This window comes from Amphiura filiformis, chromosome 1 (genome assembly GCF_039555335.1).
Source record: "Amphiura filiformis chromosome 1, Afil_fr2py, whole genome shotgun sequence".
Classification (NCBI taxonomy): Eukaryota; Metazoa; Echinodermata; class Ophiuroidea; order Amphilepidida; family Amphiuridae; genus Amphiura; species Amphiura filiformis.
Genome location: NC_092628.1, coordinates 88,506,178 through 88,578,266, shown reverse-complemented (window position 1 = coordinate 88,578,266; position 72,089 = coordinate 88,506,178). Strand labels below are relative to the sequence as shown.

Genomic DNA, 72,089 nt, shown 5'->3' with positions numbered 1-72,089 from the left:
TTTTCCCGATATGTCAGAGGTCAAAGTGTCCCAAAACTGCTCTCAAAAACCGGAAGTTAGAATGGCGATTGGGCTTATTGTCATTTCCCAGGAAAAGTAGCATGAGTAGGTGTAACTTTCACTTTGAGCACAGGGATAGTCTTATATATGGGGTCTGTATTTTTTTTAGACCATCCAATATGCCCTACATAGTAGGACTACAATTGGTCAGTTAGACTCTTACTTCTACCAATGCATTCCACATTTGTTTTATCAAGTGATGGCTTTTTATTGATAAAGACAAGAAATGATGCAAGTAACTATTACTGACTTTTGAAAAGAGTCCAAAAATGTGATTCTAATTGCTAAACATAACATATTTAGAATGAAAAGTTTGGTTACTACCTCTACAAATGTTCAAATACTGTACTTATTTTTCAAAATTTGGACTGAAATAAGTACAAATTTGCATTGAATTTTTAAAACTAATTTTGGGGATATTTTTGGCCATAAATTGGAGGACCGATTTCAAAAATTGAGATAGTAATAACTAGACTTTGTCTCTAGATATATAATATGTCATTTTTATGAATATGAATTGTAGAGGAATAGAGGTTATCCACTTAACTCATGTGTGGCTTCTAAACAAAAGGCGCTGGTTCCCGTAGTATTCCTCATTCAAACCAATTCAGTGCACGACCTTGGAGTTACTGTAAAACCAGAAATGTTCACGTGCATTTTAAATTCGCGAATTTCGCAAATGATGTTGAGTCAGCATATTTTGCTCAAAGTGACCGCCGTACTATCAATAATAAAAGTTGTTCCAACTTCATGCCTGTTTAAAACACCAGTGCAGTAAGCTTACATGAAGTATTGACATACCTTTGTAAAAACTAAAGCTAGAAGATCAGTTCTGTAATATTGTAATACCTTTGTTTTCTTTGAAAATAAATTTTGAAGTTCATCAGTTTGATAAAAAAAATAATACCCCATCTTCTTGCCGTGGCATGTTGTGATGCTCCGACCACGATCGTGTACGTGTGACGTGTGTCATCCACATCTGCCATTTTGTACATACCACACTGCGTCTGTGTGTAGGGGTCCAAATGTTGAATACATAAGTTTTTATTTTTCATCACAAATTTTTATAGAGTAAGTATTCAGCTTTAGAAGATCAGTAGACATAAAGGAACCCGATAAATGAAGCATTTAATCATATTTTGAAATCCGTTTTGTCTAGTTTTAGCAAAAAATAATTCCCTATCAGCCACCACCCCCGCAAGATGAATGGAAAATGCCAAAACTTTTCATTCATAACTATGCTAATCAGAAACAACAAAACAGTAGGATAATGATAGTAAACAAATAAAGTAAACATGTAAGGATGTTTAGTAAATAATATTAAAACATTTTCAAGACACAGATTAATTGATAATAATTTTTTGGACCACTACCGACCGATGTGATGGTTATTTACTTTCAGAAAATGTGAATTTTATGGCTAAAACCAAGATGGCTGCCAGTCTGCACCTGTTCCGTTGGTGTGGTCTCACGAGGCAAATTTTGCGATTTGGAAAATATTTGAAAACAATTATTGTTGCTCAGAGGTGATACCACTATGACTGCTGCCCCATGGAATATTACTCTAATAGATCTCAGTGGAATTTCGACATGCAGGGTCAGCATTTACAACAGAATGTATCCAAACATGTCTGAAGTAAGCTTAAAAGGCAACATGCACTATAAATGTATGCAATGCTTGAACTTGACAATCGCGAAATTTTCATGCATGAATATGGCTTTATATGGTTAATTAGCAAATTTTAAACCCTTGAATATTTCTGGTTTTACAGTACCTGGATGACTTTGTCGGGCTGTTTTGAAACAGTCATGGTTGCACATGCAGGTACTTCTTTTGAAAGTCCTAAACAAGGTATAGCAGTCGTTGATAGGATATGCAGCTTATAGAACACGGCTAACCTCTATACTAACCAATTGTTTTATATATCTGTTCTTTTATATCAGGATCTTCTATGCGATTTCCCAGAGAAGCAGAAACAGCTGGAAACATTCCGAGATAATCTTAAGTCCTTCCAAAAACTGAGATGGGAAGAAAGTTGGAATAACACAGTGAGAAAAACACTTTATATATGATGTATGTTGCCTTCTCTATAATGTGTGAAAGGTGCTATTATAAAGCTATCTTTATGGATTACAGTACAAATGACATAGTCCTTCAAAGTGTAGCTCTTAAGGACTTTAGTACAGCAAACCGCACCATAAACAGTAGGGTCCGTATGCACAAAAGAGTTAGACTGGGTCTAAAGTTAGACCTGGTCTAAGTGGAATTTAGTTCCATCAGGAATGGTCCTTTACTCTTATTTCCTTCCTAGAGTAGCTAACAAATTTTAAAGATTTAAACGCAAAGTTCAAAAATATTACAAAATAACTTTTAAAAATGTAAAGGAAGTCCTTTCTCCTGGTACTAAATTCCACTAAGACCAGGTCTAACTTTAGACCCGGTCTAACTCTTTTGTGCATACGGACCTAGGTCTTTACCATGTCACATATGTCAAGCATACAACATACTGGTAACATACTAGCTCTTGTAAACACAGTCTGGATAATAGTAATCTAGATGTATTGGTCTGCATTGTATAAAGTAACTCAGGATTTTGTCTTACATGATTAAGGAGTGTGGTTTCTTGTCTTGTTATTTAATAAGGAGTTAAAAGTCATTATGAGCAAGCATTCAAATTGTGATGCTTTGTAAAACAGTATAGTCCAAAGTGAGATCACAGTATTTGAGAACTGCTTGTAATCCATGAATACTAAAATGAGCTTATAAATAATTAACAACAAATATTTTCTGTACTGTAAGATTTTAACACAAACATTTTCTGTACAGTAAGATGTTAACACAAATATTTGAAGCCAAAGAAATCTCTGAAAGAAATAGCATCATTTATCTGTTTGTGTGCTGTATGTTTCAGTATTGTGCTTAATTAGAACTGGTTTCAGTTCCTCGCACACTGGAGGGGGAGGGGGTGGCCCACACGGTCTTCAAGCGCGCGAAGCACCCAAGGGGGGCTGGTGGATTTGGTACTGTCAGAGAGGACCTGTCATGATCTCCTCTGCACTGAACAAGTGTTATGCTTAATGAGATATGCATTGTAATGGCAGTACCCATTATCATGTAGTACAAAATATAACCACCATTACCACAGGGCAGTTCTGATTCACATGAGCAATTTTAATTTAGATCAAGTGGTATTGATCTTTATTACACACCCTTAAAAAATGCTTTAAAATATTAAGACTTCTTTATCCCACCAAGCAGTAATTCTTTAATTGTTTCAAATTAATTTGAAATATAACATAAAGTGATGGATCACATATTTCAAAAGTTGTAGTAGTGCCTTTTACTCATGATGTGTGTAATAATTTATGTTTTATAAACCAAAAATAATGTTAGTGTTAATTGTTAGTGTAAGATACATGTTTGTTTTGTTTTTTGTTTGTTTTTTAATTTCATATTAATGATACTAAGAAGTTTTGACAGTTTAATACACTTATGAATTGGTGTATTTTTTAATTAAAAGATGCTATCAGCAATTTGCTATCTTGGAAAATCTAAAAAATGAGGTTTTTGCCCATTTGTGAAGGATAATAGATGTTGCTAATATACTCCAGAAATGATATGAGTGAAATCATTATAATAAGGGTAAAATTCCTTTTTAGTCAGTTTTGGAGGAGTATGTCCGCATAGACACAAGTGCATTGAATTCACATTTTCTACCGCACTGTTTTGTTTTCTTTCTTACCATTTTCTCATATGAAAAAGTACATAAAGGTAATAATTTTGACTTATACTTCACTTTTAAGCTATGCCTAAAAATTCAAATATTTAATGCTTTTGTGTGGATCACTGCTAGTGCCATTAATATCAAACTAACACTACATGTAAATGTAGTAAATATAATTGAATACCTGAGTGGAAGAAGGGCCCAACTCCATCAAAACTGTTTTTGAGATATTAAGAAAAAACTTAATATTTGGAAAAGTTTTATAGACAGAATGTTTTCATCTTCAGGGGACCTTTAATACATGAACATACAATATTACATACATTCGAAATAATATATGATGTTTCCATGGCAGCGGTACAGGTCTTAATGCGAGCTGGAGTTGGGCCCTTCTTCCACTAATATACTTGCAAGTGCCAGTTCCGTAAGCAGATGTGTTATAAATAGCTCAGAAATTAGGTAATTACCCATTAATTGCACAAGTAGAAGCATGTAATATGTTAACAAGAAAGTTTATTGTAGTGAAAAGCCGATTTCATGGATGAACAAAATTCCTCTTTAATCAATATTTGTGGAAGAAGGGCCCAACTCCATGGAGTTGGGCCTTTCTTCCATGAAAACCATGATTAAGTTTACGTGGAAGACTATTTAGAGAGTGAATTTTGGCTCATCTTTCACACACAAGAAAGAACAGTCTGCTGGCAATAAAATGCTGGGTCTAACTCATTTTTGTAAAAAAATGGAGTTGGGCCCTTCTTCCACTCAGGTATTCAATTGCATACTATTATAAACTCTGAAACTATATGGTACCGTACTATACAGACAATAATTTCTATAAAAAACAAAACAAAAAAAATATGTGAATATACCAATTTTATTCCTAAGCAAACTCCTTAATGCACATTCCTGAAATTTCTGTTTGTTTGTTTCTTGTTTTTTTAGTGCATCGAGTTTTGGTAAATACCAGTTAATGTTGATATTGAAAATGATACTATTTTTTACCAAGTGCCAAGTGTTGTATATGAAGAGTTGAGATGCAAAAAGCAATACCCATTTTCTTCTATTTGAGATAGGCAACTGTAACTCATTGAAATAGTGTGTTGTTTTTTATCATTGTTTCAAAAATATACATTGGATTTGTTAAAAGTAGGATGTCAATTTAAACAAGCTAGCATTATAGGGCAGATGTTAGTGGTCTTAACTCAAAAAGATTGAAAATGGTGTGTATCATGTTTTGGATAGGAACTCTCTCTTTGTATCATTTTTCTGAAATGCAACTTATACCAATACCATCCATCTACAGCTTGTAAATAAATATTTATTGTAGTCATTAATGCTGAAAGAATTCCACATACTTTATAAATCAAGTCTTTCAATCAAAATCAACAATATGTACATAACTTAAGGGAAGGGGTATGAGCGTTTGGACAGTATTTATTGTGGGACATTAGAGCACATCAGACATATCAAATTGCATTCTGAATACGAAGAATGGCCTTCTGATATCAAATAATTTTGATTTTTTGAAATTCGCAATGTAATACACATTTTATGGCAAATCATTAAAATTGATATTTTTGATATTTAACAGTACTCAAGTAAACTTTAAAATCTGATGATTTCTACCTAAAGTGTATGAAGGTGGGATGAAAAGCCGACGATCAATTGAAAATTTTAACCTTTCGTAATGAAGATATGGATTTTTCCCCAAAACACCAAAAAAAACAGGTCTTTTGGGAAAAAATCCATATCCTCAATATGAAAGGTCAAAATTTTCAATTGATCGTCGGCTTTTCCTCCCCGCTACATACACTTTAAGACTATATCATTATATTTATAAAATTTACTTCGAGGAATGTTATATCTCCAAAATGTGAAAAATATCAAATTTTAATAATTTTTATCAAATTTGTATTATATCGTGAATTTAATAAAATGAAAATTATTTGATATCAGAAAGATATTCTTCAGATTCAGAATGCAATCGATAGGTCTGATGTGCTCTCATGTCCCACAAAAATGCTATCGAAACGTTCAAAACGCTCATTCCAGTTCCTTAATATTTCTGTATTCATTCCTTTAAGCACCCAGGGCGTTTATGTAAGTTTTTGGTTGGCGCATATTTTCCTATTGTTTATTACAATCATAAAATCCCAAACTACACCATAATAGGCTTCCTATTAGGGTGCCACAAAAAATGACGCAAAACCAGCACAAAAAACATGTTGAGGTCAAAATTGCTTTGCACTTTGACCTGAAAATTTGTGATAAAGATCCTTAAAGTAGAAGACAGTAGCATTAGTTCTAATAGGGATTTTTAGCAGAGAGTTTACTTGGAACTTAAGTTTGGTGGGTGCTAAACAATGTTATGTTTTGCACATGGAAAATGACTGGGTTGGTGCTGAAAGGAGTATGGGCCTTAAATGGAATGAATATATGGTACCTGTAGTAAATGAGGTAATGGTATTATGATGGTGTTGATCAATTTTTTCCAATGTGTGGAAGCTGGATTGATTTCACAAAACCCATCCGTAACTCATCATTAAGTTACCGTAACCACCCGGGTATAAGCCCGCCTTTAGGTATAAGCCCACCCCCTATTTTGGGAATAAGGATGCACTCGGCTATAAGCCCAGTACTAAATTTTGGCCAAGTTCTTAAATCAAATCAATGATTTCTCTCACATTTAAGAACAAAGAAAAAAAATATCAGTTGATAATTAACATTCCACACTTAGAATTTTAAGAAATTGACATAGATGATAGAAATTACTGGTACATTGGGCATATATACAAATGGGGATGATTTTTCTTATTTCTAAATTCAAGTACTAGCCCCTCTCCGGTTATAAGCCCACCCCTATTTTTTAAGTGAAATCTGCCATCTAGGGGGTGGGCTTATACCCAGTGAATTACTGGTATATCCCAGCAAACACAAAACGTTTTCGACATCATTCGCAAAAGGTTATAAAGGTTGTCAGAAAAGCGTTTAAATGTCGGGTTATATAAAGGGTATAAAAACGTTTTAATAACATTCCAAAAACATTTTGAAAACTTGATACAAAACATTCTAAACAGAATGTTATTTTGGGGTTGAAAAAATGTTTTGCGTAAAAAATGTTTGACCAAAATATTTGCAATAACGTTTTAAAAACGTTTCCATGACCTTTATATAACTCGACATTTAAATGTTATTAAAACGTTTTGAAAATAACATATTAAGAACATTTCTGTGTTTGCTGGGTGCAAATATTTTAACATTATTTAAGTGTTGACAAAATATTAGGCAAAATATGTTTGCAAATATAGTTTACAATAGCATTTTGAAAACATTAAAAAAATATTGTTGTAGAGTGTTTTCATACAAAACGTTTTCATGACCTTCATATAACCTGACATTTTAATGTTATTAAAACATTTTGACCTAATCCAAAATATAACTTATTAAAAACATTTTAAAAACATTTTTGTGTTTGCTGGGATACAACTAATCTGACCTGTTGTACATGTACCTTTACTACATGTTTTTTTCTGTTAAACATTCCTACCAATTTTCTGTCTCAATCGTGAAGCTCATTTATGAACCAGCAGTTAATGATGTACTTGGGTTATGATGTGTTAGAGCTGGCTCAGTTCTTCTGATCATAATGCCTTCAAGTCCAGACATGAGATGAGTCGCTAGAAAAATGTCAAAAAATATGTCTAGGCCTACATTGTAATTGGTGGTACAAAAATTGAATAGATACAAAACACTTTGAAACAATGATTTTTATATATGAAGAGCTCTGTTGCAAAAGCCCTTACATCCACCACTGGCTGAAATTGAGTTATTGGCATGACATTATAGTGTGGGTAAAAATACACATTTTGGTGGTTGTTTGACCTTTATACCACCTTCCCTTCCGGAGATTGTATATTTCCCGTTTGGGGAATATTACGGAATATTACGGAATATCCGGAAATCTGAATTTCAAATGATGTATAATAGTAGCCTTGAATGTTCTTTAACTATTAAAACCAAAAGGAACTGTTTTGAGGTCACTATGTTTGAAAAAATTCATTGTAATTGAAAAAAGTTGTAGCTTCGGAAATGCTCAAAATGGCATGTACCAGATTTTATTAAAAATTCATAAGTAAAAAAGTAAATGAGATATTTAAATTTTTCTTTTTGATTTTGAAAGCATTAGTCAAGTTACATAATGTAGTGCAAACAAATGGGCTCAAATTTGATTGCAAAGGTGGTTTCTAGAAAAGGGGTAAATGTAGTTTGTTTCAAAAGCCCTTATTACACCTACAAAAGGCGGGATATTAAAGAAATAATAAAATAAATGGGAAGGCTTGAAAATTGTACCAAACCTATTCTTTTAGTTTCTATTCATGAACACTTTATCCAATCCCAAATTGAATCAAATCGAACAAGTAATACTTTTTTTTTATGTCGAGCATATCTAGGCATTAGCAGCTGAAATCTAGGAGATAACGCTGACGAAACTTCGGCCAGGCACAAGTGACCTGGTGAACGAGGGGGGTTGCCGTAGACATGGTAGATAGCTGGTCGGGGAATTTTTACAGGACAGTCAAGTGTAGCCAACAATCGGGCTTATTACCCTGCTTGGAACCGACTGAAACAAGGTCTATTATCATAGGCTATCTGCCCCATTGCACAATTAAAAGAAGCTTGTTTTGTTCAAAAGGTCAAAAAATGGATGTAAGGGCTTTTGCAACAAAGCTCTTCATATGGTGTCTGGAGTGCAATTGGTTATACTGCCACCACCATTGTTTATACTGCTACGATTGGTCTATGATTATGAATATTGGCGGTATCAGTTTATATCAGTGTATTTCATACCAGCTGCTTAACTGTGCTTTGTAGCGTCATCTCGTAAAGTATCAATAAAATATAACAATTTGTTATGTATCACATGGAAGTAGCACTTCAGCAGCAACACATTTTTTATGAATTGGTAAAAGTTCACTATTCATTGGCTGTCACCATTATTCAGTATCGAAGTTACATAATGTTAAAATGTCAATGGGATCACGTTCTTGAGTAATGAACTACGATCAAAACGATCACCACACAAAGTATATGGCACTTGAAGGCATATCAAAATGACGTGATCCGGTAATCAAGAGAATTACGTAACCACCTCGATGCTGAATTGACAATCCGTCTTGAACGGGGGTGCATTTGGCTTGAATTGTCAAAAAGTGGCTGAAAAGTTATATGAACAAACCACTGAACATACAATGTATGAACCCAAATTGATGCACACCAATACTATTTTTTGTCTTTGACTCCCCAGAGGCCTACCACCCCTGGCTCAGTGCCTACTCCCCGACAACTAATCCCTAGTATACCACTCTCTACACTAAAGCAGTATGCAGACTTTTTATTATACATGAAATATTGTATGTAACATATCTACGTTATTTAATCTATTGCCATTCTATTTCCAGGAATGTTTAAGTTCTAACAAATGTTTGATGATGTAAAATCTATAATATATTTCTGCTAAACACAGCAAAATTAAAAAGTCTCCATTAGTTCCATCCCCATTTAATCAGAGTCTGATGAGTTTATGGCAAAATAATTTATATAATAATTTTCTGTACACTTTCCTTCGAAGGTTGATACCAAATTTGATATCAAAAGTTTAATCATCGGGAGCATAGGAGCCGTTGTTTGGACATTCGTGCAATTTTGAAAACGACAAATTACGAATTGACCAAGTAAAAGCCAATACATTGTATCAGCTTATTATGTGGCCTGAAGGAACCCGTACAGGGATCATTGTACACTTGCCTGCGCACAATTGAAAGAGCGGGGTATTTGATTTGCATTTTGACATGCATGGGTAAACCTTTTTAACCTGCCGGCCTATACACTGGCAAAGTTACGTAATTAATCGGATTAATTACCATAGCAATAGGTGAAAACAATTCTGTACATATCGCGCTGCACTACAAGCAGGTTACACTCATCACCTGTGTATGTCTGCAATCATAGACTGAATACAATACTGGTCTTTTCAAAGATACTAATCTTACAGGTGCAAGTAATCAGCATGATATGGTTCAATGAAGAGGTACCGAGTGAATTACGTATCAGTGCAGCGCGGTATATTCAAAAATTGTTTTCACCTATTGCTATGGTAGTTAATCCGATTATTACGTAACGTCGCCAGCATATTCAGGCGACATAATTCTTGACACTCACGCTAGCTCCGCTACGTGATACAATTCCCTATGTCATTTTTAAAATTGCACAAATTTCCAAACAGCGGTTCCTATGCTCACGATGATTAAACTTTTGATATCAAATTTGGTATCAACCTTTGAAGGAAAGTGTATAGAAAATTATTATATGAATTATTTTGCCATAAACTCATCAGACTTTGATTAAATGGGGATGGAACTAGTGGAGACTTTTTATTTTAGCTGTGTTTAGATATTGTATGTAACATATTATCGATTTTTCGTCATCAAACATTCGTTAGAACTTAAACATTACTGGAAATAGAATGGCAATAGATTAAATAACGTAGATATGTTACATACAATATTATACGTCTAATACTCGGAGTCTGCATACGTCTTTATACTCATTTAAACCCACCTCCTGACACTGGCACAAAAATCCATAAATATTTACACACACCCACATTACTGTCATATAAAGTGGACCATTATGACATTTAGGTAACTTTTTCAAAATTGTGTTGAATTTCAATAACAAAATTGGTAACTGGGTCATTCCATTAAAGCCATATTATTTTCATAAGAAATAGAATTGTATTTTTTGGTACAAAATGTTAGTTTTCACTGTCAGATATGTCCTATTTTAATTTGGGCCCAAACAGACGAGGCAATACAAAGAAAATCACTAAAGTAATACCAGCGCATGTCGCCAGTGCGAGCCACTCATTCGAACATGATAATTTTTAAATGTGCATTTGTTGCAAATTGTCCCCTAATTTATGGAATCTACAAAGTTAACCTTTTGTTTTTAAAAATAGGTCATCTTTGAAAAACAAACAACATATTTTTCTATAAGCAATGTGTAAGCAGTGTTACAGCAATGATGGTATATCCCCTACCATTGCCTACTAGCTGTTTTTTTAAATGAAAATTAAGACATCAAGTGTTTTGATATTTTCAACTTTCATTGTTATACTTAGCATTCCACTGACAAGAATATTAAATTGCACATTTTTTAGGATTTATAAATATAAATCTAATCCCCAAGGGGGCACTCAGAATAAATGTTTTGTCATCCTCAAGCAAAAATCTGCGGGAAAGGGTACTTTTTTCATGCATTGTCTCAGATCGTGTTTATGGTAGCAATTTCATGCTATTTTGGAAAAAAGGGTATACATTTCAATACAGGTCAGCATTTAGGTATGAATTTGACGGCCAAAGATCAGCGATTAATGTATGGATTTAGAGGAAAACAAGCTGTCATACATCCTTCCTTTTTATGGTTGGTCAGTGAAAGGGATACCTATTTATGGTGGTCATTGAAGACGGTGCCTAAATATTATTGGTCAGTGGAAAGAGTCCCTTTTTAACAAGAAGGTCGGTGATTAGGGTTGGTATTTTCACATGCTCCAGATCAGTGTTTAGGGTGTGAATTTGAGGGCCTGCTTGAGGATGACATTACATGAAAGTATATGAGTGGATCCCGGGATCTAATCTAGCAATTCCTGTCCACAGAACTCCCACACCAGCAAAAGTGCGTAGTTTGATGTAAAGAGCTCAGTTTTGATGCACTGTATAGATGACTGGCAAGCCATAATACTCATCAACAGATAAAAGTGGTGATGACCCCATCACCTATCACAACAGATATTGAATAATTACAGATGGTAGGTTTTTTAACAGATAAGAATTGATGTCTGATAATTATGTCAAAATTTTCATTTATATCTCTGTAATTTTGATTGAAGTGAGAACAAAATTCCTATTGCGACAATGATACTATGATAGACAGTGTCAGAAATAAACTTCTGCTGTCAATTAAAAATCTTATATTGCACATTTAGCATATTTTATCTGGGAAATTCAGCATCTGGTATCATGGTAAATTGTGGTATATAAAGTTATAAACTTGTAATATGTGATTCTTCTTCTTGAATCTCTTGACAAAAGCAGGTAAGCAAATGGAACTTATGTAAGTATAGCCATTCTTTGTGTGAATAAGTAATAGGGTAAGAATTAGCAGCTTTTTTGTTGCTCTATAAAAAGTAAATTTTAGTAATTTCCAGGCCTCATATATTACACTGCTGTATGAGAATACCACAGTGACATTCAGTGACCAAGTTGTCTGCAATCTATGGATGGATCGAAGTGCATGTTATATGAAAGAAATTGTAATCATTGATAATTTATCATGAAAATAATCAGATAAAACTTTCAAAAACGGGTGAATGTTATTTGGAGACGTTATGTAGTATACAGCATACCAATATGAATTGGAAGGCCCACTGATATAGAACTGATCTAAATGTGTGGCATAACTGTAATATTATAATATTGTTAAGCTCTATAATGCTCAAATAGACCAAATCTTTAATATATTTGATTTCATTCTACTCTGACTTTTGTAGATTCAGCAAGTACAACAAGATGCTGAGATTTGTGCTACTAGTGGCATTGGTGGCTCTGTCTAGAGGTATGGAAAAGTTGAATCAATCACTAAAATTACTGAAAAAGTATTTAGAAAAATACTTTTCAATAATTGCTTAATTTGATGATGTTGGATAATAGAGGAAGTGTCAATTGCTGCAAACTTAAGGGCTGGGGTATGAGCGTTTGGACAGTATTTATTTTGGGACATTAGAGCACATCAGACATATCGAATTGCATTCTGAATCGAAGAATGTCATTCTGATATCAAATAATTTTGATTTTTGAAATTCGCAATTTAATACACATTTTATGGCAAATCATTAAAAATTGATATTTTTGATATTTAACAGTACTTGAAGTAAAATTTATAAATCTGATGATTTATACTTAAAGTGTATGTAGGTGGGATGAAAAGCCGACGATCAATTGAAAATTTTGACCTTTCGTATTGAAGATATGGATTTTTTTCCCAAAACACCCAAAAAATTTGGTCTTTTGGGAAAAAATCCATATCTTTAATATGAAAGGTCAAAATTTTCAATTGACCGCCGGCTTTTTCTCCCTGCTACATACACTTTAAGAATATATCATTAGATTTATATAATTTACTTCGAGGACTGTTATATATCAAAAATTTGAAAAATATCAAATTTTTATAATTTGTCATAAAATTTGTATTATATTGTGATTTTCAAAAATGAAAATTATTTGATATCAGAAAGACATGCTTCAGTATTCAGAATGCAATCGATAGGTCTGAGGTGCTCTCATGTCCACAAAAAATACTGTCGTAAACGTAATAAACTTCGTTTTAGATCCCTTAACACTATTCATCAGAATTATACCATTTCTTTCTGCATCAAACAAATTGGTCATTTGTAGTCATTTGTATTTTATAACCTCAAAAACATTCCTTTTTTTTATCCACAGCTGCAGAGCAGGTGAAATTGGTATGCTACCACACCAACTGGGCATATCATCGTATGTCACCTGTTAACTTTACACCAGCTGATATTGATCCTAATATGTGTACCCATATCATCTATTCCTTTGCTAGAGTTGACAAAACTTCATTTCATATTGAACCATATGATCTGGAAAATGATATTATTGGTGAGGAAAACTATTTGGTGAGTGAATTTAATGTCATCGTCATAGTTTTTGCATTGTTTTACCATATTACCATGGCAAATTTCCCATGTTAGGCCAAATGTGTCTGTTATGGAAATTCCTGCATTGAATTGATCTTCACATTTTCAGCACTATGGTATTATTTGTGTTCATGAATACTGTAAAACCAGAAATGTTCGTGTGCATGCGAATTTCGCGAATGATGTTGAGTCGCGAAAATTTTATGCCGCAAATATTTTGCTCAACACAGTGAAAAGTGACCACCGTACTCATAAAACACTTAAAACTTAAAAGTGGTTCATGCCTGTTTAAAACTCAAGTGCAGTAAGCTTACATGGACTATTGGCATACCTTTGTAAAAACTAAAACTAGAAGATCAGTTCTGTAATATTGTAATACCTTTGTTTTCTTTGAAAATAAATGTTGAAGTTCATCAATTTGATGAAAAAAATAATAATACCCCATCTTCCGACCACGACCGTGTGACGTGTGTCATCAACATCTGCCATTTTGTACCCATACCGATGCGTCTGTGTGTAGGGGTCCAAATGTTGAATACATAAGTTTTTATTTTTTTTTCATCGCAAATTTGCATGGAGTAAGTATTCAGCTTTAGAAGATCAGTAGACAGAGAGAAACCCGATAAATGAAGCATTTAATCATATTTTGAAATCCATTTTGTTGAGTTTTAGCAAAAAATAATTCCCCATCAGCCACCACCCCCATAAGATGAATGGAAAATGCCAAAACTTTTCATTCATAATTATGCTAATTAGAAACAACAAAACAGTAGGATATGATAGTAAACAAATAAGTAAACATGTAAGGATGATTAGTAAATAATATTAAAACATTTTAAAGACACAGGTTAATTGATAATAAATAATTTTGGACCACTACCGATGTGACGGTTATTTACTTTCAGAAAATTTTTATGGCTAAAACCAAGATGGCTGCCAGCCTGCACCTGTTCCGGTAGTGGTCTCACGAGGCAAATTTTGCGATTTGGAAAATATTTGAAAAAAGTTATTGTTGCTCATACAGGTGATACCACTATGATTGCTGCCCCATGGAATATTACTCTAATAGATCCCAGTGGAATTTTGACATGCAGGGTTAGCATTTACAACAGAATTTATGCAAACATATGTCTGAAGTAAGCTTAAATTTGTTATAGGCAACATGCACTATAATGTACATGCAATGCTTGAACTTGACAATCGCGAAATTTTCATGCCGCGAATATGGCTTATATGGTTAATTCGCGAAATTTTAAACCTGCGAATATTTCTGGTTTTACAGTATTTTCTTTGAAAAACTAATCACTCTTATGCTACTAGCTACTTAATTTGCCAATTACATTGCCTAGGATTGTCTTAAATATAATTATTTGGAAAATTGTGTTGTAATCAAATTAAGGTAAATACCACATTGTATAATACAAATAAAGCATCTATTTGTTTTGTTGTGTATCACTATAAGTTTGATCATGATGTATTATTGTACTTTTAAATAAATCCAAGTAAGGTAAATCATCCACATTAAAGTGCTCAACCAAGAAGATAGCTGGAATACATTTAAAATAGACTTGGTGGTTTATTAAAGCATTATTAAACTACCAAGTCTATTTTAAATGTAATTGTACTTTTAGAAATTTACAGGTTTGAAGTCCCAGAATCCAGCCCTGAAGACATTGTTAGCTGTTGGAGGGTGGACCCATGCTTCAGAAGGATTCACACAAATGGTGAGAAAGAAATCACACAATCAATTATGTATGTGATGCACCACATCAAAAGTTGGGACTTTAGGGCAAAATGCTTGTCAAGATATGGATTAAAATAGACAGCAAAAATTATAAAAAAGTATTAAGAATTTGGGATGCTTTTTCACTTATAAAATATGAATGCCTTGATCAATTTGAGCAGATGAGGTATCATTTTAAATCTTGCAACATGCTTTTAAAGCAGAAATACTCAAAATTGACTTCACCTGCAAAGTCCCCCCTTTTAGTGTGCTGCATCACATATAAAGAATCGGTGCAGAATGTTAACTGCAGTTTAGCAGCAACATTTCTAAAATGTAATTCTCAGTCATTGATGGTAATTGAATATTATTATGATGTAGTCAGTCATATGTTTGTTACAGTTAACCTTACAATGTAGAGTATAAATGTGATCAGATGCACCGTCAGTCTGCAATATATTAAACTTGAATGCTAGCAAATTAAAAACCTGATTAAGTCTTACATTTGTAACATATTCTGCATCTTCATACAATATTAATAATATGGTATTAAATTAACAGTGAATCAAAATCACACCCCAGTATTATTTTTCAGTCAAGAATTGCATTTTGAATTGCTCTTTGTAGGTTTTTACGGAAGAGCAGTGGCGTAAGCAGGGGAGGAGCCCCTTTCTGAAAAATATTTTCATGAAAAATCAGGACAGAAACAAAATAGGCCTTTGGATGTTCTTTCTCCTTTTTGGCACCCAGAATGCAGAGGCTGATTATGTGTCTCCTGAAAAAAAAATCAGTTGAACAATTATCATATCCTTTTATGTATAACAGAATTATTCATTGAAATCATGATCACAATCCATTTTGTACCAGGTGAAAACAGCAGCCAACAGGAAGATCTTCATTGATTTTTCAATTACGTACTTGAGAAAATACGGCTTTGATGGTTTAGATTTGGATTGGGAGTACCCTTGTCAACGTGGCGGTGCATCATCTGACAAAGCTGGATATGTTGCTTTGGTTAAGGTAAGGCCTTTAATAGTTTAGATTTGGATTGGAGTACCCAAAATGATATGGTGGTGCATCAACTGACAAAAACAAATTTGGATATGTTGTCTTGGTTAAGGTAAGGCCTTCGATGGTTTAGATTTGGATTGGGAGTACCCTTGTCAACGTGGCGGTGCATCATCTGACAAAGCTGGATATGTTGCTTTGGTTAAGGTAAGGCCTTTAATAGTTTAGATTTGGATTGGGAGTTCCCAAATCAATATGGTGGTGCATCAACTGACAAAGACAAATTTGGATATGTTGCCTTGGTTAAGGTAAGGCCTTTGATGGTTTAGATTTGGTTTGGGAGTTCCCAAATCAATATGGTGGTGCATCATCTGACAAAGTTGGATATGTTGCCTTGCTTCAGGTAAGGCCTTTGATAGTTTAGATTTGGATTGGGAGTTCCCAAATCAATATGGTGGTGCATCATCTGACAAAGTTGGATATGTTGCCTTGGTTCAGGTAAGGCCTTTGATAGTTTAGATTTGGATTGGGAGTTCCCAAATCAATATGGTGGTGCATCAACTGACAAAGCTGGATATATTGCCTTGGTTCAGGCAAAGCCTTTGATAGTTTAGATTTGGATTGGGAGTTCCCAAATCAATGTAGTGGTGCATCATCTGACAAAGTTGGATATGTGGCCTTGGTTCAGGTAAGGCCTTTGATGGTTTAGATTTGGATTTGGGAGTTCCCAAATCGATATGGTAGTGCATCAACTGACAAAGTTGGATATGTTGCCTTGGTTCAGGTAAGGCCTTTTATAGTTTAGATTTGGATTTGAAGTACCCAAATCAATATGGTGGATATGTTGCGTAGGTTCAGGTAAGGCCTTTAATGGCTCAGATTTGGATTGGGAGTACCAAATCAATATAGTGGTGCATCATCTGACAAAGTTGGATATATGGCCTTGGTTCAGGTAATTAGGCCTTTGATGGTTTAGATTTGGATTTGGGAGTTCCCAAATCGATATGGTAGTGCATCAACTGACAACAAGTTAGATATGTTGCCTTGGTTCAGGTAAGGCCTTTTATAGTTTAGATTTGGATTTGAAGTACCCAAATCAATATGGTGGATATGTTGCGTAGGTTCAGGTATGGCCTTTAATGGCTCAGATTTGGATTGGGAGTACCAAATCAATATGGTGGGCATCAGTTTATTTATGTATGTATGTATTGATTGATTGATTGATTGATTGATTGATTGATTGATTGATTGAATTTGGGAAAAATCAAGGCAATAGCCAATAGTGTTCAAAGAGCACTAAATTAAAGGGAAGCCCTAATAGTACCCAAATCAATGAGGTGGCACATCAAGTGACAAAGCTGGATATGTTGCCTTAGTTCCAGGTAAATTGTGTCTTACCGTCCAAGTTGAACCATTCTTAACCCCATGGGCACTATAGTGCCCTTCTTACAGAACCCATGATTGGTTAATTACATGATAAAATCATCTGACATTCTTAGTAACCACTCAAAATATAGCTTTTAGGTGCTTTAGTTATTTAAGCTTAATCCTCTTCTACTTAATATTCTTACCATATCTCTATATTGGCTCAATGCATAATTTACCCCTCTTTGTAACCAATCAAAATAGTTCTTAGGGGCCAATAATTTGGCCGGAAATGAGCAAGCCCATGGGGTTATGGCGGATTATACTGATGATGTGATCACTTGTAAAACATAGATGATAATGCATGTAAGAAAATAACTATTAAGTAACCACCTTTTTATTACCTAAAATCTGTATCAAATATTTTGTGTACACCAGTGGAATTTTACTTGATGCATTTAATCTTGTGGCCATACTGACATTTATTTCCAACAACTTTACAACCATCTTTTTTTGAACAACCTTGGAAAGCAAAGTTTATTAGTCTCTGCTAAAAGCACTGAATTGTTACTCAAACATGACACATTTATGTATGTATGTCATTACAGTGATCAGAAAAAGTATATTATTCTGTGTTCATCCTTTCTTAGGAATTGAGGGAGGCCTATCAAGCAGAAGCAGATGCAACAGGACAAGAGAGAATGCTGGTCACTATGGCTGTACCAGCTGGTGAATATAACACCAATCTGGGCTATGATGTACCTGGGCTAACAGCGTAAGTAGGTTACCATGCGTAGTGGTGCAGTTCCAGAGGGAATTCTGACATCTCTGTGCAGATCATTTTGTCATATTATTATTTGTCTTCAAGCATGTAAAATCTAAAAGTTGCAGATGTATGTGAAGTCACTTGAAATATCAGTCAGTCAATTATCAGGTGTAGAATAGGTGGATGGAAATATGCCCTTTTGCTATTTCAGAACAAGAGTGATAATGATAGAAGGTAGGCAATGTGGGACTCAAACAGTACTTCAATCATGTGGGATGAACTTTGTATGATAAATGCTTTCTAATTCTGATTTGCATATATAATTGGTTGTTATCCCTATATAGTCATTACAGTACTATATGAAGTATTAATTGAACTTGATGAAAAATGGGAGATCACAAAGGGACCTATAGGCCCTGAAAATGTGGGTCTATTGACAGGCATATAAGGCCTAACAGTAGAATATCAGAAAAGTCTGCAAGCACTGAAGTCAGATTGATTGTGCTAGCCAGCGTTCGAAACAGCCCTATTGCAGTGCAATTTGCACCCCAAAATCCGCATTTTGCGGTACAACTTTAAAAGTTTGATGCAAAATTGCGATACCACATTGTACAGACATTATGTGTTGATTGTCTGAGAGTGCACTTCAAATTGCTTGGGGTGCAAAAGTGCACCCAAGGTAAAAAAATAATTTAAAGACTGGTGCTAGCTGGTACAAACCATCTTTAAATTTCATTTAATGTAATAATTCTCCAAAATAATCATATACCTGTCTTGATATTGATTGAATTGGATAGAAATCTTGACTTTGTGAACCTGATGGCTTATGATCTTCATGGCTCATGGGAGCAGGATCTTGGTCATCATGCCACTCTCTTCCCAGGACCTGGTGATAGCGGTGATGACAAGAAACTTACTGTGGTAGGTACTGTTTTTTGGTTTGTTCTTATTTTCTTAAATGGGATTGTTGTAAAAAGTTTGTATCACATTTTAAAAAACCTTTCACATCCCTTATTTATTTTGACATTGTACCAATAATTGAGCACAATGTGTCAAAGGAAATGTACTTGAAGTATTGGAACTGTATTTCACCCTGATCACCATAAGAAGCTCAAAGATAATGAATTCAAATCATATGATGAAAATAGAATATTAAACTTTGGAGATACTAATCTCTTCCACGGACATTTTTATTGCCGTTTAGCAGCATCCCTGCTTCAATATACTACATAATTATGTGACCTGCTCCCACAAAATGAGTGTCAAGTCACAAGTTGGTAGTTTTTTGACTTGGCTGCTGAGTTGATGTTCTTTGTATGATGTGCACCTGTACAAGCCAGTGGTATGTCTGGTGAATGCCCTATTGTGTAAGTTGTGCCCATTCACAAAGGACACTGTACTACCATGGAAGAAAGAGGTCGATCGGCCAAGTTTTAATCCGCTTATCTATTGACGCATGAAAAGAAAAGCTATCAATGGTACTTCCTTTCATGTATGATCCATTTACCGCGATCGATGCTTGGCAAAATCATTACTGGAAAAAATTTATAACAAACCCATCCACGAACAAACAAACGCTACCCAGAAGTAAGATTATGGAATTTCACTGATGCTCTGAACATGTATAGTAGCTTTGTTTTGGGATCTACAGTCAAACTGTTTTCTTGATCGTGTTGTGTAGAAAATGTCCTATAAAACATCGAAAAGGTAATCAAAATCTGCCGTTTTTTTGCTGAGTTTCATCTTTAGCAAATAAGGTAAGATTTGGTGACTTTTTCGATGAAAAATAGATGTAAAATGTTCTTAAATAACGCACAATGTTCCGGTTGAGTCCGGTACATAAAACCTGTTTAATTTAATACTTTATATGTGTATAATCGTAACTAGCTAACTTCGTTTCAGTGCCAAAGACTGCCAACTCTGAGAAAAAAGTCATCAAAGTTCGGAAAAATTGTGCAAAATGGAAGAAAAAGATGTAGGCCATCAATGACCGATGATCACGTCACCAGAGAAAATCCTATAGGGTGCTTGCACGGAAGGTCATTAGTTCAAATCATCTTTCACACACGCTCCAGAAGACATGCAAATACATTGAATACAATACCAATCACCTATTTAACGCGGGTATTGATCAAAGTAAATCCTCATGAATAACAATGTCAACTAAATGTCGGTAAAGGGAGTGGACAAAGTGAATGCGTTCGTTGTGGTTCCTTCTTATCTCTTTCTTCCATGGTACTACTGACTTGCAGAATGCCCCAATCACAAAGACATTGTACCATCTTGTACAGGTGTGCATGGAATAAAGAACATCAGATCAGCAGCCAGGGGTCTTGAAACTACCAACTTGCAACTTTACGCTCATTTTGTAGGAGCACATATTCGTAACATTGATGGATTTTACGATGATCCACATCTGGAATCAGTATGCTCATATTAAGACAAAATAATCACAAAGAACACTCCCTGATCATCAATTGCACATGATATACAAGGTTGATGTACTAGGTCATAGCTCCTGGATTAAAACAAACTAAAATATTTGTTTGCTTGAAATTGTATTATGGTAAATTAAGATGGGTTCTTATAATTCATATTGTGCTGACTCTATGTTATTCACTATACTACTTGATACTATACTACTGCTAAAATATTTGTTTGCTTAAAATTGTATTATGGTAAATTAAGATGGGTTCTTTGTTTATTTATTTATGTTTTTGTGTATATTCGTTGTTTTGATTAAATTATAATTATTTGTTAATTAAAAGGTGGTACATCGTTATCAGGCCTCGGCTTTGTGATGTACCTACCTTCATCAAATCTTGTTAATACACAATAATTGTATATAATAATGCTATAATGTTTGTAATGAGATTGATGAAAATAAAGATTGATTGATTGATTGATTGATATGATTATGATTAGTGCATGTTATGAGTCTTCACTAAAGGTTGACCAAATTATGTTTCCCTCCAGTTTTCTGTAAAGACAGCAGTATACATATTGGTGTAAAATTGATGATCAAATGCAGTCAAGAAACTTTAGTTTAGAAGCTATAATTGGAAAGAAGGCTATACCAAATTCAAATGTTCAAATTGAAGAGTTACTTAAAAATTCCAGAGATGTTCAGGTTTCAGCACAAAAAGAAGATTTCACAAAGCTATAAATACAAAGAAAGTAGTGTAGTCCCCAGAGGGGGTTCCCATGCACCGAGTGCTTTTTTTTTCTAACTTACATTTTTGTAATCCTGAAGGTGTCTAGTAAATGAATTTTGATGTTCCCAAAATTAAATATTGTCCCATGGGGTTCATTTGGCGGCCATCTTGGATTCCGATAAAATTCAATTAAATTGACATAACTTTTGAACTAGACATCATAGGAAGACAAATGACCCCATTTTTCGGGATAATGTGGACATGAGCAATCAATTAAAAGGTTTATTTTCATGATTTAAACATGTTGGATACACTAAAATGCAAAATATTATGTCCCATGGCGTTCATTTGGCGGCCATCTTGGATTCTGACAAAATTCAATGAAATTGACATAACTTTTGAACTAGACATCATAGGAAGACAAATGACCCCATTTTTCGGGATAATATGGACATGAGCAATCAATTAAAAGGGTTATTTTCATGATATCAGTATCCATGACTCGATCGCCTATGCCAAATTTCATCTAGGTGACAAAGGGTATATCACCAACAACCTGGTCTACAGCGGCAGCATCTCTGTCGCAGACGCGATGACTGGAAACTACCAAAGCACATACTGCTCTGCACTATCATCCGGCACCTCTACAGAAGCAAACAACTCGTCACTATTCTCAGTAAGCTGGATATAACTGTGACACTGAGACATAACTTCGCCTTGGAACTTGAGACAGTGCTGGCCAAGGATCTTGATGAGGTTTCCACATCCCTTACTCCGCAGATCATTACCGGCGAGGGAAAGGATGTGTTTCATCTCGAATGGGACAATCTAAACAAAACAATGACGAATATCCATGGCTAAAATGTTGTGAACAGCACTGGTGGGATCATGATACAAGATGTGAAACCCGGTTTGATACCACTACTAACCAGGATCGGACTCTCCCTCTCTACGAGCGTAGATATACCCGAGACCATGGCTTCTGTTCGGGCCCAAATTTCCTGAGGGAACCGTGTTCACTCCGCCCATGATAAATCGCGAAATGTACTCAACATGCATCTCAAAGAATATCGTGTCTGGTCATTTACACGGGAAGCAGTAGGGAGAAGCAGCCTGTCCCAGGGTTTGGTGACTTCCTCTCAGATACCGGTGTGAAACCCCAAAGAAAGTCAACTATCCACTATTTCACCCCTATCCATCACCCCTTCACCATCCAAGTGGGTCAGGAGTATGTCCTTGTCTTCATATGTGACATACTTCACAAGCATGGTAAAAGTGGAGGGGTCCTGTAAAGCGAGGTCGAGGGTCTCACGAGGAGTACATGTCTGTACAAGATTCAGCAAGGTCTTGGGGTTGGTGACCTCAACGTTCTCCTCCTCAATGAATTGCTCAATTAACAAGCGCTTCATCGGCTTCACCGACTGTTTAGAGGCAGAACAGTGCTTTTGCATATGCCTTCCCTGTCAATACACTACGTAGGCAGCCACTGGTAATGAGATCAGCCACCAAACCCTGGGACAGGTTGCTTCTCCCAATAGCTTCCACAGATGTGAACAGGGAGCGCGTAGAGAGGGAGAGTTCGATCCTGGTTAGTGGTATCAAACCCGGGTTGCACATCTTGTATAATTATTACACCAGTGCTGTTCACAACATTCTAGCCATGGATATTCATCATTGTTTTGTTTAGATTGTCCCATACAAGATGAAACACGTCGTTTCCCTTGCTGGTAATGATCTGCGGAGTATTATGTGGAAACCTTATCAAGAGCCTTGGCCATCACTGTCTCTAGTTCCTAAGGCGAAGTTGCATGTCTCACAGTGACCCAGCTTACTGAAGATAGTGGTGAGTTGTTTGCTTCCATAGAGGTGCCCGATACTAGTGCAGCATCTGCTTTGGTAGTTTGGTAGAAGAAACAGGGCCACATCCTTATACTTATCTTTGAACCCCAGCTTATATGAATACGTCACGCGTCTGCGACAGAGATGATGGCGCCGAGACCAGGTTGTAGGTGATATAGCCTTTGTCACCCGGATAAAACTTGGCAAAGGTGATCGAGTCATGAATATTATGGTTCTCAAGTCGGACCTTCAGCTTGTCACTTCTGTACTCTGGATTGGGGAAGCCACTTCTTTCAAACTCTTGTATGATTGTACAGAAGACTCAGCGATGTAAGTAACATAACCCCTTCTGCCCAACAACTCGGTCGTGAATGAAATCAAGGACAGCAGTGAATGCCAGCAGATGTGCAGCAGCTTTACGATCCTGCTCTGTTTCAATTGTCGCTTTCGCTTCATCACGCAGGTGTATAATCTAGATGCTCAATACCACTCACATGTAAAATACAATTTACAGGTGGACGTTTCTGCAGTGAGTCTGACTCGGTACCTTTATCACCCTTGCGTTTTGGCATGATTATCCACCACTTCACTATTACTATGCTACGATTTTTAGTTCACTAACACCAGTTCTAGCTTATAATAAGTTAAGTCATGCACCTAGAAGAGAAAATAGTAAATAAATCAATAACATCAAAATATCCTTCTCAATGTACCAAAAAGAGCTCCCATTATATACAGACGAGTATGCCTTGAAGATACTATTTGTAGTAATATTTTGCATTTTAATGTATCCAACATGAAAATAACCCTTTTTATTGATTGCTCATGTCCACATTAACCCGAAAAATGGGGTAATTTGTCTTCCTATGATGTCTAGTTCAAAAGTTATGTCAATTTTATTGAATTTTGTCGGAATCCAAGATGGCCGCCAAATGAACGCCATGGGACATAATATTTTGCATTTTAATGTATCCAACATGTTTAAATCATGAAAATAAACCTTTTAATTGATTGCTCATGTCCACATTATCCCGAAAAATGGGGTCATTTGTCTTCCTATGATGTCTAGTTCAAAAGTTATGTCAATTTTATTGAATTTTGTCGGAATCCAAGATGGCCGCCAAATGAACGCCATGGGACATAATATTTTGCATTTTAATGTATCCAACATGTTTAAATCATGAAAATAAACCTTTTTAATTGATTGCTCATGTCCACATTATCCCGAAAAATGGGGTCATTTGTCTTCCTATGATGTCTAGTTCAAAAGTTAAGTCAATTTAATTGAATTTTGTCGGAATCCAAGATGGCCGCCAAATGAACCCCATGGGACAATATTTAATTTTGGGAACATCAAAATTCATTTACTAGACACCTTCAGGATTACAAAAATGTAAGTTAGAAAAAAAAAGCACTCGGTGCATGGGAACCCCCTCTGGGGACTACACTAAAGCTGTTTCAGTTACAAATTCAAAATTCCTTGGGTGTTTAGTTTTGAACCAAAAAGGAGATATGTATAGTTTTTTCTTTTTTTAATTTTGTTTTTATTTTTGTTTATTTTTTATTTTTTATTTTTGTATTTTATTCTAAATTTAATTTTCAACTATATGACATTTTGTTATCAAAATGTATTTGGTAATTTGTTTCATATTATTACTGTTGTTTTCCAGAGCTATGCTGTAGAAGATGTTTGGGTAAAGAAGGGCTGTCCATCTAATAAACTCATTGTTGGTCTAGGCATGTATGGTCGTGCATGGAAGATAGGCAGCAGCTGTAATATCAACTCCTATGCTAATGGAGCTAGTACCCCTGGACCTTACACTGGAGAAGCTGGTTACTGGGGATATTTTGAAGTAAGTCCCTTCATGTTAACCCTAATGCTAAAATTGGTTTTTGGCTATCAGAAACTAAAGTAGAATGAACTAGACCACCAGCCATGCCGCGACATGGCACACAAGATGGCCCGAAAATGGATTTCAACTTTTTGAACTTTGACCTTAAACTTTGACCATTTGGGCCGAGGCTATTATAGACTTCCCCCACCATTAATGGTGCATCACTGTAGCATATAGGGGCTTAATCCGTCTTCCATAGGCTGAGATATAGCCACTTTTCCGTAATTTAAAAAAATTTTTGGCAAATTTGACGTTTTGACCCCGTTAATGACCTTTGACCCCAATATAAAAAAAACCCTCATCTACACTGAGAAAATGCATTGTTACAGTTTAAATTTAAAAAATCTACTATGCTTGGTTATGGAGATAAAAATTCTTGAAGTTATTTAGCTTAAAACCGGAAATTTATGACGTCTAAATGACCTTTGACCAAAAAATTAAAAATACCGTGCATACATCGGGTAACACTAATGCATATATGAAGTTTATGTCACTCTACGTTTTGAGATAAAAAAAAAAAAAATTTGATGATTTTTGGTTTTTGACCGGAAGCGACCCCTTAATGACCTTTGACCCCAAAACTGTAGACACCTTAAAGACCCTGGTTGGTAGCAATGCATGTGTGCTAATGGCAACACTCTGCTATGTAATTTGTAAAAACAGTGATTTTTGAATATTTTTAGCTTTCAGACCGAAATGACCCCCTTAATGACCTTTGACCCCTTATCTGTGAACACCCTATAGACACCGACCAAAGTCAAGTCACATGACCTAAGCATGTCACCATCACATGTTATTTGTGGAAGAAGATACATTTTTTAGCCATTGTGAGCAGGTCAAAGGTCAAATGGAGTTCAATGTCATGTAACATGTGGGGACATGATCAGTGGTGTTTGTGACCAAGTATGGTCAAAATCGGTCAAAGCATAGTAGAGCTAGGGCGAAACGTGGCAAATCACGCAATAGGCACGATGGTTGACAGAAAGAAGAAAGATCCCAAGCAAGACAGGACAAGATGGCGCAGCCTGCGCCATCTTGTAAAAAGGAGATAAGTTAAAGAGTTTTCTTCCGGGGTTTGACCCCAATACCCCTCGCCAAGCGTGCATGTTTCTCTACCCCGGCCAACGAATACAGTGTGTATATATGAGCTAGGGTGATTGCATCATCGCATCACATGGGATGCATTCATGCGCAATGGTTTTGCTTTGTAAGATTATATAGAGTTCCGGGGTTATAGTGTTAAAATAGGTACAAATGTAGGGAAATAAAGTCTAATTAATGGAGTAGAAATGACATATACTAATAGGTCAGTCTTAAATTTGCGCTTACCCTTAAAAAAAAAATTATGTTCATTATTGATTTAACAGCTTGATCTCCAATTTTTGCTATATTATCATTGTCTAAAATTTGTTTGCTTGTGTTAAAAGGGGTGGATGGGGGTGAGTGGAAGAGGGGTATGTGTGGTTGTTTGTGCTGTAGGGTGGGTGCAGTACATAGTGTGTATGTGCATGTTTTGTTGACTTGAAGGGGCAATCAGTAGTTTGCTAAACTGGAACACCCTCATTCGTCATTTGCACATTTTTTAAAACCAAACATGTACATGACAAGCATGAAAGTAATCTATTAAAGACATTATCTGTGATGAAAGTACTGTAAGATAAAAGTTTGAATACAGGCATTAGAATTCATCTGTTTCAGGAATTCCTATATTTTGTTGCCCAACTTTTCAAGTTTCTAGTTAAATGTTACATGCTTTTTCATTTTTCCCCAGAATTTAATGTGTTTTTATTGCAATGTTTTCTCATGCTTGTATACATATGCAAATGAGGTTTTCAATTTCTGAAGTGATACTGGAGATAATCACAGAACAATATATTTCAACTTGTTATGAATTAAGCATGAGTGCATGACATACATTGTACAGTATTATGATCAAATGTTTTCAACAGAAAAGGTCTGATTGTCCCTTAAGCTGGACTATTCCTGTTGAAATCCATTATATACCCCCTATGGAAGACATGACCATAACCTTCCACAAAGGGATTGGGGATTTCAAATGGGGCTACCTAAATGGGTGGCTCCATTTAAAATCTACTCCCCTGTGTGGGAGATTAAGGTCCTATCTGCCATAGGGGGTGTATGGATTTCAATTGGAATAGCCAATTAGATTTATAACATAAGACATGCAATATTTGATTCTTAAACACTTGAGAGAAAGTTCCATGTAATCCTATTGGTTCTTAACCATGTTGTATGAGACTCTATAACATGTTTCAGAGCATGTGCATGGACAGACTATGCTTACTATTTGAATTAGAGCATATGGGAACAAACTGGACTGATTGATTCTAAGCCCAAGGTAATTCCTTGTAAAATGTAGGATTTAATTTGATTAAAATTTGGTATACTTATGATTAATAGTTTAAATGTTTGAAAATGAGAATAAAGGTATTGTTTTTAGCTGCTGCTGTGCTTCTATCGTTGTTCTACTTATTAATGGTGTTGCCAGTGTTATTATGGTTATATGAGCCAATAGATACATGCCAGGGGCTAAAAAAATACCTTTTGTTTTCATTTAAAAATGACCAAAGAAGGGACACTTTGCTTAATATGATTACATGTTTCATTTCATTAGATTTGTACCAAAATCAAGAATGGTATGACAGTTACCAGAGATGATCAGAGGAAGATTCCATATGCTTGTGATAACACGGAATGGGTTGGTTATGATGATGTTATGAGTCTATATGAGAAGGTAAACATTTAATTTTTTCATCAAACTTTTAGGTATGGTTTTCGAATAGGCAATTATTTAAGTTTGTTTGGCTTATAAGGCGGAATAAAAAAGACTCATAACAGCCTTCTTTGATATAGAATGGCATGCATGCAGTTGGCCACAGTGCTTACACTAATTGTGTTTTGCGTAATATGTGACTGGCGCACGCTTATGTGAATTTATGCAAGCGTGAGTTGGGACTTAATTGACACACGCAGCAACAAAAGCCAAATAATTTTCGCCTTATATGACCCGAACAAACTTTAACAAGATAGTAAACCACACAAGGCCACAATGAATACAAATTTAGAAGTAATCAAAATGAATGTAGCTTGATTTTCTTAAGTTAGGAACCCTTAAAACTCCATGATCAAAATATATTACACAAACAAGATAAACTTGCATCAATAAAATGTTATGTAATTGATTACCACTCTCTGAATGTGTGTGATTTCCCCCAAATATCAGACAAAAATTTGCACCTTCCTCTTTGGTGATGCCATTAAGTTGACCTGACTTGAGTTCATCTGCTTTAGAGTTCATCTGTTTCATATGCAGTAACTGGTATATTAGTTTTCAGGATGGTTGATGTCCATTTTATTAGTTGATAGAAAGTTACAAAAGTATCATACAGGAACAAAGGGGGTACCATACACAAAATTATCTGATGATTGGTCAGTAAGGACAGGTGAACAACCCCACAATAGCAAAGATACCAGAAATTACCTTATACATGTATGCATGATATGCCAGCAAATGGCAGTTGATCAAAACTCAATTTATATGTGTATAAAAAAATTAACAAAATGACAATGAGCAGTTAATTGACCTTTTCGGTAAATCCCATAACTCTTTGCGAGTACACCTGAGAACTCGTCATTTGACGTCACGCCGACTTGCAATGCGCAGTAACGATGGTCGATAAACGATGTGCGCATCGGCGCGGAGTGGCGTGACGCAGAATGACGAGTTCTTAGGTGTACTCGCAAAGGTTTATGGGATTTACCGAAAAGGTCAATCGAGGTATGATACAACTTACCATACTTTGTGTTGTCTTGTCAAAACAGGCCCAATTCATCCAAACTCGAGGTCTTGGAGGAGGCATGGTGTGGGCATTGGATTTGGATGATTTCAGTGGTCAATTCTGTGGTGAGGGACCATGGCCATTGATGACGAATGTCAAGAAATACATCCTAGAAAGTAAGTATGATTGTTTTTAGATCTCTGCTCTGAAAGTAGCTATATTTAAATCAGCTAATATTATTATTCCAGAAACATACAGCACAAATTTTTCGAGATTAGAAAAATAATATCAACTTCTGCCAAATGAAACACAGCTCAGTCCTAAATATTCATTTAGCACTAACTGGCAATAGCAGTTAAATGTCACTATTCTGTAGTCTGTTCTATGGGAGGATAGACCTTTTAAGTACATGTAGGGAAGTAGAGTCGGTCAGTCTGATCTTTTTTTTTTTTTTGCAAAAGACCTTAAATATCACCCGAATCTGTAATGTTTTGAAACAAGAAAAAAAATGTGAGATTTTTTAAATTTGGGTCTGCATTCATTTGTACATTAAAATGTTTTTCTCAATTTTTAGAAATCTGGGTCAATCGGGCCTATAGAAAAGGTTTTTTTGACGCCTTAACTTCCAAACTTTGCTCAAGTGAGTGAGAGAGATAAAGGTAGTCAGGTTTATATGATTTCCTTTTCTGGAGGATCCCTATTTCTAGAGATATTACCTATCATGCACTGCGTATTTTTTCACTTCTGGAGGTTTTGCCCATAAATCAGTGGGAAAATGATGTGTAGACTTGATTTTTAGAGAAATACATAAAGGATTGTTTTTCCAGCGACAGAAAGTTGCCTCATTTTGTACACATCCGGTAATCACTATAACTTCTAAAATGGAAAGCACTGCTCAAAATCACCATAGACTTGTCACTTGTATGACTTGCACATCTGACAAATCTTTCCAACTATAGGAATGTCTACAATAAAATGTGTATGAGACAAGACCGTTTTGACAAGGAAGTACATAAAATGGGACAACTTTCTGCAGTTGAAGAAAATAACCTTTCATGTTGTTTCCTAGAAATCAAGTTCAGACCATTTTTACATGCAATGCATCATGGGTGAAATCCCCAGAAATAGGGATACTCCTGAAAAGGGAATCATACCAAACTGATAGTGGGAGAGAAATGGTAAAGGAGAAAAATCACCTGTAAACTTGCTAATCCCTCTGACATTTGTTTCAAGTAGACATTTTCGTTTCAAAGCACAAATTTTACAATTTAAAGGGCATGTGGTCTTATTAGTGAACTGTTGCATTACATTCCAAAAAACATGGGCAATTTTTGTGAAAAACAAATACTCGGTTTTTCATTTTTGTGAAAAGTGTGTTTAAATCAAGGTTTACAATCAAGTCTATCGAGAGAGTGGTCATTGAAGGTACTATTTCCTCAGTTTTCATTCAGTTAAGTCTTAATTGTAGTAAAAAGACAAACATTTTGTTTTTCATAAAATTTGCACAATATAGGGTTATGCTTCAAACATAAGGGTGTGTCATGCAATAGTTCACTATTAAGACCTTGTCCCCCGAATTAATGTCCTGTAACCAGGCGTGTTGCAAGTGGGGCACCCACAAGTTATATCAGGCAAGATACAATTTGAAATGTTTTATAAACAAGATTGTATCAGTTAAATATTATTTATATGCCTTATCCCAGCCAACTATTTTATGTTGTTAAAACGTCATATAAAGCAATCTATGTTGTACTTAGGTTGCTATCTATGTTGTAAATACATAAATTGATGTTGATTTTCGAATGTTGATATAACGTTGTTATGATGTTGTTGCGAGGTCAAGTTGTGAACATATTATTCATATGTTGTTACAGTGTTTGACCAGACTTAATATGGACGTTTGAATAATACGTTCACAACTTGACGGCGAAACAACATCATTACAACATCATAATGACATTATATCAATGCCTGATAATCAACGTCGAAAATAACGTGACAAACTAAGTACAATGTCAGCGAACGTCATGAAACATAGTGTATTGGCTGGAATTACATTCTAAACCTTTATGTCATGTTCTGATCTTTTTTGTTTACTTTTCTTTCAACCACCAGGTGGCTACATCCCACCTGACACACCACCAACCGTCCCAACAACACCAACTATGTACCCACCCACCACCACACCACCCCTGACATTCTGTGCAGATAATGGATACACTAGTGGCCTGTATGCCTATGCAGCGTGTAGCCCTAAGTTCTGGGAGTGTTCTGGGACCACAAGCTGGCTTAAAGAGTGTGCTCCTGGTCTTTTATTTGATGATACAATGAAGATTTGTAATTGGCCTACAAGTGTACCAGGGTGTGGATAAACTATCTCCCTAAAGATTGGATTATGTAAAAGTCTGAGGGTACATAGGTAATGTAAATTGAGGGTAATATAAATTATACTGAAGTAATTGTGTTCAGAGCATAATCAAGATTTGTAATGTATATTATTTATTTCAAATTGGAAAATTCTTGAAGGCTCACCATTTGATGATGCGTTCACTTTGCACCTATCCTCTAGGGCCGGGGGGCATGCAAAATGATATATGCATAATTTGTTAAAGGCCTTTAAGTATGTAAGTAAACTCATGACCCTCATATGCAACAAGGATAGCCACATAGAATGTATCAGCTTTTGGTTGTTGGATTGAGAACGCAACCTGTTAGGATATCTAATAATGTGATTCATTGTTGTACCTATGGCAAAGCTGATTTCAATGATGGAGGACACATTATTTTGAACAAAAAATGATAATAAAGACAAGGAGGCAAACAAATGAACAAAAAACATACCTGCAAATTGTTATTTATTAACTCTGAATGTCTGTTTTAATTGACTGTGGTAGTGTGGTGACTTCAAACTTCAAATTGGATAAAATATCACATTGTTAGTAAGAATATGTCTTTTTACTTTCTAAGTTTTATCAAAGATAACACTAACTTTAATGCTCTGCGTGCTAGCCTTATGCTTCAACATAAAAACTAAACTATCATTTGAGCTTTTAAAGAAAATTTGGAACTTGTCGTCTGCAGGCGACACCCACGTGGAGAAGAGTTAACACTAAATGACTGTTACAGTGATATGAAATGTATGTTCTAGTGTCAACAGATCAATAGTTTGTTTGAATGCAAAAAGGATATAAGTGCATAATAATAACAAAGCAAATATAATAAATGTTGGAGATAAAGAAATTAGTTCCTGTCTGACATCACCTGGCAATCAAACTCAGATACGGTTTGTTTACAATTTGTACAAATTTGTTAACACTGTAAAAATGTACCAACATCGTTCACCATTTTCTGCGATTCCTTTTCTCTGAAGGCACCAGGTGAATACCTCCCGTTTTACAGCTACTGACCAATCAAAGGCCGTGGGGAGTACATTTGATTGACAGATGTGAATTAAGTTTCTTTATCACTGACTTTAATTATAGGACCTTCTCGCATTCATACTGTTGAGTTGATGTAATATAATGTTATCCATAAAACATTTCAGCAATTGATCAGAAATCTTCAGAATTTAGTCACCCACTAGCGACAGCACAATAATATTGTTGAGCATGTGGCGTGGCATGATTATTCACACCAATTGTGTACTGAGGCTCTTACTGATGCAGTGTGTAGAATGCGATGTCCACTGTGTGGGCAAATGTGTGTTGAAACATCAGCAGAAATTGATTGGTTGTGTTAACTTAATTTTTTTGATAGTCATGCATGTTTGGGTGTTTTTCATATAAGTCCTGAATAGGTTCATTAGTGTAAAAGAGTTATCTTTGGGTCTTCTCACAAAACACTGTTATGCTGCATTCCCTATATATAGTTCTTAATGATATAATGACCACCACAGTCCACCAGTTATTATAGCCTTATGTAAAACGTTACCTTAGTCTCTCATCTTTACTTAGTCAACAATTAGCAGTACCAATATAACTTACTGTACATGTATTACCCGTCTATAGCTGTGTACTGAGAGCCAAATAAAATACCACATGAAATACCAATGGTCTCAAATTGTTATTTTTTTTCACTTTGTTACAGGTTAATTAAGGTAACATTATATGATACTAGATTTCGCGGTTCTCGGGTCGGGCAGTTCTTGTAATAGGCCTATCTCTAATTGCCCAACACCCGTTTCCAATATACCTGCCCTGACCTTTTTAACTACTATGATATTATGCCTAGTGCCTAGGCCTACGTCTTCCAAGGAGGATCCCGAAAATACCCCGAAATTAGTAAACGCAATAACGCCTAATATAACGGGTTATAATGCCTTACCATAACTGATTATTTTAATGTTAACCATACTGGATGACCCTGGAAATAGTCATGTTCTACTGAAATAGGCCAATGCACACGTTCAGTATTGAAATATGTGTTTAAAATAGGCCTATTGGTGCGATGAGATGCACCTGGTAGTCACACTGTTAGGCCTAATGCTTTCAGTTGCACACACTGAAAGCATAGTGCGCGGACTCAGCATAAGCGCTCCGCACGATGCAATAGCGAAGCGGACTCAGCGAAAGTGTTCTCCGTGCGACGCGATAGCCATGGACGGACGGAATTTCCAAAAACTGGGTAACTATTAAAATTTGACTTTTATTGTTAGTTAGGACTAACTAAAGGATTAGGATTTAGCTATGTTTCATTTGGCAAAACAGGGTAATATTTTTTTTAATTAAAAAAAAATTAGTTCTGTATATTTCTGGAATAGGGAGTAAAGTTCTGAGTGTTATGACAGTTCGCTGATTTGAGTGCCCTCTGACTGGATTGATGATGTGTAATAGTTGCTTATCTCCATAATGGTGCCGTTGGAAAAGGAAACGGTTAAAAAAGATCGCCGTGGAAGAAATCTGGTAGTCGCCTGCTCCGCAGCCGAAGGATGATGTTGAGGATAGGAACCAAACTAAACCGCATTTTATTTTGCCCATAAAAATTGGCACCATAATATAAGGTGTCCCTGAAAGAAATGTATCGTCGGAAACTGAATTGTTTTTGTATTTAAACGCGTAAACCAAACATGAACTGATGTGGTTGAGGAATATACAGCCTGTCTCAAAAAAATTGTGCAAGTGAAAAGCGCCCTCTTTGGCAATTAGAAAATACCGTTGTGACATGATGCTTACATCAACGTCAAGGGCGCCGTCTTAGCTCTCAAATGCCGTTTGTTCTGTTCAATTTGCTTATTTTAATTTCGAGATATGTTTATTTAACAACGAAAGGGTAAAATCATAATTGTGCCACTTTTACTAGGGAAGAGAGCTGTATATGTAAATCAATGATAGCTGATGTTGATATGTCTAATGCAGTCCCCCCCTTCGGGGCCCGTGCATTAGACGCATCAACATCCGCGCACGTACATTTTGTCTAATTTCTCTCCCAACAAGTAATACGCATTCATTAACCTATAAGTGTACAATATTTGTTTGTCTTTTAACATGTCCTATGTTAAGTGACTAAGAGAACAGTATTTACCACGATAAAATCATTGACATGCACATGTATTTAATTTTTCAGCAGAATGTGAAATATCTATTTATCATTTAATCTTTTTAAGTGGAAAAAGAGAATCATTATTCCTGCATCATGATAAAAAAGTAAAAACAATAAAAAAAATTGTATTGTGTAATTGATGATGCATTCTTTTGATTTCACGAAGGAACTCTTGATAAACTTGATGATATCACTGTTTTACATTGTAAAGCCCTATTCCCTAGTAAAAGTGGCACAATTGTGATTTTACCATTTTGTCGTTAACTAAACATATCTCGAGATTAAAACAAGCAAATCGAACAGAACAAACGGCATTTGAGAGCTAAGACTACGCCCTTGACGTTGATATAAGCATCCTGTCATAACGGTATGTTCTAATTGCTAAAGAGGGCGCTTTTCACTTGCACAATTTGTTTTGAGACAGGCTGTATCAGCTAGCACATTCTTTTTGAATTTTGACAATTGACCGGTCCGTTTTTGAAATAAATAAATTATTTTAAGAAACTACTTCATTTTCCCAAATACATATCATCGATTGATATTTGAATCCATGGAAAGGTTTGAAAATAAGGGAGTTTCGTAAAATTCTTATAACAGTGTGGTCAATTGTCAAAATACAAAAAGAATGTGATAGCTGATTTATTCCTCAACCACGCTAATTGTGGCTCATACATACAAAGTAAAATTTACATATGAATATGCTTTACAATAAACTGCTTGCTCCCTGGCAGGATGTTTACGTTCCAGGGCGTTCCAGTTGGTGGTGGAAGGTAAAATGCAATCGCAATCTTCTTAATGCAATCATGCTACTCGATTAAATGCTATTTCGTTTGACGTGTACTGTCAATTAGAGAAAAACTGACGTTTTTACCTAGCCGGGACACCGGCTAGGTCTTGTGATGCTATCGGATCTTTCTTACCTAGCCGGGACACCGGCTAGGTCTTGTGATGCTATCGGATCTTTCTTCTTTCTTCTTCTTTCTTCTTCTTCTGGCAACAAATTTCAAAATGCTTCTTCTCTTACATGTTACATCCTACAATGACGTCACTTGCCCATATGCATCGGCTATATCCAGTGTCTATATGGTGTTCACAGATTTGGGGTCAAAGGTCATTAAGGGGTCATTTCCGGTATAAAACCAAATATGTTCAAAATGCTTCTTCTTCCACAAATTACATGTGATGGTAACATGCTTAGGACATGTGATTTGACTTTGAACGATGTCTATAGGGTGTTCACAGATAAGGGGTCAAAGGTCATTAAAGGGGTCATTTCCGGTCTGAAAGCTAAAAATATTCAAAAATCACTGTTTTTACAAAATACATAGCAGAGTGTTGTCATTAGCACACGTGCATTGCTACTAACCAGGGTCTTTGGGGTGTCTACAGTTTTGGGGTCAAAGGTCATTAAGGGGTCACTTCCGGTCAAAAACCAAAAATCGTCAAATATGTTCATTTTTTTAAATCTCAAAAGGTAACCAGACCAGAGTGACATAAACTTCATATATGCATTAGTGTTACTCGATGTATGCACGGTATTTTTGTTATTTTGGTCAAAGGTCATTTAGACGTCATTTCCGGTTTGAAGCTAAATAACTTCAAGAATTTTTATCTCCATAACTAAGCAGAGTAGATTTTTTTTATTTAAACTGTAACAATGCATTTTCTCGGTGTATATGAGGTTTTTTTTATATTGGGGTCAAAGGTCATTAAGAAGGTCAAAACATCAAATTTGCAAACAAATGTTTAAAATTACGGAAAAGTAGCTGTATCTCAGCCTATGGAAGACGGATAAAGCCCCTACATGCTACAGTGATGCACCATTAATGGTCTGAGATGTCCATAATAGCCGGTCAAAGGTCAAACTTTAAGACTGGCATTTCCGGCCCCGGCTAGGTCCAGATCTGTAGCCAGATCTAGTTACCTAGCCGGGACACCGGCTAGGTCTTGAAATGCTACCGGATCTTTCTTTCTTCTTTCTTTCTTCTTTCTGGCAACAAATTTCAAAATGCTTCTTCTCTTACATGTTACATCGTACAATGACGTCACTTGCACATATGCATTGTCTATATCCAGTGTCTATAGGGTGTTCACAGATTTGGGGTCAAAGGTCATTAAGGGGTCATTTCCGGGATAAAACCAAATATCTTCAAAATGCTTCTTCTTCCACAAATTACATGTGATGGTGACATGCTTAGGTCATGTGACTTGACTTTGGTTGGTGTCTATAGGGTGTTCACATATAAGGGGTCAAAGGTCATTAAGGGGGTCATTTCCGGTCAGAATGCTAAAAATATTCAAAAAATCACTGTCTTTACAAATTACATAGCAGAGTGTTGTCATTAGCACACATGCATTGCTACTAACCAGGGTCTTAAGGGTGTCTACAGTTTTGGGGTCAAAGGTCATTAAGGGGTTGCTTCCGGTCAAAAACCAAAAATCATCAAATATGTTCATTTTTTTATATCTCAAAACGTGACCAGACCAGAGTGATATAAACTTCATATATGCATTAGTGTTACCCGATGTATGCACGGTATTTTTATTTTTTGGTCAAAGGTCATTTAGACGTCATTTCCGGTTTTAAGCTAAATAACTTCAAGAATTTTTTTCTCCATAACTAAGCATAGTAGATTTGTTTAATTTAAACTGTAACAATGCATTTTCTCGGTGTATGTAAGGTTTTTTTTATATTGGGGTCAAAGGTCATTAAGGAGGTCAAAACGTCAAATTTGCAAAAAAAAGTTTAAAATTACGGAAAAGTAGCTGTATCTCAGCCTGTGGAAGACGGATAAAGCCCCTACATGCTACAGTGATGCACCATTATGTGAGATGTCCATAATAGCCGGTCAAAGGTCAAACTTTAAGTTAAGACTGGCATTTCCGGCCCTGGCTAGGTCCAGATCTGTAACCAGATCTAGTTTCTTCTTCTTCTTCTTCTTCTTCTGGCAACAAATTTCAAAATGCTTCTTCTCCTACATGTTACATCCTACAATGACGTCACTTGCGCATATGCATCGTCTATATCCAGTGTCTATAGGGTGTTCACATATTTGGGGTCAAAGGTCATTAAGGGGTCATTTCCGGTATAAAACCAAATATCTTCAAAATGCTTCTTCTTCCACAAATTACGTGTAATGGTGACATGCTTAGGTCATGTAACTTGACTTTGGTCGGTGTCTATAGGGTGTTCACAGATAAGGGGTCAAAGGTCATTAAGGGGGTCATTTCCGGTCAGAATGCTAAAAATATTAAAAATTCACTGTTTTTACAAATTACATAGCAGAGTGTTGTCATAACCACACATGCATTGCTACCAACCAGGGTCTTTGGTGTGTATACAGTTTCGGGGTCAAAGGTCATTAAGGGGTCGCTTCCGGTCAAAAACCAAAAATCATCAAATATGTTCATTTTTTTAAATATCAAAACGTAACCAGACCAGAGTGACATAAACTTCATATATGCATTAGTGTTACCCGATGTATGCAAGGTTTTTTTAATTTTTAGGTCAAAGGTCATTTAGACGTCATTTCCGGTTTTCAGCTAAATAAATTCAAGAATTTTTATCTCCATAACTAAGCATAGTAGATTTTTTTTATTTAAACTGTAACAATGCATTTTCGCGGTGTATATGAGGTTTTTTTTATTATGGGGTCAAAGGTCATTAAGGAGGTCAAAACGTCAAATTTGCAAAAAAAAGTTTAAAATTACTGAAAAGTAGCTGTATCTCAGCTTATGGAAGACGGATAAAGCCCCTACATGCTACAGTGATGCCCCACTAATGGTGTGAGATGTCCATAAACTTTAAGATTGGCATTTCCGGCTCCGGCTAGGTCCAGATCTGTAACCAGATCTAGTTGATGCTTTATCTTATCAACCTTGTCGACGTTTCTCGCTCAATCTGCAGTTTTATCATTTCCTCGCCTGATGTCAGAAGGACACGAGTAGAGATAGATAACATGGTAATTCAAGGCTTGTTTCCGATCCCTAGTTTTGCATGATGTACGTGTGGGAAATTATGAAGGGTATTGTAAGAAAAGATTTCAGCTAGTGCAAATTCGTCAAAATGTTGCTTTATAGGCTGAGAAAAACCACTCTGTAAGTACAACCACATTTTGGTAACCATAATGCATAAGCCTAAATCTGCTCTATCCCCATCTCTAATATGCCTTACGCAATTCGACCATTCGGGTAGTCACCATGGTAATGTATAACCAATATCGCCCTCTATAGTATAATATTAAAAAGGACGATTTATAGATGCCCATCATCTGGTGATTACGACGATTAAGAAATTTACGAAAAATTCAGCTGAACATTTTGACTTTTGGTATATCGATGGGTCTAAATTTCTTGAAAAATTTGTATACAGGGTGTAACAATAAAATGTGTACAATTGCATTTTGACTTCTCAGGAAAAACCTTAAAAAGTTACGGCACAAATGTTATACACCAATCCGAGAAGCGTTTACTGTATTTGGCCCTCTATTGACGGCAACACAGATGTACCAGAGCGGGAGATTTAATTCGTAATTCAATACTCATGATTGTGTATTGAATATCACTGTTGTGTACAATTCCCGGGTACAATACTATATAGCACAAAATAAATAATGGATGGAACCCCCGACCTCGGGACACCGCAGTTTTACATCGGGGACACCGCAGTAATGGCGAAGTCGGATAGGTGTATATGCATTAGAATCAGTTATATCTTGGCTAAAAGAAGACGTTTAGTTGGTGTCTTTACTAGCTTGGGTTCAAAAGTTATGTCCGATTAATTAAATCGTCCAGAAAACGTGTTGGGCCACTTTTGCCATGTTAGCGTATATCAAGTTTGAACCGCGTAGATTGTGCTTATCGTGCATTGAACATCAAAGAACTGACACAAAATAATATATAATCATATAATTAACATGAACTTAATAATAATATGCTATTTCTTTAAAATCTATAAATGAAGTCATGAAATTTCTTTCAAATTATCTTATAAATAAAGTAATTTCTCATATCCCTGAGATATCATTTGTAAAACTGTGAACAGTTTTTGCACCCATAAGTAAAAAACAATAAAACTTTGAAATTAAGTTCAGCTGGGCTTCTGGCTGTTCTGGGGCGACCACTATTGCCAGCATTTCTGTCAACAAATTTTACATACTTCTCATAGTTACATGTTATTTTGTATGCCTTGATGGAAGACGTGAGTTTGGAAAATGAGCTATAAACAATCTTATGGTTTCTGCTCGACTCCATGTGCTACCGAATGTCACAACCATAAAAAAAAGGTTGAAGGTGTTGAGCTGCAGGCACGATTTCTAGTAAATGAGGTTGTTATGTCAGTGCTTAGTTGTGATTTTCAAAAACTAAAGGAGATATTCTATTATGTAATCATTTCTACCACTTTGAATTACCCCATTGTTTAAATCGTCCTATCATAAGAGCGCCGTCCAACTGGTCCATGGTTCAACTCTACATGTATTCAGTCACTTTTGTAACACTTAGACAAAAGTGGCCCAAGCGGTTTTAAGACTAGGTTACATAATTGGATATATCTTCACTTGTATACCTACGATTTTATTGGAACAAAGCTTATCTGGTGGCTAAAGAAATTATCTTGATAGACATATAAATATCAAACCAAAATATAGGCGGCATACATGAGTCATTCTACTTTCAAAATTGTACAAATTTTATTGTTACACCCTGTATTGATGGGTCCACTTTCAAAGTCTCAGCGGCATACCCCTACCAAAACCAAACTTAAGCATCCCCGTTCAAACCTTATTAGTTAGTTTGATCAACTTTGGGATGATTAATTAGCTTTTCAACATTGTGTGGTTTTTTTACAAATTTATAACTAAAACCCAATTAACCTGAATATTATTAAATGTACACATTTGTTTTCAGATCCAGAAGCATGTTGATTTTTCTTACCTTTTCCACAATATGCACCAGTGTAGTTTCAACCAAATTAGATCCTCTCGCACGCGGTGAGTTCATTATGCATTTTTGTAATGTAGTATGTGACCCACTCTGATGACAGACCAGGAACATGTCACATTTTTGATATTTGTTTATTATAGAAGAATCTGAAAAAAAAAAACACCCGAAAGTAAATACGTACAATAATTTTAAAGATTTGACTGATTTTGTAAGAGCCTGGGTACATTGATTATCTTAAAACCAATGATGTATTTACTGAATTATCTAAATCAATATATTATTGAAATATATACCACCTTGAAAACTTGCTTGATTTATTGTTGTTAATGAGTTATGCACGTTTACAAAGGTGATGTTGTTTCAGCTCTCTTTACGACCTACCTGAAGAACCACAGGATCTACAAAAGTATATCTGTGGTAATTATTACCATCGTTTGTCTGAAAAATACCATTATATTAAGATTTTTCAGGTCATTTTGGTCCCGGTTTTTTCTATCCAATATTGTATCTGGTTTATATCATGCATGTATATTTAATTCTTAGGATTGGTATATTATTTTTTGTTTTTGTGTATGTATTGTTTTCAGGTATACCTGATGAAGGACATGTAAGTCCGAAAGCTAGTACAATAAAGTGAATTGCCTGAACGTCCGTTTTGGATTCAAAATTTCTTGCAACTGTTTAATACTCCCTAGAATCCAAAGTACCAATGTGTTTGGAGAAGTACAAACTTGTTACACTACCGTAAACGTTCGCCTAATGGCGCTTTTGGATTCTTAGAAATGTGAGAGCGCCATCCTTGTAAAATCTCAACAGCATTAAGGATACGTGTATGTTAAATTGAGCAACCTGGACATAATGCCTCAGAAAAAAATATGACCCAATACTTTAGGTCACTAGGTTAGTTGCTAGAGCAGCAAATGTTTTGGGGTTTCTTCGGGTATTCTTTCTAAAAGTGCCATTGGACTTAATTTGTAAATCGATTCATACTCATTTTGGTAAATCTTTTTATAACATTGTAATTTCTTCATATATTTTTAAATATTCTTCAGTTCAAAATTACACCCTTCTATTGTCTGACCCGTTAGCTCAGTCGGTAGAGGGTGCGCCTTGAATGGTGAATGGTACTTGTTCGAATCTTGATTTCTGCCCCCACTTTTATGTGAAGAAGGGTCAAGAAATGTTTTTGGATTTTGTCCCCATTTTACGAACGAATATTGTGAATTTTTTTAATTTAATTTTAATTTTCTTATTTTTTTAGATAAATAGGCACTGCGAACAAACGGCAACAAAAACCGCTGACAAAATTTGCTCCACATGCTACCTATCAATGCGTGATATATTCCACTACATTTAACAGTTAAATGACCTTTGAAAAATAGAACGGCCTCAATGTTTCAAAATGTGTAACTACATTACTTTATGCATTTATGCATTATAAATGATCAGCTATTTTTCTTTTCTTAAAAGGATCGAACCCAAGTAGATTAGACCATTGATCATATAACTATCAGACCACGAAGTAGTTACGTAACTCCGTGATGGTATCGGAACCAAGCACTGTTTGTATGGCGATCATTACGATCACGCTATTTTGGTATGCCTTTTTGTGTACTGATTGTTTCGATCGTGGTTCATTACTTAAGCGCGTGATCCCGTTGACATAGTAACATTACGTAACTTCGATACCGGGCTTCGATACTGAATAGTTGTTGAGTGCACATAATATGGAAAGCCATTGGGATATTGTGTGCCTTTCAAAGCGCCTTATAACATGTTCTCATTGTGTTGTGGAATCCTAGCCAGTATTCAATGATAGCTATAGAGGCCTTGCGTTTATCGATTGGCTCCAAACAAAGGATTTGAACCGGTTTCTTCCCCGTAATCATGGCGCAGTGCAGTCCATTCAATCAAATGTTGTCATCAACCTATTTGATCGAAGTGCATTTTGTTATGTGTGTGAGACGAACTGTCGCGGTAGATGCAATCATGATTTTGTTGAATGCATTTGAGTAGTCCGCCATATTTACGGGATGATACGTCATATGCACAGCCTCTATTCAGTTGGTCGTTGTATGATTTTGTTCGTTCACTCATTCAAATTTTATTTATATCATTTGAAGACTGAGCCTATTATGATACATCCTCCGTGGAACAGTTTCAAACAAATATAGCTAGGGATTATTGGGGCAGAGGTTATCTTTTGAATCCTCTTAGAGGGCTATCATTTTTTCGGAAGGGGGGGTCCCTAATTTACAAAAAGTCTGCGTCAATAAAATTGCGCACCCCCTATTTCGGCAACACAAATTTTATGATCCCAAACCCCAAAATTGTATTGAAATCAGTCTTTTGAATAAAATAACACACTTTCTGTGGTCATCAGGTGACTCCCAACATTTTTGTCATAAAACATTTTATGACCCCTCCTATTATTCTTTCCAAGACTTTATGACCCCCGTATATTTGCCCCCCTTTCGAATAAAATGATATACCTCTTATGACCACTGATGCATAGGCAAGGACACTCGCGCGAATTGAAAGACTTGTCGCACGCTTGACAGTTCGTCTCACACACATAACAAATGCCTATACAATCAAATAGGTTCATTACAACATTTGATTGAATGGATTGAGTTACTCTCAAATGAAACGATAAAAACAAAGAATCATGAAAAAAGACACATACAAGATAAAATAATAAAATTATATAAACAATGTTAAAGATAAAATCAAGGAAATAGAGAATAAAATTTCCTCAAATCAGAAAAAAAACATTGACAGACATCATAATCTGTCAGAAATTACTGCATGAGATTCGAACCATCAATCTTCTCCACAAGTTCTCTTTATCCTCGCACTGTAGTCTAATGCTCTGCTCACTGGGCCACAACGTATCAGGTGAATGATTACCGCATTATCATGAACAAGTTTGTTCGATCTTGTTCATAATTGTATGTGTCGATAGGTTTAACCCTTTAACTACACGTACCCTTAATGATCAGTGATAATAGTCGGCTTTTACAGGGATGGCGCGCTCTCATTTCCATGAACTCCGTAGCGCCATTAGGCGAACGTTTACGGTATATATATATATATATCTAAGCATAGAAGCATGAGAGTTTCCACACGTAACGTACATGGTCCAAAGTTTGGATATGACCCCTAGAGGTCACGAAAGGTCATACAGGGGTAAAAATTTAAAAAAATTCTCAAATCTTGTTGAATACACGAAATTATTCGTTTGATAACAAGGATTTCAAAAATGTATAGATTGTGCTATATACGACATATAGTTACCGAATTATTATACAAAAACCTCGTTTTTGGTTGTACATGGGTAACAATTCGAATTTGGTCAAAATGGTGGCAAAATGTTTGTCTTGATATGAGAATCAAGAAAAGATAATTATAATACTTGCCATCTCAAATATACTCTTAACATGACGAGCAAATAATTTAACGATCAACACTAGCCTATGCATGGCCAGCCAATGGTCAATGAACTGTTTACCCTCTACCATACTAGGAAACATAGTAGATATGCAAAAATATTTTTTTCCTGATCATTCAGCTAAACAAACATTTTGCCACCACATATTTACCAAAAACAGAGCAATTTGATTTTGACACAAAAAATGACGTTTTTGTAGAATAACTCTATATAACAACAGATCGTTGATAGTACAAATGCAAATTATGATGCTTTTATTTGGCTTAACATAGTAACTAATACGTGACTGAGAAAATGTGCCTCAGAGCCTTAGCGGAATGTATTTGCGCCTTTAGAGGAACGGATACAACATCAAGCCGAGGGCCTTACAGAAGCCCGGGGGGCACTTCAATTTGAAATGGATATAGGTGTAGGGCTGGCGCTTTCGCACTAAGGGGCATTCGGTGAGAGCAACATGTAAAAAATATGGGGTCATTTGGTGAGAGCATGATTTTTGGCATTCGGTGAGAGCAAAATGTAAAAAATATGGGGTCATTGGGTGAGAACATGACCTTTTTTTAAATGGAATCTTTGGGTGAGAACCAAAACAGCGCCACAAAAACCTCGAAAATCGAATTTCTAGTTCTAAATGGCTTCAAATTTCTTTATGTTTTCAAAATAAGTAACAAAATCAGTGATAAATGAAAGTTGCTGTTCAAATTGAACTTGTAAGGGTCTTTGGGTGACAGATCATATGGAAAAATATGGGGTCTTCGGGTGACAGAGCGCGGAGCGAAGCATGTGTTCGTAAAAAATATGGGGTCTTTGGGTGACAGCGATGCTGAAAAAGGGGGTCTTAACAGCCCTACATACGCGTCACCTCCAAAGTTGGAGTGCCCCCCGGGTACAGAAGTCATCACAGATGAGGCCAAGATTTTCAACTCTCACGATGTCGTCTCGCTGTTTACAAACACGCCGATTGATGAATCGTTAAAATGTTCAATGTGAGATTACAACAAGACAAGACTCTCAATAAAGGACTTTGCACTCTGTTAAGAATGTCATCGATCTCCTACGGTTTGTACTTCCCCCCCCCCCCCCCCAACCCACATATAATACCTGGGACTTCTCGAAGAAAAATCTACAAACAAAGATTTGGTGCTGCTATGGGGAGCCCGGTGTCCGCGGGTGTTCGGCGAATATTTATATGGAATTTGTTAGAACACTAACAACGATATGCTGAAGACATACTCGTCGTTTAGTGAAATTAAACTGGGTGAACATAAGTAAGAGTCGAACAGAGTGACAAAAAGGACACTTTACTAGACAAACCAGGGAACAATCTGTAGCCCGGGTCTGTAGCGAACAATCCAAATCGGCAATTCGGACCACGCAGTTCAGCATAATCATGTAATCAGACGGTCGTGTCCAAATTCTTTACAAGGAATGTAATTTGGGGGCCTTGCAGCATCAAAGAATCCATGTGGACGAGGAAAAGAGCTCTACACACCATGAACAGGGATGAGGGGGGGATATTTTCCCAGTCACGTAGGCTATATACTTAGTATATGATCCAATTCTGGGCGTTAGTGCGCCCTCTGTTGGTGATCAGTCCACCAGAAGGAAAGATGAAGTACCATCACTCCGATGATGGCCTTCGACTATTTTAGGTGAAAAATGTCAGATCAGTGAATATATTTGTCTGCTTTTTTCTTCTTTCTTTTCAGATGCATTTGCTTCAATCATTACGCTTCCGTCTACCTATGTGAACCTGTCTCCACCAACGAATCCCCAACCTTATACAGGGAATCCCAGCAAATTTTGCTCCAATAAACCTGATGGCATGTACTCAAATGCACCGTGCTGCGCAACGTTTTACAAATGTTTTCGGAAGAAAACGGAAGAAATGAAGTGCCAAACCCCGTTGGTGTTTAGGACAGCTTCTGAAAAATGTGAATGGCCTGAACATGTGCCGGGGTGTACTTACAAATTTGTGAAGTCTATGTAAAGATTATGAACCTATATAAAGCAGCACTATTGGTGACTATACTTGCATAGTTCATTTATTGGAGTACATAATTTATTAGTATAATAGACGATTAAAGTTTTTTTTGAAAAATAGACAGTCATTTTGTTTATGTTTTTTTTTATTGTGGTAATTAAAGCACTTCGGAGTGGAGCATGACCTTGGGGTGTTTGCACTCGAATATTGAGACAAATAAAGCTGGCACATAACAGAAATGGTATGGTTTTATTAAAGAGATCCCAAAGCTTGATAATAGGGTTGTCATTTCCGCGATCTAGCATCGAGATGTGGAAAATTCTCAAAACTTTCCCTTTTGCTCCCTATATTATTCCCGGATATTATTGGCCTTAAACTATGGAAATAAAAATATCCGCATTGGCTTCCTTGGCTCACTTCCTATAAATAAGATCAATGTATTAATATTAAGAAGTTCACACTGTGACAGCATTGTCCTAGTTAAATGCTAGCGTTAAATTGATCTCCAATCGAGTTTAACGTACCAGTATTTAATAGTCGATATGGATATCATTATAATAATAATAATATCGAAGTTGGTGGATAACAATTTCTCCAACCTTTAAGGTACTTCTCCTATCGCATGTATCGTTTCCGCTCCACTGTTTTTCCAGCATCGTGGATCTTCTTCCTCCAACTGACTTCTTCCTCCAACTAGCTTTCGTCTCCCATGTTTCAACATCCATGTCAGCTGTCTTCAGATGACGCTTCACAACATCTCTATACCGAAGTTTCTGCCCATCTCATTTTCTCTTTCCTTCTGTGAGCTCACCATACACCACAGCTTTCGGTAATCTGTCATCAGGTATTCTCACGACATGACCGACCCTGCGCAGTTGGCTCTTATCACTTCTACGCTCTACTTTTTGGCTCTTTGAATCACCTCTCCATTACAGACTCGGTCCTGCCCTGATACCTCTAAGGTGGCGAGTTTGAATTGAAGTTAAATTTTTAATATTCCTCCGATAGTTTATAAGTCTCAGTAGAATACAGGAGACAGGGTAGAACAAGCACGCAATATAGCTTACATAATATTTTAATTGGTCGCAAGCCTATATACCACGCTGGGACCATACACTTTTTTTCAGAGATACTGAGGCCCTGGTAGCACTCTACATGCGCCTTGTGATCTCCAAATTGATGGAATTGTCTAGAATATGACACTCCCCAGGAAGATGAAATTGGTGCCAGATTTGACAGGTTCTCTATGTATGAGATCAGAATCTTGGTGCAGATTACCAGGGGCAGGTTGCTAAATGACCTCTTTTTTGATGATATTTATTGTAAGGCCAACTGCTATTGATGCAGTCACAAAACAGTCACGACAAACCGGAAAGGGCTTAGATGTATCACCATCAACTAGAAAAGTTGTCTGCATTCCATCATGAAATTCATGATCAAGAAGTGTCCAAAGTAGTTCTCTATCGATGGTATCGAATGCTTTGGTGAAGTCGATGGAGACCATGTAAAGCTGTTCTATCGATTTTTCCTGAAGCTGAATGCGCAGGGTGAAGATTGGATCAATTGGGGATCGACTGGCTCTGAACCCACATTGGCTTTCAGGTAATATTTTGCTGAAAACGTGTTGTAATCTGGCTAGGAGGATATTTGCCAGCTTAACCAGCAATTGAGAGCAGGGATATTCCTCGATAGTCACCACACTGAGTAAGATGGTGGCAACCATTGCATCCTGAAATTCTTGGGGCAGTTCTGCTGCACCCCAGCAGTTTGGGAAAAAACTGCACAGAACTTGGATAATGCAAGGCCCACCGAACTTGTACACCTCTGAGGGAATTCCATGAGCTTTACCATTCTTGATGGACTTGACAGCATCTTCTTGCTTGGTTGGCGGCTTTTCCATTCCAGTTTTACAAGGATGCCAAAAACATTTGGTGCAGTACTAGAGGGTCTGATAAGGAGATCCTGAAAATGTTCCTGCCACATGATCTTGATGTATTATTTTGTCAGTTAGAAAAAAGATATTTTCACCCTTTCCATTGCAATCAGTATTACGAATGAAATCAATTACCTTCGCTTGAATGCAATTCTTTTGTGTTGCATGTCAATATAATATGGTGATTTACTACATCGCGACTTGGATGCTTTATTGGGCGACATTTGCATATTTCATACCTCCGTTTCATCTCGATAGAGGGTAATGTGATATTTCCCTGTCGCTGATTTGACGCACCACATGGTCACTACTTGGCAACCCTGTATTACTAGTATTTCGATGGTAGACAATTTTACGAGTCATTCAAGTCTTAGGCGGGAATACCTACCCAGTAAATACAAAACATGCACAGGGCATTTTTTGGGGGGGCGGCTCCAAATGTTCGGGGCCCTGGGCCCGGGCCCATCTGGCCCAATGGTAAATCCAGCCCTGGAACCATATACTTCAAGTGTTCATGTCATTTTTTTACTTCTGTGATTCACCTTTTACATTTGACACCTTTTGTTATCAGCGTAGTCGTAAGTCGTAGATAGTAGGAAGAAACTACTAGGCCTAGTATACATTTGTTTTAATCCTTGTGACAAGGCGGATAGTTTTACATGCATTTTACAGTAGGCCTAATCCTAGCATTTTGCATTTTTGACCCATGCTGGATTTACTTCCCACACCCAGGTTTGACACTCCTCATAAGTAACCGGGTTAATATTCCTATTTTGGGTCCTTTTCGTATCTCGAAATCCCACGAAGATATGACCCCCTCCCAGTGATGAAAGAGAAAAAAGTAAAGAATATTATACAAATACAACATGTTTTGAGGGGAAGTAGTCAAAACTACTGGTCCCGAGGTGTTGGATGAACACAGAGGGACCAGTAGTTTTGAATACTTCCCCGAAATGAAACATGTTGTATTTGTTTTACTATACCTCATAAATATTTTCACTATCACGGTAAAATCGTCAACAAAAGTCAAAACACACACCAGTTAACGTGCCGGCCGGCATGGTAAATAAGTTTAATATTTTGCTTACCTGATTTTATTGGAGGATTTCTGTTCAATTAATATTTACATTTTGACCTACATTATTTTAATTTTTTTTTTTAACTTTCCATAAATAACATTTTGTTTCATAAAACGTCTAATTCGCGTGTTATTATCCCTCGGTAATCTCGGCAAAATAACTGCAGCAGACGCCATTTTCACGATAAACGCATCTGCAGAATCGCCGTTGTGTAGGATAACGCTACGTCTGAAGGAACGGTGACGCGCGGGGTCGAGATACCGTGTGGTAGTAGGGGTGCGGAAGTTTTTACTACTTCCCCGCGTGCGCGTAATTGCACAGGCGCGGGGAAGTAGTCAAAATACCGTACTCGGACTCTGGCGTTATTAACCAATAAGATGTCTGGATTACCTAATAAATATTTATGAGGTATAGTAAAATAAAAATAATGACCCAACCGGGAGTGACACTCCTCATAAGTCCTGGGTCAATAGTGATATTGTGGGTCCTTTTCATATCTTGAAATACCAATAAGGTATGACCCCCAGTGGTGTCAAATGAAAGAGAAAAAAGTGCAGAAAATAATAAAAATAGTTTCTTCACCGAGTGTGACACTCCTCATACGACTTTGGTCAATATTCCAATTTTGGGTCCATATCTCGAAATCCCAAGAAAGTATTACCCCGGGTAACAGTGATATACCACAACATACTGCCGAAGCCCCATGGTTCAGCTATGGTGCGGTAACCACTCTAGTTATATCACCTCGGTTTTCACCTCTGTTTTCATTAAATTTTGACTTGTAGTAAAACAACGAGCGTTTTGTTTTTCATAATCTTTCTTGAAACGGGTGTGCCATACAATGGTTCCCTAATGAGACCTTGTCCTCAACAAATAAAATTTATTTGTTTAATGACATTTAATGTCATATACAATTGATTGATAATTGATTGAAAATAATGAGATATTTTCGTATATTTTATTTGTATATGACATTTAATGTCATATACAATTGATTGATAATTGATTGAAAATAATGAGATATTTTCGTATATTTTATTTGTATATGACATTTAATGTCATATACAATTGATTGATAATTGATTGAAAATAATGAGATATTTTCGTAAAATTTCCTATATCTCCAGGAAACGGAAATTTTTCAAAATCAAACAAACTATATAAAAGCTGTTTTATTGTACCAATCTATACATTATTATGTTTTGATAGGCTCAAGTGTGTAAAAATACTGCATCCAAAACATAATAATGATAAAATTGGACGCTTTACGTCCAATATTTATTGGTCTTGCTATGAGTTTAAAATTCATAGCTCGACCAATAAATATGGGCTCAATTGATCCAATTATATATCATTATTTGGTCATATTTGATTCGAGCAGAGACACCATTCAGAGACACTTTGTATTAGCATTTGGATTTGGATAATTATGAGACACTATACAATAAAATAATAGACAAATTATACTCAGTGATGTTCCGCAAAAGTAAATTTATTGAGATTTCTACTAGAAAATTGAGATTTTATTTGTTTTGCTCTACATTTATTTCACAGTTTATTGATATTAATTCAAAAACAAAAGCCATACTTGTATTGTCGACATTAAAATAGTCTAAAAGATGTGTTTCATCAGAAAAATTTAACGGCAACGCAAGTGGCAGGCAACGAAATGCTAATGTATTTACGTCCTTTTTTTTATCCTTCCAATGGTTTGTTTTTGGGTTACCATCAAAATTAGCGTTAAAGTATTTCTGTAAGAATGTTAAAAAATTCCGCCACGTTTTCAATGTATTGTGAGCCAAATTATTACCATATAGAAAGAACTTAAAAATACATACCGGTAATCTTAGATTTCGATACAGTGTGATCATTAAGGGCTTTCCCGTTTTTACAGAGGATATTTTTAGAATACCGACTCAAATAAAAATTATCACAATCGTGTGAAAATTATGAACAGATCTTGTAACATGGAAGTGCTGTAATTTCTGGTTGGTGATAATAATATATAGGCCTAAGTAATCCGTTGCAGTTCAAGGATACCAAATTACTATTATTGTAACATTCAAAGAACGAGCAATGTATACTAACTTGATACAAGTTGGTATAACAAGTATAAAGAACAAGACGGTATATCTGCAAAAACAACAGGAACCAACAGGAATGCAAGTACAAAAGTGCACTGGAACAAGTGATGGAAATTATTGTGCACATATTGCAGACAAACCCAACCAAACAAGGAACAAGAAAAGTAGGTACAGAAGTAGATAAAGCTAAATTCTAGTTCCAAGGGCCACACATTAAAAAATACATGAAAAAAACCGACATTCCGGGCAGATAAACTGCTCTTCTTCAGCATGTTCAGGGACAAATAGCAACATTATAACATAATCAAACAACACAAACGACGTAATGCAGTTCAAGTTCAAATGCAAATAGAAAATTCAAGTTGAACTGCTAGTTATCACAAGACAACAGTTCAAAACTGAATGATGCTTATTTACCTACTTGCGCATCTTCATTATTTATTGCTCCAATCTGCTTCAGTTTGTCTGCTTATGTGGATAGTGATTTTCATCAATGATTGTTCCTGTGAACTTTTGAACTTGTATTCCTGTTGGTCCCTGTTGTTTTTATTTCCTTTTTTTTTTGTTAAAAAGAAATACAATCTGTTTTTATGGAAATGTAACAATATAATTATGTATACAATAACATAATGTGTATTGAAGGAATAGGCCTAGTATGATCAATATTGCTTTTAATTTCTTTAACTTTATAATTACAAACTAGCAAATCTAATTTAACAAATTACTTTCGGTAAATTGTAAGTGGTGTCATTTGCCTCTACACATTGCATTCAGCTACGTTGGAAGGCCAGTCACATGTTTTGGTTGTCGGATTAAAAACCGACCCATTCTGGCATTGCAGGAGATAGGTATTGCCATTGGCACATTGGTAGAATTTTGGATGGCATACGTCATACGGGTAGAAACCATCGGCTTTACCTTGGCAAAATGTCAGAGGTGGTGTGGTTGTTGTTGGAAATTGTGTTGGTGGTGGTGGTGTGGTTGGTGGCAGAGTTGGTGGTACGTAGCCGCCTGTTATAACGTGTAAATAAAAGAGATATTATAAATTCATAAATTATCTTAACATAGTTTAATTGGGATAACTATAATATCAAAAGCACTGGAGCAATATAACTCACAATTTGAAGATTGTTTTAATGGAATAATCATGAATCTGAGATAACAAATACAATAAAACAATCGCACCGGGGAATTTCCATAACCTGACCACCTTTTCTGACTACCTTTTCAGACCACCTTTTCTGACCATCTTTTTTGACAATCTTATTTGACATTATTTTGATGTTTGCTTCATTTTTATTATCTTTACACTTTGCACAATAATGTTGTACCATTCTGGATGTTAAGTGACATCCCAGCAAACACAAAACGTTTTCGACATCATTTGCAAAAGGTTATAAAAGGTTTAGAATACGTTTAAATGTCGGGTTATATAAAGGGTATATTAAGGGTGTAAAACGTTTTCATAACATTAAAAAACATTTCTTGATAATCAACTGCTCAGCAAACACAAAGTGTTTTATAGAAAACGTTAAATGTCGGGTTATATAAAGGGTATAAAACGTTTTTATAACGTTCCAAAAACATTTTGAAAACTTGATACAAAACATTCTAAACAGAATGTTATTTTGGGGTTCACAAAATATTTTACGAAAAATGTTTGCCCAAAATATTTGCAATAACGTTTTAAAAACGTTTTCATGACCTTTATATAACCCGACATTTAAATGTTATTAAAACGTTTTGAAAAATACATTTTAAGAACATTTGGAAAAAATGTTTGCAAAAATAGTTTACAATAACATTTTGAAAACATTTTAAAAATATTGTTGTAGTGTGTTTTCATACCAAACGTTTTAAAACGTTTTCATGACCTTTATATAACCCGACATTTTAATACGTTTTTACCGAAACAAAAAGCCAAAATATAACTTATTTAAAACGTTTTTAAAACGTTTTTGTGTTTGCTGGGATAAAATTGAAATTATCAAGTGAAATTTGTTTTGTTTTTCCATACTTCCATGGTTTTTCACATGGCAGTTAACTTCTCAGGAGAGAGGAGACAGTTACTTGCTCTACCATGTATTAATTACGCGTGCGCAGTGTGGACATGTGGAAGTCAAGCGGACATCAAAAGAATTGAAAACCTGCAGTTACAAATGGCCCGATATATTCTTAAGGCACCGCGTAATACCCCAGCGGCAGCCCTTTATGGTGATCTAGGATGGCAATCAATTGCCTCCATTCAAGATACTATTAGGATTAACTATTTTGCTCGTCTCAGATCAATGGATTTACATCGATGGCCAAAACTGCTTTTCAATACTTTATTCATTCTTGATTGCAATATTGACAAAATTCGCTTTAAATGGTTAAGCTCGACCAAATCTGCTCTCGATAAATGTGATAAGAACCGCCTTTTCACAAACGACGCGTCTATCAACATGATCAATCCACACTGGGCCAAATGTTGTAAAGAAATTATGAAAAATGTGTATGAAATTTCGTGGTATGACAATGCCAAAACCAAATCTTCTCTGGCTGAATATGTTAAGTTTAAACAAACACTTGCCTTTGAAAACTACCTTCTTGACAAAACTGATTTTTGGGAGTTAAGCCTCAAATTTAAAGCACGTTCAAACACTCTCCCCTTAAATGGTAGAATCCACGGTTGGACCGAGGGCATGGACGACACCTGCCCTCTATGCAAAAGCGGCAGCGAAAATCTTAGTCACTTCCTTTTCACCTGTAGGACTCTGAACACAATTCGCGCAGAAGAGTACCTGAAACTGGAAAGTGACCTTTATGATCAGCAACTTGAGGCCTTTTGGTACATATTTATTGCTGGGAATGAGGACATTAAAACGTGCTTGATGCTGGGGGCCCCCTTAGACATTGTAAATCATTTCTTAAACGTGCTTGGGCTCTTAGAGCTTCTCTTGTTAAATGATTCTATGCACAATTAATGCCAGTATTTTGCCATGCTAATGTATATTATTTTAATATTATTTTATATTTCGTTTTATTTGCCTGCTAACGACCCATTTCAAATCAACTTGGGTTGACACAGGCAATTTATTTATTTATTTTGCTTTTGTTCTGTGCCATAATAATTGTGCGTGTATATTGTTTTAAATCATTTCTTGTATATAATTATGTTTGATATTGTTTTGAACGCACCGCTGGTTAGGCGTGTGCCACTGTTACAAAAGTGTATGTTCCAATAAATAAATAAATAAAATAAAATATCATTTCAGGTGCTGGGTCAAAAATCAATAAAGTAAACACAATTACCACTTCACAAGGTCATATTCATGATATTTGTCATATACATGCCCTGATATATTAAGGGTGCAGCATGAATGTGAATATGGGTTTAGGTATACGAGGTATTGTTGGTCGAAGCAGATTTTCATGTTTAATATCTGAATCAATATATTATTGAAAAATAACACTTTGGTGTTTTGCAGAAGTTCATTATACAAATCATATACTTTGGAAAACTTGCTTAATTTATTGTTAATGAGTTATGTACGTTTTACAAAAGTGTTGTTGTTTCAGCCCTCTCTACAACATAACTCAAGAACCACAGGACCTACAAAAGTATATCTGTGATATTTGAATTATTCTACACGCTCGCTATGAATAAGCCCAATCGCCATAACTTTCAGGTTTTTTGTGACACTTTGACCTCTGACATAGCTGGAAAATTGCTGTATTCATTAATTTATTATTGTAATAATGTTATCATTATAAATAATAAAATAATTAATTTATACAATAATCAAATTTTGGGTTTGTTTTTATTCTAGTAACACGTTTTAAATTATATTTTGTACGCCGAAAACCCCAATTTTTCTGAATTTCAAAGGACAAAGTGTCCCAAAACTGCAAAATGTGCCCCACAATGCATTGCAAACTTCCAATGCCGATTGGGCTTATTGAGCAATGCAATTTTTGCTCACTACCATTTGCAAGGTGCTGTGAACTACTTTGATTTCTGCTGCTTCGACCAACAATGCATCGTATACCCTTAATTGTCCACCAGACAGACAAAGTCTGAACAGGGAAGTGCTGAGGGTAACACTAGGGAGCACTCGTTCGAATGAAAATTGGATGTGTGTGCAAAATTTTATTTTATTTGTTTTAAATAATTTCATTTACCACGAAAGTGTTGTAGTTTTTAAGTTTCAAGTTTTTATTTGGAAATTGCTTTTACATCAGTAGCACTCGATCCGATGGTGCATCCAAGACATTAAATATACAAACAAAACTGTATTATTAAAACAAAACAAAATCAAAGGATACTCGACAAGCAAAAGGTACAAATAAATAATCTAAAGTGAGAAAGAAATAACAACCATGTACCCTTAAAAAAGTTGTTTATCTATTAACAAGTCCAGCTTGCAAATTATCACCCAGCACAACTGTCTATGATTATGGATGGTGTAAAACACTAGGATCCAAAACATTCTCATCCATTAGTGCATGCACAGTTCTTTAACTCCAATACATTTGTAAATTCATTGAATGACCTTTGAAAATTTGGGTACAAAAACTCATACTCTGCAACTTGAGGTCAAATTTAGCACTATGATTGTTTAGTTAATGTAATTGGACTATGGCATTGGGATAAGGCCATTGTGGTCTATAGTGTAAGAATCAAATATCACAGGGCTCACTGTAAAAGCTGGTCAGAAAAGGTAGTCAGAAAAGGTGGTCAGGTTATGGAAACACCCATCGCACCGCCCACCTTTAATAGTTGTGATCATAGGCTGTTGAGAGCTGGTTCGGGCTTGGGGTAATCAATCAATCAATCAATCAATCAATCAATCAATCAATCAATCAATCAAGCAAGCAAGCAAGCAGGCACGCAAGCAAGCAATCAATCAATCTTTATTTTCAATGACAACAATAAATACAAATTTGAATGCTCAGAAGGCCAAAAGGACTGAAACAAACACCCCTTAACATAATGGCCTAAGTTTCATAATTTATCTAATAAAAACAATTACATACAAACACACACTCACCCCAATACACTCACCCCTGCGGTAGTTGAGATGGCCCGGGCCAAAGCCCAACATTCGTTAAATTACTGAAAATAACCAAATGTGGGGTAAATGAACCCAATATTGGGTAAATGTTTTACCCATTCTGTTTTTTACCCATTGTTCTAACTGTGCATTGTATCGTGTAAAGATTTGTTTTAAATCACTGGCGACTGTTATTCATATGAGTATAAAATGAATATAAAGTAATTCATTGTCACTTACTTTCTCTGATGTATTTCTTGACTTGTGTCATCAATGGCCACTTTCCTGCATCGCAGAATAAACCTTTGTAATCGTCTAGATCAAGAGCCCAAACCATTCCACCCCCAAGACCATTTTGTTGTATGTACATTGCCTAAATATGTGACAATAACAAAAAGTGTGAGTATCATGTGGCTAATAATACCGTAATTTTCAAAATATAAGCCGCACAGTGTGGAGAAACCGTTCAAGGTTTTAAATGTATTAGCTGTGGTTTTTGTTCATCCAAATTATTTCACATCACCCGGCCGGCATCAAGTCTTATTCTGAACTTACTGTACTGTACACTGCTTTTTTCTCCTGATTAAAGCATACAATTATACATGCAATGGCATCAATTTCTGTATTCAACCTCACATTTGCCTTAAAATGTTTATATAATTTAATGTTCTCGCACGAAATGCCTGCGTAGCGGAATTACAAGTACATCGACGTACATATCGATTTATAATGTCACGTTAAGGGGGTACTACACCCCTACCTAATTTTGTGTCTATTTTTGCATTTTTCGCAAAAATTATAGCGCATTGGTGACAAGTAAGATATGTATATTACCGGGGCAAGGATAACAATCACTGCACTAGAAATTTTATTTCAACACAGACAACAGTTGTGGAGTTACAGTCGAAAATGAGGGAAAACCAATATTTGATCAACAAATCAATAACTACTTGCCTTGAGTTGCTGAATTTTCAGTGCAGTATTTGTAAAACGCATTGAAAACGCCAAATTGCAGCCATGAAATATATAATATTAGTAAATCACCCAAGCGAATGTTAACGAAGGTATGTGGAAAAGAACTGCAATAACAATAACAAAACTATATGTGCCCAAAGAGTTGTCTTTGGCATGTCGCTTTTTGAAATATCACCAAAAATATCAAATTTGGGGAAAATGCCCCCAAATTTAAAACAAACACGAACCCTCCAAAATAAATATTAGCACTCGGCCGCCCAGTAACTACCTGCCGCTCTCCAGATACCTGTACTTCAAGTTCGCCCATACCCCACGCCTTAATAAGGTCTGATAATGTTTTAAATCGATCTTGTGCAAAAAGCTGAAGCAAAGTAATGCTTACCTTTTCATACAGACTGAGTTCATTATCGTAGCCGACCCAGTGTTTGTCGTCACAGGAGTACGGCACTTTTCTAACGTCATCCCATGTTGTTGTCATACCATTTCTTAGTTCTGTACAAATCTACGTAAGAATTGTAGATACAGATGTTGGATAATACACGATTTTGTCGACACAGCAAACACAAAAAGTTCTTAAAACGTTTATTCAAAATGTTTGAATAACATTTAACTGTCGGGTTACATAAAGATGATAAATATGTTTTTAAAACGTTATTGTAAAATATTTTGGGCAAACACTTTTGCAAAATATTATGTCAACAGTTAGATAACATTTTGTCAGAATGTTTTTCATCACGTTTTCAGAAATGTTTTATGAATGTTATTAAAATGTTTTCATACCATTTATATGACCCGACAATTAAGCATTTTCTGTAAAATGTTGTGTGTTTGGTGGGAAGTTAAATAGTCACACTTGATATGCATAGAAAATTGCTATTCCAAAGAGAGAATTATTCCGTAACACTCAAGAGCTATTTGACTTTAATAACTACATGTATAGACATAATTTAAACATTCCATTTGATTTTGAATGCAGATGAAATTAACAGGTTGTACATAGATGGGGCACACAAATATGGGATCAGAAATAATTGTTAGTATAGTAGAAGACCGTAGTGTGGAGTTCGTGACCAACTCATAGAACAAAGATTTGAAAGTTATTTGGGGATCTTTGATTGATTCTGAATCAATTTACCTTGGGCTCACCTCCTGAAACTTCCGGGCATTCCGGGGAGGGGTCAATCAAGGTTACATGGGGGTCAAATGTTCAGAATGCTCCAATTATGTCAAGTAATATATCAAATTACTCGTGTGGTCATGAGGACTCCAAAATGTATAGTTTGTTATGTGTCAGACCTTTCAAGAGGGCGCTATGACGAAAAAAATGTTCATAGGTCAACGACCTTTCTGAATTCTGACCATAGTTCACAACGTCCGATTTCGGTGATTTTGGTGTCTAATTATATGTTTTCTTGCATGAGAAATACAACTACGCAACTTAAAAAAACTGTACAAGGAACCGATGACCTCCTAATTACAATATGGATGCTTTTGGCAGCCATGTTGCAAAAGAGGGTTATCGGTTCCTGTTATAGTTTTTAATTTGCTTAGTTGTATTTCTCATCATAATTAGACACCAAAATCACCGAAATCGGACGTTGTTTACTATGGTCAGAATTCAAAAAGGTCGTTGACCTATGAAATTTTTTCGTCATAGCATTGAAAGGTCTGGCACAAATAATCCGTGTGCTTTCGTCAAATTCGATACCCTATTGTATTCCTGGTGGCTGATCTTATGCGATAAAACTCACCTCATAGTAAGCCCAGAATCCCTTTTCACCAGTGTATGGTCCAGCAGTACCACCACCATTTGCACCTGTGTTGATATCGCAACTGCTACCAACCATCCAGGTTCTGCCATACATTCCTAAACCGACGATCAGTTTGTTTGGGGGACAGCCATCTCGAACCCATTTCTCGGCGGCATAACTCTATTGATAAAAATATACATTCAAAATTGTTATTTGTTAAATACGGTGAATTATACTTGAATATTATTTTAATGCATGAAAATAAAAAATATTATATTGCTTGAATCAATTAATTATGTCCAATGAACTTGTGTAGTCAGTTTTGTTTGTGCAAGTAGTATGATATCATGTTAGTAATTGACATGTATGTCATGCCGCTGATCAGTTAGGCAATAGAAACAAATTGGTTCGATCTTTCGATCGAACATCGATGCTTGGTCAATCAATTTTTGAAATCAATTAATTAACTATGTGATCATAAATTATATGAATATTTGCCTATATTGATATTGACCAATATAAATTTAGCATTAATTTTGATTAATTAGTTGTTAGTTCATCAATAATAAGCATCGAAGGAGCATTGACGGTCAATCCTGAGATCGAACCAATTTGGTTCTGGTGCCTAAGTAATTACTGTATTGAAGAGAAGAAGCAATTTTTCTTTTTAAATGCAATATTGTACTCAGCTCCAAAACTCTGGATTGGTAGTAAAACGAATTAAAACAAGATGATAACATTTGGCATAAATCACGCTTTACAAACCCCTTAAGGATTAATTGATTGATTGATTTATTTATTATTATTTATATATTAAAACCATATTTATACAGGGTTACCCTTCAGATAAATCTGCTATTACAGGGGCCCTGTGTCATGTCATATAATATAAAGTACATAGTAATTGGTAGAATTATACATATTAGAATGATTAAAAATACAAACATCCAAATAGAACTATATATCAAATACATCAAATATCAAAAGTCATTAAAGTCATAAAGTAAAAATCTTTGGCTAGTTATTTACATTTCTCTGCGTCATAAAATATACATGTAATACTAGTATACATAAAATAATTAATAACTTAAAACATCCAAACATACATCAACTTATACATAAAATAATATCTAAAGTCATTAAAATCATAAAGACCTTGGCTAGTTATTTACATATTCACTGGGTCATAAAACATATATTATGTAAAATAATTAATAACACAAACATTCAAATATATATAGAAGCATACATCAAAATACATCAATCTTTAAAAGTCATAAAGTAAAACTTTGGCGCATTATTTACATTTTTCATATATACATTTTACAAAATATTAAAAGTTCAGAAATTATTGTGAAGTGCCCGTTTGAACAAGTTTGAGTTGTAATTTATTAACCTTAAATGTTGTGGCATCTCATTCCACGCTGTAACATCTCGATAATGAAAAGTTCTTTTTCCTGCTTCTGACGAGACCTTGTTATGGTAAAGACATAGACCTGAGCTTGACTTTGTTACGTAGGCGTGGTGGGTGTTAACATAGGAAAATTTAGTTCGTAGGTAATCTGGGGCATTCCCTGTCAAGCATTTATGAACAAGATTAATAAGATTGATATGAGAACGGTTTTTCAAAGTTTTCCATTTCAGAACATCATACATATCCAAAACACGTGCCCTTGGGCCTTCGTTAAGTACTAACCTCGCAAGTCTATTTTGGAGAACTTGTAATTTGTTACTAAGATCCTTAGAGCAATTGTTCCATACAAGATTGCAATAATCAAAAGGCATCAACTCACCACAGTCAGTTTCTTGTCGCCGCCTTCGTCATCAGGACCGGGGAACAAGCTGGTATGGTGACCAAGGTCCCACTCCCATTGACCGTGCAAGTCATAGGCCATAAGGTTGACAAAATCCAAATTACTGCAAATATTAACATCATCAATAACATTATGTTTACGCCTTCTCAATGGTGTCAAAAATTACTTAAGCCATATTATAACATTTGCTGAGGAGAACGCACTCAACAAAATGTTAAATTCTGGTTTTTACACGATTGTAATGTACTTTAGTCAATAAAGATACTCTGCAAAATTCAAGACTTTAGGTGCTGTAGTTTTGTCAAAATCCGAGATTTCGAATAAAACGATGGAGCCGGCGTTTTATTATTACGATGGAAATATAAGTCGAACACGTATGCACAGTACGTACACGGCGTGCGGGATACACATTCACACACACCCCGAGGATCGTACCGTATTACAACCGCGGGAGTAACATGCATGGGCGCTAGTAGTAAATTCCAATTTTCTATGCTTTACCTCACTTGTTCGGCTCAAAATTAAAAGGGACATATCTGACAGTAAAAGCTAACATTTTATAGAAAATGAATACTAATCTATTTTACAGAAATGTTATAATATGGCTTTTGTGTTTATCAATATCAGGAAAATATTGCTTTGCGGTCAAATACACGTTCTTTCACCTAGCAACCGCATCATAAGCAATAGGTTTATCAATTTTAAATTTTAGCGTTGTCTCAAAAACGGTGTATGATTTGCTTCGTAAATCTTAGCGATTATAGATAGTTTTATTCTACTTTTAGCGCGCGACGGGCGACTGTTCTCTGCCCAATACACTTGTCATTTCATTGTACATTAACCCTAACAGGACGGTATACTACAAAATACTACTTGATATGTGCGCTGTTCGTGCATGCATCCCACGTGGTGTGATGACGCAATCGCCCTAAGTGATATATAGGCACGGTTTCGCTGGCCAGCAAAGCCCAAGACCCGTGGCAAAGTGTCGCCGACCCAGTGCCTGGCATGCGAGGGGTCTCGGGTTCGAATCCCACCCAGAGCAAACAACTTCTTTCCTTCTTTTCTCTCTTTATTCCTTCCTTCTTTCCCTTCCCGTCGCCAAAAAACCCTTAGCCGGTTAGGGTTAAGATGTAGAAATTATATGGTTATTTCAATTTGTTTAATACATACGCAGAAAGTCCTGGTACATCGTATCCTAAATCAATGTTGTATTCTCCTGCAGGCACTGCCATACTGATAGTCATACGTGGCAATCCAGAGGCTTCAGATTCAGCTTTATAAGCTTCTCGCAATTCCTATACAGGACAATCAACATGATCAATAGAACAATAAGAACTTGATAACCAGGATAATGTAAAACAACTCAACTCAGCAGCATTTATGACATTTTCAATCTACATGTACACACCAATCAAAACATAATATGGTTTTTATGCATTTCATGTTATTTTTACAGTTGACGTAATTATCAAAGATAACAAATTCTCACTAGATCAGTCGTGGTTTTTCTGACTAATGAAGCAAAGATTATAAACCGTTTTAGCATAAAAGATTATAACTGTAATAAAGCGGTGAGAATACGAATGGTTGACTTACTTTAACGAGATCAACATATCCTTGCTTATCGCTACTCTTTCCGCCTCTCTGGCATGGGTACTCCCAATCCAAATCAAGACCATCAAAATTCCATTGTCTCAGATAGGTAATTGAATGATCGATGAACTGTTTACGAGTCGCTCTGCTCACTACCTACAAAGTTATAACAAGAGGAGAAAATACATTTGGAGTTTAGGTTGTGCATGTTTTTAACCGTTTTCTTTCATTTACTAATCATTCTTTTGAAGAGTCAAATAAAGTCTAGAATATGAATTTACACACCGAATGATAACTTCCTTGGTTATATTTGTTGTTTATCATTAACCTGAAACCAAAATTTAGTCATGCAGTATTTACCATATCTGTAAAGTTGGTGGACGCATGGGTCCATCCACCAACTGCCAGAATTGTTTTCAAATCTGGGTTGACTTTCTTAAGATCTGTAAATTCTGTATAATAAACTGGTCCAGTGACGTCGTGATCTTCATAGGGGGCTAGACCGTAGCCATTTTCATTGACGACTTTGGCAAAGGAGTAGATGAGATGGGTGCACATAAATGCGTCGAGGTCCTTTGGTGTGAGATTGACTGGTTCCGGACGATAGACGGCCCAGTTGGTATGGTAACATACTAGCTTGGGTTCATTTTCTATCAGAATAGAACAAAATTTAATACATATTGTTGTTAGTATTATGCAAGATGTATGTGAAATGCAATAAATTCTAGCATTAATGTAATAAAATAAAAATTTAAACAGAACAACATCTGCTAGGTGACGCAGTGTGGGACTATTAGTCCGTATGCCTTCCGCGAGGTAGTAAAGTCAAATTAAAGATTCCTTGCGTCTTTTCCTTTCTGAAAATGTATACTTTTGACACTTCAATCATCATTACATTTATTATTATTTATTATTATTATTATTATTATTATTATTATTATTATTATTATTATTATTATTATTATTATTATTATTATTATTATGAGTGGTACATTATTGTGTTTTGAACGTATAACGATATTACTAGCCACACGTGGTTATGATATCGGTGTTACAAGAATTCTATATATTAAAATGAAAACTATTTTAACCGAGACAAAATATGAAAACGTTATTTTAAAAAATACCGTAGATTTAAATTAAAAGCATACTGGCATTGGACTATTATTATTATTACTGGTCGTTATCAAATCCCCGATCTCGTTATTCGCTCCATTGTATGCAAGGACAGCACGGGCTAATTCGTTAAATAGACTTGAAAAATATTCTTGAAACCACTCTGCAATAAGATGGATCTTGTCCCAGTGCCCTATTATTGCGATTTTTAAAATCATTTTGGTTACGTGAATTAGGAAGGCGTGTGGAATACATGTAGCGCAACCGCAAAGATCAATGTTGTTGCATCACGACTTTGGGCAGGTCCCTTCGCTCCCCCGATACTATTCCCCACTACAACCCGGCCGTTCGCGTTTAACTCAGACATTGTTGCTATTCCCGCCGCCATTTTTAAAAATCAATAATACAGGTGCATACAAAATGGCGACTATCACTGCTTAGATCATACGATGAAAATTGAACATCAAAATACAACTCAAATCACGAAGAAAACTGAAAAATCACCGGTTACAGTTTGTCACTGGTGTTTTACAAATCACTAGATTCCATTTGTAGCCGACAAAATTCCTTCAAAAGGTGAAAAACTCAGGCGAAATTGCAGACGATGTTGAGCTGCGAGCACTACCTCACACAGGACGCCACCAACCCTTGAAACTGATAAAATACCACTTGTTAATATTTCCTGTCATTTTTGCTTGATTTAAAAATCATTAATTCACTATATGTAACTCTAAAACATACATGGCTCAAGACAGCTTAATAAATTGGCTAGAAATAATGAGTCAGGAATGCGAAATATTGTGATTACGGTGCAATTCGCAATTCGTGACGCGGCCAAATCCAGTGTGTATGTCCAATGCAGGCAAGTCGTATTCAGTATGTTGTTAATGCCAGCAAACGCGTGTAAACAAAACAAACATTTGCAGTCCAAATGCAAATCAGATTTTTATTTTGAATTTTGAGGCCCTAAAAGCAGTTATTATGGATTCATTGATGCAAAAAGATGTCAATTTAGCCCATGCACCAGATACAGTTTTTACAAGCGTGAAAGTCTTGCCATTTTTTAAAATATAAGGACATAATTTTGATTTTTTTTTGACAACATTGCACGATTTTTTTTGTGACAAGATATTGTCGAAAAATATATAAGCAAACATTTTTGCACTATTGTTTAGAGCACATCAAAGTCTAGGGAATGTTTCTCATTTTTTCTAAATATTTGTTTTAAACAAAATATAGGCCTATACACCATTTGCTTAATAGAGTGACAAAATAGCTTTTTTTTAACATGTTTTTCCAATATTTCAAAAAAAGAGACAAATTTAAAGAAACCTTCCCTAATTTCATGTATCTTCCTAATTTAAATTATTTTACTCCTGATTTTTTTAAATGTCACAAAAAATGTGGGTAAAAATGTGCATTTTTGTGATTTTTCAAAAACTAATGAATTAAACAAAAATTTGACATCGCCATGGGATTCCTCAACTCATTTCCTTTCCAAATATATATAGTTTTATATACTTTGGACATGAAATTCGGAAATAATAATGCTCGAAAATGTTCATGTTAATTCTCTCCCGTTACTCTGGCCTTAAGGGGGTAATACACCCATATGGTAAATATGTGATTATTTTTGCATTTTTCTCAAGAAATAATAATGCACTGGCATATATATTATAAGGAATCCAATTACTACACTGAAATTTCAGTGACTCAAGACCAGCGGTTCAGTATATACGATAGGAAGTGAGGTGGTACAATGTACCTTATTTCTTATCATAAATATAACGAAACACTTGTCTTGGGTCACTGAAATTCTAAATGTTATTATTAGTGTTATTATTATTATTATTATTATTATTATTATTATTATTATCGTCATCATCATCATCACTAGATATATTCATCAAAACCACTCAAATAGCAACCAAAATGACTGCATTACTTGGAGATTTACATTCAAGTTCTTAGAGTAATAATAAGATACATAAAAAGATCATTATTGCAGGTAAATTATCAAAAAAAAGCACAACGCAGAAGATGGGTAGCTGCACTGCACGTTATAAGCTTAAAAGATATACAATAGAGATACAATAAAACAATTATTGCTACCTCCACGAAGGCATACGGATTATAGAAGAAGAAGAAGAAGACGAGGAAGAAGAAGAAGAAGACGAATAAGAAGAAGAAGAAGAAGAAGAAGAAGAAGAGATTATTGATTTATTTGATCAATATCAATTTCTCTGCATACTTACGTGCCACAGCACATCCAAGAACAGTCAATACGGTCAACAGAAGTAACATGGTGACTGCAACTTCCTTTTATTCAACTGAACAAATTGCGTGAAAGATAATTAAGAATTTTAGGAATCAGTGGCTAAGAATTGAATATGAATATTTAGATTTTCACTACACATAAATGAAAATGAACCAGCGAGCATCCTAGATTTGAACCTGGCATAGGCCCTGGGTATGGGTGGCTGATAGTTCAGCTTGGAGATAGAATAAACATAATATATCGAAAGTTTGTTATATTTTTTGGAAATGCTCGCAAAGCGCGCGAAAAAAGGCCACGCTTATAAAAAGTGGTCATCCAAAACAAAATGCAACTTCTTGAAATCGGTTAACTTTGGGCTTTTGTATGTTGTTGAAAATTATTAGGCTGAGCCTTACAACTGAATTTATCTCAATTAGAATGCAATGTTGAGAGTCAATTCTAAGTTAATATAATAATATCTTGCTGTTTCAAAGCTACGTTGAAAAGTATTAATCTAAGAAGGTGATATTTTTATTAAATTATTATGCTGTCACTTACCTTCGATTCACAAAGTTAAAATTCGCACCAATGAAAGGGAACGTTTTTCATTTCATTCAAAATTTATATAGATCTTTACCGTAATTGCCCACCTTTCGCCGTAGATGGGGTATACATCGATGTCACGTGACAAAAAATGTTGAATTGAAAAATTCCATGTTTACCCCATCTACGGCGAAAGGTGGGCAATTACGAAAAAGGTCTATACCATCAGCGAACAGTTGACATTTGGCATATGTTGCGGTCTCACGACCGGTGTCATATTTCAAAATTCTTCGATTTGAGTCAATAAATTGATGGTTTTCAATAATTTCTAGGCGATTATCTAACATGTCTAATAATTTTGATGTGCTGTCAGTAACAACTAAATGACAGTTTATTATTATTTTTTTAATTTCTTGTCTCTTGTCAACAGAGAAAAAAACATTGATTCAAATACTCGGTTAGCGCACGCTCATAGTTCATGCACCTTACACAGTTAACCCAATGTTTTTATAATAATCATAATAGGTAAATACCCAAGCTACACAGTTATAGAAGAAAGGACGTGCCCAGGTACTCCACTGTATCTTGGAAAGGGGGTGGGGGGGGGGTAACTATTTCAGTTTGGTTAGTTAGCATTTGGCTAGTAAAATTTAATTTATTCGGTCCTATTTTGGCTAGTTAAATGTTGGTTACTCAGGCTAGTTAAATTTTGGTCACTCATGCTAGTTAAATTGTGGTCCCTCATGCTAGTGAAATTTTGGTCCCTCATGTTAGTTAAATTTTGGTCCCTCATGCTAGTTAAATTTTGGTCCCTCATGCTAGTTAAATTTTGGTCCCTCATGCTAGTTAAATTTTGGTCCCTCATGCTAGTTAAATTTTGGTCCCTCATGCTAGTTAAATTTTGGTCCCTCATGCTAGTTAAATTTTGGTCCCTCATGTTAGTTAAATTGGCTCAATCAAGCTAGTTAGTTTGAGAGTCTTAAATTTTAACTAGTCTCAGGGACTAAAATTTAACTATCCTGAAGAACAAAATTTTAGGTAGCCTAAGGGACAAAAATTTAACTAGCCTGAGGTACAACATTTTAACTAGCCTGAGGACCTAAAATTGAACTAGCCGAGCGACTAACATTTAACTACTGCATTTAACTAGCCAAAATCGGACGCCCTCTCTTAATTTTTAAATTAACTAGTCAAGCAGTAGAGAGGTGACCGTATTTTGCCGGAACCGGTTAGGGTTTGGGTTAGGTTTAGGGTTGGGGTTAGGGCTAGGGTTAGTGCTTCCTGCAAATACTGTCATCGTCACTCTCCTGGTCAAATATCAAATCTCTTGGACTCCAGGATCAAATCGTAGCCCTGGACACGCCCCCTTGCTAAATGTAAGAGATTATTTAATGCAATGATGTCATAGATATTGGAATTCGTTTGAAAATACGCAATTTGTTACAGAATTAATTTTTCAATGTCATAATTACATACAGTGTCATTCAAGTGTCAGTATGATATGGTTATTTTATATCATTTGATTTGATTTAATAATAATAATAATAATAATAATAATCACTTGTAATTCGCCATCAATCTAGAACTATTCCGAGGCGCAGACATGAAAAACAAATAAGAACAATTAAATATTAACATACATAAAGTGCAAGTACAATTAAAACATTAAAATATACATCAGTTACATCAGTTATTGCTTGGTATATGCTTTGCTAAATAAATGAGTCTTTAACAAGTTCTTAAAAGTCTGAAAGCAATCACAGTTTCTAATATTCAGAGGTAACAAGTTCCAAAGTGTGGGTGCAACAACAGATAAGGCTCGATCTCCGAATGTAGATGAAGCCCGTGGAACGACAAGTAATTGTTTATCAGAAGACCGAAGTGTACGAGTCGGAGTATATGGAAGAAGAAGATTCATTAAATACTCTGGTGCAGTGCCATTCAAAGCTTTCCATGTTAAAATGAGTATTTTAAAGTCAATTCTCTCACGAATAGGTAGCCAGTGAAGATCTTTTAATATAGGAGTTATGTGATCAAATTTTCGTGTCTTTGTAAGAATACGAGCAGTAGCATTTTGTGCAAGTTGAAGTTTGCGACGTAAGCGATCAGTGATGCCAGTTAGAAGAGAATTTCCATTGTCAAGGCGTGATGTAATAAGTGCATGAATAATGGTTGCAGCAGTTTCATATGTTAAGATTTTTCTAATACTATTTGCATTTCTAATGTGGAAGTATACAGACTGGCATATACGTTTGACATAATGATCCATACACAAATTATCATCAAAAACAATTCCTAGGTTACGGGCACTTTTGAAGCATGGATTGTAGCGGTACCGACATGAATGGAATGATCTTGAATTTTCTGCTGCTGATATTTTGAAGTCATGATTAGAAATTCTGTTTTTTCATAGTTTAGTTTGAGTTAATTCATTGACATCCATGACTTTATTTCTAATATACAAGCCTATGCTTGTTTGCGAGCGTACATTTCATCATTTGGATCATATAAATCAAAGGGTATATACATACAGTTGTGTATCGTCAGCATAAGCATGAACAAACAAACCGTGTTTCCGTGATTAATCACATTGTCTAAATTAAGCAAAATAATATAGACCATATGGTCCATATGCGCAAAACTAATTAGATCTGGTCTAACCATGGGGATTAGTCTTACGAAGAAGGAACTTTTTGGTATTTACGTACCTTATTCTATATTATTGTGGATCCTGTTAAAGGCAAATACATGTAGCTTAATATTAGATGGCTGCAGTTCAACTTTTGGACTTTGCTAGAAATAAAGGAGTAAAAAAAAAAGAGTAAAATGATCCCTCCCAAATTCTAACTTGTTTGCATACGTACCAATGACTTGATCATAAACATTATACACGCTTTATTTTAAATTGATTCCCCGCGTCAATCACAAGTTAACATTATCAGATATTAATCATTATTCACATTAAATTTCGTTTCCTCTCTGTTGTGCAATTGATTTCAGTTTACATGCACTAAAATCGCGCAAATGAGGGAAGGAACTCTTTAGTATAAAAGGGTATAAAACGTTTTCATAACATTTAAAAACATTTGTTGATAACCTACTGGAAATATTCTAACATTATGTTACACTTAAAAATATTTGGCTAAAAATGTTTGCAAAAATAATTTTCCAATAACATTTTGGAAAAATTTTTAAAATATTGTTGCAGTGTGTTTTCATACAAATGTTTCAAAACGTTTCCATTGCCTTTATATAACCCGACATCATCATCATCATCATCATCATCATCATCATCAGCCGTATTCGGCCCACTGCAGGGTGAAAGCCTCCCCAAGTTGGCACCAAAGATTCTTGTCATTTGCTTTTATCATCCACCTGATCCCTATGAAACTTGCTATCTCATCCTTCCATCTGACTTTCTGTCTGCCTTGGTGTCTTGAGCCCAGCCAAGGCCTCCATTCTGTGACATTCTTTGTCCATCTATTATCTGTTGATCTTGCAAAATGGCCAGCCCAATGCCACTTCTTCATCTTTAGTGTGTGGATTATGTCTGTAACTTCTGTTTGGCTCCTGATGCATGCCACGGTTTTCCTGTCCCTTTTGGTGAAGCCCAGCATACACCTTTCGATGCTATGCTGTGCAGTTTTCAGGTTTTGCTCCATCATCTTAGTAAGTGACCATGTTTCAGCTCCATAGCTCATGGCTGGCAGTACACATTGGTTGAAAACCTTTCGTTTCAGACAAGTTGGCATCTTACTTCTCATGATGTCATCGAGCTTACCAAATGCACACCAACCCGCCCTAGTCATCCATGTGATTGTGAGTCATGGTGATTAGTTGTCTTAAGTACACATATTGGTCCACCTTTTCTATTTCTATGTGTTCCCTACCATGACTAGCTGTTTTGTGGCAAACTGGTTGAACATGACTTTCGTCTTTTTCATGTATATCGTTAGTCCCACTGGGTTGCTATGCTGGTTCAGATCTTTGATCATTTCTCTTAGATCTTTAGCATTGTCTGTTATTATGACTATGTCATCTGCGAAGCGAAGGTGATTTAGGTTGTCTTTTAGGTTGCCCTTACCAGTCCAGGTGACGTATAATTTCTTGAAGTACCGCATTAAACAGTTTAGGTGAAATGGTATCACCTTGTCGCACCCCTCGTTGGATAGATATCTTATCACTCTCCTTGTGGAGGCGGATTGTTGAAATGCCCTTGATGTAGATAGCATTTATTATCTGGATGTATCCAGATGCAGAATGGATGACTTGCTGTTTGAGGGCTGTGATGACTGCCTGGATCTCAATGCTATCAAAAGCTTTTCGTAGTCAATGAGTCCAAAGCACAGCGTCTGTCTATATTCACCTATCTTTTCAACAATTTGGTTGATGACATGAAGGTGATCCATGGTTGAATAGCCGCTCCGAAACTCCGCCTGTTCCCTGGGTTGGTTGAAGTCAAGGATGTTGGTGATTTGATTTGTGAGAACTTTGGTGAAAAGTTTGTATGTGTTTGAGAGAAAGCTGATTGGTCTTTAATTCTTCAAGTCTTTGATGTCCCCTTTCATGTGGATAAGAATAATTATAAGGGCATTATTCCAACTGTCCGATGTCTGGTTTGTCTGGATACATAGTGATGTGAATAGCGTTGCAAGCTCTGCCTTTACTGCGCTGCCTCCATCCATGAGAATGTCCACTGGCACTCCATCTTCTCCTGGTGCTTTGCCTCTTTTCATGTCATTAAGACATTTTTCAACTTCATCGTCTCCAATTGGTGGTATATTATCTTCTGCACTTTCAACATCTATAATTGGTGGCGTTATTTGGAATTTGCTGGTGAAGAGATCTTGGTAGAACTCTTCTACCCGTTTGATGACTAGTTCTCTGTCTGAGATTATGTTTCCGTCTTCCCCCTTCAGTGCTATTATTTGAGATTTCCCAGTGGCAAGTCCTTGCTTTGTTTTCTTGTAGCTTTTGTTATCTTCAAGAGTTTTTTGAATCATCTTTGTGTTGTGTGCTCGAATTTCATTCGTCATTCGCTTCCTTATGGTTTTGCATAATTCTGTGCACTCGATATGTTGGATTCCAATCGTTTTCTTCATGTCCCGTCTCTTCTTCATCATTTCAAAAGTTTCCTTTGAAATCTTGTCTATCTTCCGTGGGTCTTTTTCCCTGCTGTCTCCAACGCACAATCTAGGATTGTGTTTGTAAGTCTCTCACAGACATCATTTACATCTAGGTCTTCTGCTTCATCCTTCAGGAGATCAAACTTGTTTTGCAGCTTCATCTGGAATTCTGTTATAGCTTATCCAGATTGACCTGCATCCTTCATTTTTGCGCGGGTTTGTATCTTTCCAATTTCAAGTTGAAAGAGATCCGTGCTCTTACTAGCTTGTGGTCACTTTCAGTGTTAAAGCGGTTTAGAACTGAGACATCTGTCACATTTTTTGGTTCACTTGTCAAGATGAAATCAATTTCATTTTGATACAACCCGACATACAATGTTATTAAAATGATTTTATCTAAACCAAAACCCAAAATATAACATGTTTGAAACGTTTTAAAAACATTTTTGTGTTTTCTGGACATTTTGATATTTTCTAGTGGAAAGGGTCATTGAACTTTGAACAGAGAGTCAAGCTCAAAACTACTCAGACCTGTTCAAAATTCACAGATCCACTGGTAATAAGGATTAAGAAAAAGTATACTTTGACCTATCTATGATGTACGGTTATGGAGTTATGGGCAAAAGAGTGACATTGTGACGTCTTTTTTTGTTTAATCATTTTGCCCCCGTGGGCAGGGGGGTGAAAATGAAATTTGCTCTGATTTTTATGAAACTAGTCTCAATGCATTTGTCTTGTTGCAAGAAATC

General features: G+C 35.8%; 5 protein-coding genes across 5 annotated transcripts in view; 2 read left to right on the top strand and 3 right to left on the bottom strand.

The window, feature by feature from the left end:
* Positions 1-2,179, top strand: part of LOC140156559 (chitobiosyldiphosphodolichol beta-mannosyltransferase-like) — a 19,403-nt gene extending 17,224 nt beyond the window's left edge. The window contains exon 10 of the mRNA XM_072179502.1: positions 2,005-2,179. Coding sequence (XP_072035603.1) covers positions 2,005-2,133 — 129 coding nt within the window. The 3' untranslated portion in view covers positions 2,134-2,179. The remainder of the gene's footprint in view (positions 1-2,004) is intronic.
* A 10,127-nt stretch (positions 2,180-12,306) lies between these two features.
* On the top strand, positions 12,307-31,683 carry LOC140164150 (chitotriosidase-1-like). Its single transcript, XM_072187395.1, has 11 exons — positions 12,307-12,458; positions 13,346-13,545; positions 15,198-15,290; positions 16,157-16,309; positions 16,415-16,504; positions 18,313-18,437; positions 19,226-19,349; positions 25,093-25,275; positions 27,953-28,072; positions 29,161-29,293; positions 31,233-31,683. The coding sequence occupies exons 1-11, from the start codon at positions 12,413-12,415 to the stop codon at positions 31,487-31,489; spliced, it is 1,524 nt and encodes a 507-aa protein (XP_072043496.1). The 5' UTR covers positions 12,307-12,412; the 3' UTR covers positions 31,490-31,683.
* Positions 31,684-47,321: 15,638 nt separating this feature from the next.
* Positions 47,322-47,930, bottom strand: LOC140164139 (uncharacterized). The gene has a single exon (XM_072187386.1). The coding sequence runs from the start codon at positions 47,928-47,930 to the stop codon at positions 47,322-47,324; it is 609 nt and encodes a 202-aa protein (XP_072043487.1).
* A 3,251-nt stretch (positions 47,931-51,181) lies between these two features.
* LOC140167432 (acidic mammalian chitinase-like) lies at positions 51,182-64,045 on the bottom strand. Its single transcript, XM_072190740.1, has 9 exons — positions 63,919-64,045; positions 62,659-62,948; positions 62,302-62,454; positions 61,876-62,000; positions 60,682-60,805; positions 58,889-59,068; positions 57,520-57,639; positions 56,403-56,535; positions 51,182-52,137 (listed from the first exon to the last, which is right to left on the bottom strand). The coding sequence occupies exons 2-9, from the start codon at positions 62,854-62,856 to the stop codon at positions 51,884-51,886; spliced, it is 1,287 nt and encodes a 428-aa protein (XP_072046841.1). The 5' UTR covers positions 62,857-62,948; positions 63,919-64,045; the 3' UTR covers positions 51,182-51,883.
* A 6,704-nt stretch (positions 64,046-70,749) lies between these two features.
* LOC140164128 (uncharacterized) lies at positions 70,750-71,334 on the bottom strand. Its single transcript, XM_072187375.1, has one exon. It carries the CDS (start codon positions 71,332-71,334, stop codon positions 70,750-70,752), a length of 585 nt encoding a protein of 194 aa, XP_072043476.1.
* Between the last annotated feature and the right edge of the window lie 755 nt (positions 71,335-72,089).

What these genes read in the sequence shown, in the direction of transcription:
- LOC140164139 (XM_072187386.1), bottom strand. Translation starts at nt 47,930, where the DNA reads ATGGAAAAGCCGCCAACCAAGCAAGAAGATGCTGTCAAGTCCATCAAG.
- LOC140164150 (XM_072187395.1), top strand. Translation starts at nt 12,413, where the DNA reads ATGCTGAGATTTGTGCTACTAGTGGCATTGGTGGCTCTGTCTAGAG. An exon ending in CAGAAGGATTCACACAAATG is followed by an intron (nt 15,291 to 16,156) that starts GTGAGAAAGAAA and finishes ATTTTGTACCAG; the next exon opens with GTGAAAACAGCAGCCAACAG. An exon ending in GATATGTTGCTTTGGTTAAG is followed by an intron (nt 16,505 to 18,312) that starts GTAAGGCCTTTA and finishes ATCCTTTCTTAG; the next exon opens with GAATTGAGGGAGGCCTATCA.
- LOC140167432 (XM_072190740.1), bottom strand. Translation starts at nt 62,856, where the DNA reads ATGTGCACCCATCTCATCTACTCCTTTGCCAAAGTCGTCAATGAAAAT. An exon ending in GATATGTTGATCTCGTTAAA is followed by an intron (nt 62,001 to 62,301) that starts GTAAGTCAACCA and finishes TGTCCTGTATAG; the next exon opens with GAATTGCGAGAAGCTTATAA. An exon ending in GATGTACCAGGACTTTCTGC is followed by an intron (nt 60,806 to 61,875) that starts GTATGTATTAAA and finishes TAATATTTGCAG; the next exon opens with TAATTTGGATTTTGTCAACC.
- LOC140164128 (XM_072187375.1), bottom strand. Translation starts at nt 71,334, where the DNA reads ATGAAGAAGAGACGGGACATGAAGAAAACGATTGGAATCCAACATATC.